Raw genomic sequence first — 72,089 nt, forward strand, 5'->3', positions numbered from 1 at the left:
TCAATCCAAGAAAACTACGTATTTCTTTGACAGAAGTTGGTGTTGGCCACTCCAGAATGTCTCTGACCTTGGCGGGATCTACTGAAATTCCTTCCGCTGATACAATGAATCCCAATATTCAATCTGTTGCTTAAAAAATGCACACTTTTTCTTCTTGGCATCAAGCTTGTGTGCCCTCATTGTTTTAAGAACAATGCGAAGCTGGGGTTCATGATCTTTTTCCTGCTTAGAGGAGACTAGGGTATTGTCAAAGAAAATGAGTATGAAGTCATCGAGATAGGGCCAAAAGATATCTTGCATTAACCTGTTGAAGGTAGCAGGAGCATTTGTTAGCCCGAATGACATGACTAGGAATTCAAAGTGTCCATACCTTGTGCTAAATGTCATCTTTGGGATATCTTCTTCCTTGATCCTTATCTGATAATATCCAGACCTGAGATCTATCTTAGAGAAGATCTTTGCACCTTGAAGACGGTCAAGAAGTTCATCTATTCTTGGAATGGGGTATTTGTTTTTAATGGTTGATTAATTTAACCCTCTGTAGCCGAAGCGTTCCATCTTTCTTCTTCTGGAACATCACTGGAGCTCCCCATGGTGAATTGCTAGGAAAGATGTAGCCTTGGTCTAACAGTTGCTTGAGTTTCTCCTTCAGCTCAATCGCTTCCGGGATGGACATCCTATATGGTCTCTTTGTGATTGGTGCAGCTCCTGGCGCTAGCTTGATTTCGTGATCGACTTCCCTTTGAGGAGAAAGTTCCGCCAAATCTTCAGGAAATACGTTCGCGTATTCCTTTAACCATGAAGGTTCTTCCCTAGATTCTTGATTCTGATCTAGCTTATTTAGTTTAATCAAATAAACCGGTAGCCCCTTTCCAACTCCTTTTATTATCCGTGTTGCTTTGGCCAGTTGAATTTTTGGCTTTCCAGCCTCTCCTTGAGTTGTGACTAGTTCCTCTTCAAAATTTTGGACGGAGACTTGGCCCTTTCCACAGTGAATGTGGGCATCATTGGGTTTTAGCCAATCCATACCGAGCAGACACTCGTGGACACCTAGGTTCATAACCATGAATCTGACCGAAGTCGAATTTCCACCCAGTAGGAATCTCACCTTAATAGTTTGCCTGGTACAAGAGACCTCATGACCATTTGCTTATTCCACAAGTAAGATAGGTGCATCTATTGTGGCTATTCCTAATCTTTTTGCACAAACTGGTGAAATGAAGGGATGTGTACTGCCATAATCAATCAAGGTTTTGAAGCTTTTACCTTGATAATCCGATGGTGTTTGAATCACCGAGAATTGGTGATTCGGACCTTTCTTGTGAAGAGCGGCATGAACCGTTGCCCTCTCAATGTTGGTTTCCATGGATGGGTCTTCTTCATCACCCAACTCCTTGTTGGCAACACTGGAGGTTCTCCCTCTGGCCCTGACAGTGGCTCCTTGTCCATGGGCGGCTCCTTGGAATGGCCCTTGACGTTGTCCTCTACTAAGCTTGGGACATTGCCTTTTAAAGTGACCAGGCTCGTTACAGAGATTGCGGCCATTACCTTGGGTAGGAACAAGATTGTTGACATTGTTGGCTCTAGCTTTCTTCCTTTGTCCCTGATTTTGGCCCTGCGCTCTCTTGGCTTGAGACTTATACATTTCCTTGTTCTGATCCTTTTAAGACCAAGTCTTGTTATTTCTTGGCTTGGTCTGCACCTCTTGTATTATCGGTACAGCTCGAATGAGCGCGTCTTGAAGGTCTGTTGGGTGCATTGATTCCAGGCGGGTGTTTATGGGTGGATTTAACCCAGCACAAAACTTTGACACCTATTGTGTCATATCCATTTGAGGCGCGTACTTTAAAAGAGAGACGAACTCTGAGTAATGTATATCCAGGGATAGTCCAAGCTGCTTTAATTCATAGAATTCGTTCATCTTCTACATGCGGTAGAGAGGTGGCAGATATCTCCCTTGCATAGCTCTTTTAAGCTTCTCCCAAGTAACTGACCCTTTCGAGATCCCTTGGTCTTTGCACCATATTTTCCACCAAAGTCTTGCTTCATCAATAAGCTTCAATTTGACGAGCATAGCTTGGTTAGCGGGTGCAGTACTTGCTGCCTCGAAATAATCTTCCATGGATTCGATCCAGATCTCGGCATCAGTTTGGATGGTCCTTCCCTTACCATTGAATTCTGGTGGCTTGATTTGTTTGAGAAGAAACTTCTTCTCCTGAATTACAGCTGTACTTGGTGTAGGGGTCAGACTAGGAATGTGCACTTGAGGTTGCGCCTGGGTATTAAGACTATTTACGTTAAAAACTTGCTAAGTGTTTCTCACATTACATTAACATGCCGAGTTTAGCTTTTAGCCAAGTGACCTAATCACTTAACTCCTTTACCAACCTTACAGCCAAGACAGTCATTGATAAAAAGTCTATTTCATTCATATGGGCATAGCCCTTCTAAGTACAATTATTTTGGGAAGGTAGAACAAGCTGATTGGCACATCAGTTTGGAGAAAATAGGATTATGTTACATTCGGCTACGGGAACTAAGTAATAATATGGAGTGGGGTCATGGATTTTCAGGAATCGATAGGCCATAGGAAGCTTGGGGTATCCCTTCCTTTGATACCCGTTCTTCTCATAATGTCCCAGCACCTTGATTCTATCGGCAAGGATTATTCGAGTCACTTCCTTGTACACATACTTGTTTTACTTGACCTTTCGACCGCCAACATGTAGGGTTGTGTTTGTGTGAGCCTCGACAAAGATGAACAACTTCACAATCTTTAAATCCTCCATCCACTTGATTCTCTTCAAGTTGGTCTGAAGGTACGCAAGTCGGTGGGCTGCTATGTAATATATTCCTGATTCACCCGTCCATCTCCATTCCACGTATAGGGGTGAAGGATTGTAAATGCGGTCTAGAATATTCATCATGCCTAGCCTCCGTTGGTAATCAAAAGTACGCATTGCAGTCATAAACATAACCTAGAACACCAATAATTTGTTCCATGCTTCGCGACTCTGCAAGCCAGCATCCAAGTAAGTAAGGAAATGTTCTTAACAGCAACATTGCTCTACTTCCTCTCATTAAGTTTTCTTGTAAATATTAGATCCCGTTGGTTTGCTCTGATACCAACTGTAACGTGTCCCCCTGTCCGCTTGTGGGACACGTCTTAGTAGCCCATCGGGAAGAGAGTCTAGAAAGCACCGCCCAGCACTCCCAATGAATGTCACGGGGTTTGCGATCTAGGTCTTCTTGAGTTTGCCATGAAGCAGAAGCATTCTGGCCATTCCCACTTAGGACCAACTTGAATCAGGGTTTCCCTAATGGTCAAGTTCCTAGAAGGTAACTAGCGTTGAGCCCCAGACAAACTACTTTGCGTAGAAACGTAAGGGTCGAAGCGGATTTATACTACACTTGGTTCAAGGAGGATAGAAAACGAGAGGGATGCAAAGCTCGGCCTCTCTGCCCGTAAGGCATAGTGCCATTCCGTTCCCCTAAAACAACATAAATTAGGACCCTAACTCTCTAGATTCTAGGTCATTGCTACTCGCTGTCAATTCCTTTGAGAAAATTTCTCGGCCAACCGAGACCACCCTTCCGTAGGACGGACCCAAGGTCACATCCACCGCACTTTTCTCAGGTTGCTTTAGTTATCTAATTACCTACCACATTTAGTTTGACAAGCAAAAACTACTTCTTTAATTAACTAATTAATCACTGGTTCCCTCACGTAACTTAGGCACTGACATAGAAAAACAATGTCAAGCAAGTTCCTTTTCAACATTGATATTTATTTATCAGTCTTTGGAATACATCATATAACCCGCCCAAAGGCTATTCCAGCAATCCTCAAGGATCGCTATTCCAAGTTCTGCCCATTGACTAGTATACGGGCCTTGAGATCCCATCTCGAGTCATGTCGGCCTCTTGTGCAGGATCTGGAGACAAGGGATTTACGACCAGAGCCCCCACAGGCACCCAAGTATTCTCCTGCTCCAAGTAGCACCCACAGAGAGACCTCTCACGATGGGTTCGATTCACATACCCGGCGTGGCTAACAACACCCTTGGATAGGCTGGGGTAGACAGTCGAAGGTAGCTGATGCTGCCTCTCCCTCCAGGCTTTCAACTTGAAGCATTAGTTATTTTTCCGGCATTAGTTCCTTGAGCAAAGAAGTATAAACAGTGATCCTAAGTGTACAATCACAAGCGTTCCAGTGGTCATTTGTACGGCCAACTGCTAAGGTGTGAATCCTTCTCTCCGAATACATCCAGCATCTGATCTGGGATCAATCGCAACTTGGCAAGATCCCAAGGGTTTCGTAAGCTGAGTTGCTTGTTTACTCTTTTTTCCTGGGTTAGGGTTTATACCCAGTTGACCCAAATTATCACTACCTTAGGTATCCTTATGTCTTAGACAATAAATCCTGGACAACCCTAGTGTCCTAACTTGGTTGGTCAATTGCTTTCTTGGCAATTCGTAGCTTCCCTAGCTTGGCAAATCAGTCCCAAGGAAGAGTGATGTAGCAGGATGACTATTCATCCTCTAGAAAATTAGACTTGCACTTAGAGTGGCAATACTATTTTGTGATTTAGACACAAGACCATAGAACATTGCAGCTTGTTGCATGAGATAGGTGTCAATACCAACTTGTGGGATTATATCTTTCTTCGTACGGTCTTTCTTGATCGAGAATACCATTGATCAAGGTAAGGGCTTGGGAGTCCTATTGACTCGATCCAAAACCCTAACCCTACTAGGCCGATAACGCTTGGTCCTAGGGTTCCTAAATTCATACGGAGGTCTAGTAATTAGTCAATTTATCCTTAGGGTAAGAACCCTAGATCGTTCTTGCACGGGGTTTGAATAATCCTAAAACGTCGTGGATGTGGGTAGGACCCTTAAGATTGGAAGTGTTAAGTCGGCAACCCAAGTGCGATACTAGGCAGAATTTTATCATAGCTTAACCCTACCTAGCACATTGAGGTGATCGTCATATACTAACTAATCATACCTTTATGATTCTCATGTAAGCCATTCAATCATACGCAAATTACTTAGTTGATCTAACCAACCCATGATTTAAGATGATCTTTTCTTTTAAAGATGCAAATACTTTCTTCCAAATTTGCAAGTACTTTCCCTTAAAAGAAGTAAGTAACTGCAAGATAGGTGAGATGCATCATTCCATGCAAATATGCGATTTCAAGACCATAGACTTTTTCCTTCTATGCAGCTATAAGATCTACAATGATCTTTCTTTGCCTTGCCCTAAACGGTATTAGTTGACATTTAGAACTACTTCTTGTAAATCCCACGTATATGCATCAAATTCAAGGCTTTAGTCTTTTAATGAAAATGCTTCCTTTCCCAATTTCAAACTTTGATAAAAGAGCTGCTATGCATGGATGCATCATTCTTTCGTGACGAGATGCTAATGAATACATGGTTGATTTAATCCTTCTTCTACCGCTTATCGCAACCTAAATTGTGACTAACGTTGCATGCGAATTGCATAATATCAAGTTCATAAATCTTTTCCTTTGGGAGATGCGCAATTTCGTCTTTTAACTTATGCATCATACGTTTAGAATTGCAGATACCCTTGACCATGGAAGTGCAAGCAATTGCAAATACACGTCATGCAACTAACTTATAGATCGAATGAGTAAATAAAATTCCCAATGTATTTAAACTTTCCTATGAATTAAACACATGCTTAATGCATCCTTTTCATGCGGGGCTATTATCGGAACCTGGGCATTAAGAATCGGGGCGTTGTCCACTCGCGTACTCGGGGTGGAAGCTCTCGTGTGTGCTCCTCTCGCCTTTTTCTTAGGAGCCATTGATGCGGTAGATTTCGACGTAGTGAATCTTCCTTGGCTCCCTTACGCACTTCGAGGGTACTACTGTCCAAGATTCTCCTCTTCCACCAGGAATTTAGGTCTTGCAGTCTCACAGTTTTAAGGAACGTGGGAAGGAATGGGTGAATAAGGCCTATGGAAGCCTTAATGGAAGCTTCCAATAGAAGCTTCCAAGCTTTTTTCATAGCCAGATGATGTGGAGAGAGAGTGATTGGGATGATGATGAAGATGACGATGGGGGAGATGAAGACGATGATGACAATACTGATGATGATATTGATGATGATGATGAAGGCGAAGGCGACAGCAGCGTGGCAATGGCGACAGCTCTTAGGCAGCTCCTCACGGCGGGTGCAACATGACCAATTCTTCCTCCTCCCTCTCCCCTCAAGCTTGGGAGGGGGGGTTTTCTTATAGGCATGAAGGGGGGGGGGGGGCGTAGCCATACAAGTGGCAGGCAGCATGTTCCCCTCCCCATGCTCCTCCCTACTTCACACATACTCATACTCCCTCTCCCCGCCATGCGGGTTTTTAGCCATGGTCTCTTATGCACAACATAGGCTAGAGTTTAGAAATGCGCGAGGGTGGAGCACTTAGCCCAAGGTTTTTCTATGCAGGAGACCACTTGAAATTGCTCTTGCACGGGATGTGCGGGGTCTAGGGTCATTAATATTTTGTGCGGAAATATTACACTTAAGCTTATCCTAAGTGACTATCCCCTCCGAGATCGCTTGGACTCTGCACCACTATTTCCACCAAAGTCTCGCTTTGCCTTTAAGCTTAAGTTTGGCGAGCATGGCTTGGTTAGCAGGTGCAGTTCCTGCTGCCTAAAAATAGTCCTCCATGGACTCAATCCAGATCTCGGCGTCAGCTTGAACTGTCCTTCCCTTGCCATAAAAATCAGGTGGCTTAATTTTCTTGAGAAGAAATTTCATCTCTTGCATGTCAGCATTCATGGGTGTATAAGGTGCCTGACAATCAAGCCATACCACTTAGGTTATTTCTGTTTAGGATATGTCTATGAACCGAACATTAATCAATCATGTATCATTATGAAGTTTTGCTCTGATACCAACTATAACGTGCCTGCTACTCAAATCGCGGGACACGTCTTAGCAGCCCATCGAGAGATCAATCTAGAATACGCCACCCGGCACTCCCAAGGAATGACACGGGGTTTGCCAACTATGGTCTCTCGAGTTTGCCTCGCAACAAAACTTATCCGGCTGTTCCCACTAGGATCAACCTGAAGTCCGGGTTCCTAGAAGTCGAATCTTCCTAACAGTCTTTTAGTGTCGGACGACAGCCGCTCCACTTTGCTTAGATACAATTGGACCCAAGCAGACTCATACCGCACTTGGTTCAAAGAGAATGGGAAATGGGAGGGAGGCATCGCTCGACTTGTCTACCCGTAGGGCATAGTCCCATTTCAGCCCCCTAAAACAGTGTGAATTAGGGTTCTAACGAACATTGTCTAAGGTCATCATCCGATTTTTCCTAACATTCCTCGTTAACACTTCCTTTTAGGAAGGCTCTCAGGTAACCGAGACCACCCTTCCATAGGATAGACCGATTGGTCACATCCACCACGCTTCCCTCGGGAGTTATTTTAGTTATCTAATTACCTACCACATTATATTTGACACATAAAAGTAGCTTCCTTAATTAACCCATTAATCACAGGTTCCTTTACGTAATTTAGGCCACTGACACAAAGACAAGATAAAACAAGATCAAACACTTCCTTAACTTATCTTCAAATTAATGTTTGTCTCCCGTCCATATAGGAGAATTAAGTGTTCCTTTCTACCTCCGTAGAAAAATCCTTTCGTCTCCCGGCAATAAATCTCGAAGGTTTATCCTACCAAGATTCCGCCTTGTAACTAGTATCAAGGTCTCGAGATCCCATCTCGAGTCACGTAGAACACTTATGTAGGGTCCAGAGGCATTGGGATTTACGGCTAGAGCCCCCACTGGCACCCAAGCGTCCTCCTATGCCAAGTAATTTCCACGGAGAGACCTCTCATGGCGGGTTTGGTCCACATTCTCGGTGCGGATTCATAACCCCCTTGGTTAGGGTTTGGCGGTTCGCGGGGGGTAGCTAGTGCCATCCTTCCTTAATTATCCCTTTAGGAAATCAACCACAACTGAAGCAACCAGCTTAATAACATTTACTAGGGGAACCATCCCTTTTGTTCCCATGGCAATCAATCATCACAGACTCGGACATGATATCATCAACCACACCCCACTTGGGTTAACATCCAAAACCACATTAACAAACAATGGAACGCACAACCACTTGCTTCAAGGCATCGCAATCCCATTGCATGCACATCCAAAACTTAGCTAGGATGTATCAGAACACTTGCTCAAGGAATTTACAACCTTCGTTAAAACCATTTCAATAGTTCCAAGCAACATGCTTATCATGAATCAACTTCCCTAAAGTTCTCTCTCCCCCTTGGGTTAGGGCTTCGCAAGGTCCATTTAACAAGTTCCTTCTAGATCCTTTAAATGAACTAAATGATTTCATCTTGACCTTTATTAATCCTGGCTACTTATTTGGGGTAGAAGATCAACCTAATTCCTAGAGTATCTATCTAATATCATAGGTCACCAAGTACTAACCCATATTGCTAGTACATCACCAAGAGTACATTAACGAGATTCCAACCTGATTAGCCATAGGTTATCCAATCTTCATCTATCGGCTAGAGTTCGGACAAGGATCTCTAAACGGAATTTCTTTTAGAACTATTGTTCTAACAATGTTTATCGTGCAATTCCATTGTGTGTGCAAGTTAACATATATCGACATGTGCATGATCTAACTGTTACTTTAATGTGCTCTATCATCCTTGCGCATGAAAAATTGGTTTGCAATCTTAGGATACTATTGCATTTTTTTTAATAAGGGAGTATTTTTATCTCTTTCGATGCGAGGCTCCGATCCCTTTTCATGAAAATAGGGCCAGATTCTAGCTTTTTCTAAATGCAAACTAAGGTAATCCATTCAACGTATAATACAAAATTATCTTCTATCATTAATTAGTAGAATGTTCTTCATGCAAGTGTTTGTGTCAGGAATTTTGGCATCTTATAATGTGTTTTCCTTAATCATCTTTACCTATCATTTCATTGACCATAAAAATGAAGTATCTTATATCGTAACTAGATTCATGCCTAGGTTCTTTACCTATCAAACCATGCAATATGAATTTTATTATGATCCTCTATCCTCATGAGATAAGTAAGACATCGAAGCAGTACCTGATTGTGGGGAGAAACTTTAGTGTTTACCCTTAGCAGTGTGTTTGCATGGGTGGTGGCATCTTGACCCAAATCTCCGTCCATGGTTGTGGGATTCCCATTCACTTGGGAAGATCTCCACTTCGGGGCCATCCTCAATTATGAGACTCTCTGAGTCGTGGAGAGAAAGTGCATAAGAACCTTGGCCAAGAGACAATGTACGAATAGGAAGCGCCTATTGGGAGCCATGTATCTCATACAGAACTTCGGTAGAGAGCTTTAATGGGATGCATCTTCTTGTGCAAGGATTGTAGAACTCTAGCACTCCATTGCCACCTAAGCATATCCTGATGATGAAGATATACTCCCAAAGGCACAAAAAGGGAGGCTGTGCATGAATTGGGCTTGGGGGGGGAGGTTGGAAAAGTTCTAGAACCTTCTCTCTCTCTCTCTCTCTCTCTCTCTCTCTCTCTCTCTCTCTCTCTCTCTCTCTCTCTCTCTCTCTCTCTCTCTCTCTCTCTCTCTCTCTCTCTCTTCTGTCGGCCTATCGAAATCAAAAAAGGGGGGGAAAGCTTCTATCATGAATCCCGAGGGGGGGGGCGGTGCTATCCGCCTGATGAACGAAAAGGGGGGCATACTAGCAGAGACCCAGGGCCGCTGCTAACTGGTGCCGTAGGGAGGAGGTGACGAGCACGAAGGGGGGACCATCTAACGTCTAGGGGGGCGCTCTCTATAGCCGAAGGAGGGAGGAGGAGACTCCCTTTATAGGAGGGGGAGGAGGTGGGTGGCATGGCTACCACCCCTCCCACCTGGGGGGCTGCATGCCCCCCATTACTAACACATCACTCCCTCTCTCTCTCTCTCGTCGATGTGCTGTTGGCGGGGAGAGAGAGGGGGAGTTTTAAAAAATTGAACTAATAATAATTTTTTTAAAGATAAAGGGGGGGAGTTCATATGAGGGGGGAAGAAAGGCACGGACATGTTACAATTGTCTACAAACTCTACAAATTGTAGGAAGTCCCATGCATGAACTCTACAAATTATAGCATGCCTCACATTCTACAATATTTGCCAGTCTTAAAGAGCCACCAATTTTGGTGTTTGATGCTCTCCTTGACTATGGAAGTAGATCTTTAGATGAGAGGGTTGTGTTGGGGTTGAGAGTAGATCCTCGAATGCATTGGCTTTCTCACTCTACTTGACTTGCATGGACCTAGATCGCTACCAAGTGCTTTAGCATCCTTTTGTGCCTTCTACGCAACACATGTTTTAATAGATGGAATCCCAAACTCCTTTTCCAAGCTTTATTCAAAGCCATCTGAATCAACATCAACGTGAGAGAAACCTGATGATACATTTGTCACAATAGGTGAGTCCCCAACTTTCTCTTTACCTTTTCTTCATATCTATGATGTACTTGGTGAAGTAACTTGTGATCTCAATTTGCCACTCCAATATGTCCATGCTAGGGATATTTCTTTCATCATACACTTAAGCGCTCTGAGGTATTGATGGCACAACATACTACCAATGAGATTATCATGGGTTTGGGTCAAACATGAAATGTTTAACATCAAATAAGAGCTTGTTGCAAAGAACAAAAAATATTTGTGACTATTTCGTGCTCTAAAAAACTTAATAAAAAAGATAATGCACCTATTCACATTGACCCAACAATACAAACATGTTGCACAAATCATTATATCTTTTCTCAAAATCTACTCTTAAGAATCTAAACAGTCCTTGCTAAACAGTTATCCCTACTTCTTCTAATACCACTTTAAACCACTGTACATCTAATATGATAATGGAAAAGCTATGGTAATCTACTAAGATAATACTTTGCAAGTTGCCAATATACTATATCTCATCCACTATAATGTTTGGATATGTGGTTTGTTATCGACTCTCTTGCTCAAATTTCTCCATAATACCATAATCCATCGTGGAGCATATTTGTCATTGCACTCAACTCGGAAATGTCACCTATGTGACCACTCTACGGTATAGATTTTATACCATACATTGAAATTCCTAGATTAGTTACTGCATACAATTGCTTTCTCCCATTGGCATGAAGTTGTGGTCAAGGCATCATGCAACCACCTCACAGGCATGAATCATGATGCCCTCCAAATATCAAAGTAGTAGTTAGTATGTACTATTTTGGAATTCTGACCATGGTGCTTCTTGTTTCCTTCTAGCCTGCTCATACCTACCTAACAACTTCTACATGGATGCATGGGGCAACATACAAAAACAATTCACTTTCTCCTCCATGATGCGATCCATCCTCTTCTCTATCCCATTTTTGACTACATGTCTTGTTGGTCTATTATTATCTTTCAACGTCTGCAATATCCTATTATCTTAATCCACCATCGGTAGCCACTCCAAAATATATACCAATGCTTCTGATACTAGCCAAACTTTAGCCATGCTACCCTTTGGATGAGCCCATTATCGCACAAAGTCTTTCAAGATTTTTGTGAAGTGATTTAAGAAGTACATCCATTGGGTATGGACCAGTCCTGCAAACCCAATTCGTCCATGAGATATACTAGGAGACGAGTCTATATCATGAGCATGCTCATGGTGGATAAGTACTTCTCAAAGAGACAAATAGTCTCCACTGCTCCTTGCTTTGTGGATTTAAGAGAGGATGCCTTGATCTCCTTCTGCAAGATCCATTGCACTAAGTTCAAAAAATTACAAATTAGTGAATGTATCTTAGGAGTGAGAGACCCCCTGATCACGATTGGTAGTATGAATTGCCAAAAATTTAATGCATTACAAAGTATAGATCAATGCAAAGTAAAAAATATTGATTGTACTTACTCAAGTCAAATACTAATAAGCTCAGGGAAGTTACTATATGCATATCCTCTATATCACATGCGTTCAAGGCCTATTTATAAATATAATTATATGTGAATTTTTCTTGAATAAAATATAACACTTTTTTATTCAATCTATAAATAAACCCTTTATATTGCACCCTTATATATGTAAAAAATATATAAAAATTATATTTGAAAAATACATTATTTTGAACCCACGTGATGCACACATTTATTCATGATGAGTAACTTACCCGAGCTAATAAGGCTGGGACAAGCCTAGCATATCTTGTGTTAATCATGTGATTTTAGTCATATTAGTTGATCATATTTTAAAAATGCAGACCTAAGAGAACAAATAATGATTGTCAACGTGTAGATAGATCTAATAATTTGCTTCACCATGTACTCCTCTTTAGTGAATAGGACCCATGTAGCACAAGGTAGTTGCACACAACCATCAAAGCTCATCTATGGCCAAAATGCCTCCATTTTTTTAAGCTCCTTCAAATCCATCAGTGCCTCTAGAGCATCTCTCTTTCTTGTGATATGGTCCCATAAAAAGTTGATAACATTCTTGAGAATGTGCATGGGATCTAGTAAATGGCTGATCTGAAAATGGGTCCTATATAGCAACTCATAGAAAACTGAGAACCATCACATTCCTCTTTGAGGCTACTCCTCATGGACCATCTTCCATCCTAATAAATTTGGGCATTCATTTGTGCAGGAAATCATCCAAGGAATTCTAATCTCAAATTATGGCCCTTCGATAAGAATGCAACGTGCTTTGATAAATCATCTTCTTCATGGTTTGCAACATTCGAGAGTCCAACTTACCACACACAATGGACATGAATAGTAACTTGAGGTGACCACACTTGCCAAAATATCCATATTTGGTCAAAATAAACATCAATGAGCCATGTTAGATATCAACAATGAAAATGGAAGTTCATTTATCTGAGCACTCCCTGAACCCTAGAAAGTCATGCATGGTCCATATGAGAATGGGACGTATATTAATGGATCACCTCTCTCAATCGGCTTGCTTATGTATTCCAAAATAATCTCCTCCTTCCATAAAGTAGTCACGGATCACGTGGTGGGGGGACTTGCTTGAGTTGCTATGCTAAATACACACCATACACATAAGAGGAGGCTCACTCAAGAACACAAGAAGAGAGATGGAGACCAAAATGTTTTCTTGCTAGTTTCTTCTTCTTCTTTTTCACATAATAAAATATACACAAAGTATAGATAAGACACAACATAAAAGAAAGTGGCCTACTAAGTCATACAAACCATAACTGGCTATAATAATTGACTGGTGCTATAATTGTGCTAGATATAGGTAGGTGCAACAAACTAAATATAATAAGTAATAAGTCAATGGGATATATGAGGATCATAATAAATATCGATATGCTAAGTGTAGACATGTGGACCCATCTAATAAGGTGGTCTATCATCACCAATGTTCACACATGTTAAGCATTTCACCTCAATACTCCTCCTCAAGCTTATTTTCATCCAATGCCTTTGTGAAAATATAAGCTATATAATCTTGTGTATTGACTAGTTGATCTCGCTTGCAAGTACATTCTCTCTCACAAAGTGATAATGCACCTCAATGTATTTTGTCCTAGCATGAAACATTGGGTTCCTAGCTAGCTACATGCTACTCATGTTGGTATAATGAATGATAATTGGACCATATCCTTGCACATCCAAATCAGCCAGTAAATTTTGCAGTCATACCACCTCACATGTTGCCATAGCAGTACTTCTCTACTTAGCCTATGTACTCGATAAAGCAATTGTAGGTTGCTTTTTGCTACTCCATGTAACTCTTTTATTACCAAGTAAAAACATGAATTTGATGGTAGATCTTCTGTCATACATGCTACTAGTCTACTGATTTGTATATGTGTATCCAAAAGGTGTATATCCTTACCTACCTCATAAAAAAGTCCATAATGCAAAGTGAACTTTACATATCTCAATATGCATCTAACTGCATTCGAACAAGGCTTTCTAGGCATCTGCATAAACTAACTGACAAGGACAATAACATAACTCAAGCTTGGCCTTGTGATAGTCATGTAAATCAGACTCCCTACTATCCTCATGAACATAGTACGATCTTCTATCTCATCCCTAATATTAACACTCAGCTTCAGATTTTGCTCTAATGGCACTGAAAAAGACTTATATACTATTATACCATACTTAGATAATATATCCAAGTCATACTGTCTTTGGGATAGCCATATACTATCTCGAGTAAGTTACTCATAAATATATGTGTGCATCACGTGGGTTCAAAATAAGATATTTTACATTTTTAAATTTTACACATTTTTTACATATAGAAGGATGTAATACAAAGGGGTTATTTATAAATTGAATAGAAAAAGGTTATGTTTTATTCAGGAAAAATTTACAGATAAGGACATTTATAAATAGGCCTTGAACGCACATGATGTAGAGGATATATATACATATATATATATATATATATATATATATATATATATATATATATATATATATATATATATATATGTATGTATGTATGTATGTATATATATATGTGTGTGTGTGTGTGTGTATAGTAACTTTTTCGAGTATACTATCATCACGTCTGATCATCTCAATACCAAAAAAGTATGTGAGCTCACCCAAATCCTTCATCTCAAACTTCTTCTTTAAATAGTCCTTAACTTAAGCAATCCCATTGTCACAGTGTCACCTCTAATAATCAAGTCATCCATATAGATGACTATGATGATGAAGCATGCATCTCTCTTTCTCACATAGAGTGAGTGATCAACATCAGAAACATAAAAGCCAATGTTGACAAGATACTCTCCAATCTTATCAGACCACACTCTAAGAGCTTGCTTCAGCCCATAAAGCACCTTCCTTAACTTGCACACAAATTTGGAATGCTCTATATCCTCATAACCTATTGGCTACTCCATACACATCTCTTCTTACAACTCACCATGCAAGAAGACATTCTTTACATCCATTTTTTACAAAATCCAACCTTTGACTATTACCAAAGTAGTCAAACATCTAACAATTGCCATCCTAGCAACTGGATTGAACATCTCTTTATAATCTATGCCATATGTTTGAGAATAGCCTTTTGAAACAACTAGCCTAGCCTTATATCTACTAATAGAACCATCTGAATTATGCTTACTTTTCTAGATCCACTTACAGCCAATAGCACTTGCCCTTAGACAATGATAATAGATCCTAAGCCTTATTGGCTTCTAATGTAGCCATCTTCTCATCCATTGCTACATCTCAATTAGCATGACCAATAACATCCTCAAAGAAAGTGTACTCAACATCCTTAACTACCTTTACCATATAAGCATAATGGTGAGCCACATAACCTTCAAAACCAAATCTTTTAATAGTATATTTGATCCTGCAAGACTTGCGTTGTCGTGATGTTATGAGGACATAGTGTGAAAAAGTATGGAATGCATCATCATCCGACTTCTTTATTGATCTAGAGAGTCAATGTGATCTGAGCCATTAGTACTAGTGTGAGTTGCATGGATTATCCTGAAATACTAGATTTTTGGATAATTTTAGACTATTTTTTATATTATCTATTGTAAAAAAATCCAAAAAAGTTAGAAAAAGCTTCTAGGTTAGGATGGCATGCAAAAGCTAGTTGCTTTTTCAACCAATTATGGGATTTTCACAAGGGGGACAGATTGACGAAATCGCGCGCGTCACGATTGCTATAAACAAGCTGAAAACTGCATATTGAACTGAAAGAAGAAGAATGAGTGATCTAGGAGATTCGTGACCAGGTGTCCTAGAGTTTTACCCCCCTTTCGGAGCCAACAGAGCCATCAGATTTGGGTGTCGAGCAGCAAAGAAGGAGCTGTAATTTTGATGTACGTTTTGTTCTACGAAGAAGCTCCAGGAGATCTAATGCCTAGAGATTGCTTCTAAGTAGTGCAAAGATTCCAGGTTCTTTCAATACATATTGATTCAATTCATTGTGCTTTGTCTTTGTAGTGTTTACCACTTGTGTATTCTCTATTTTCTCTTCCATCTCCTATCTCTACTTCCTTCTACTTTTGATCCCCGGTGGATTCGATCTTTTGACAAAAACTCCTTTGACATTGGTGAACTCGACGTGAAAGGTCATCAGAAGAAGGAAAGACAATATGGGAGAATCTTCGAATACAATCTCCAATGATGTTTTGCAACAGTTGGTGCAAAATATGAATATGCTTATGCAAGTACAACAACAACAACAGATGATGCAAGCTTTAGCTCAAACAGAAAGTGTTGTGATGAATGCTTTGCAAGTGGTTGAGCGTGAGGTGAAGTTATTCAATGGCAGGAATGTATTTGCATATGTACATACTTAGGCTTAGAAGATGAAATTCTTTGGGTGGCTCAATCTGCATGGAGCCGGTATTTTGTACGAGTTATTGTTCATGAACTGAAAGCACGGATTACTGAATTATAAGGATGCTCATTGGGTAGACTTCAAGAAGACACTTAGGGAAGAATTTTACATTGAGGACACCAGTTTGATTACGTGCAAGACTTTTCAAGAGTGGGTTTTACAACCCAATAAGGGTGTTGTGGCTATAGAATTGTTAAGAGAATTTGAAAGTCAATTTGAGAAGTTGGATCTTGCAGAATAGCAAGCTCTTGCAAGTTAGAAAATTGAATTGTTTCTACAGGCAGCTGATTTTGAGCTTCAAGAGAAGCTTGATGATTTGCTGGAGGATCAGACTACGGAGACAGGTTTGAAAACAGAGTGGAGACATATAAAGGAAGCTGTTACTACACTTGTGAAGAAGCATAGAAGAAGAGAAAGATTGCATGTCTCTAGCTTGCCCACTATTACAGGCAAGATAGTTGATGTATCCAGTAAGCCACCTACTTCTGTGGCTAACCCTATGGATGTACTTGCTATTGTTCCCTCTATTAGGGAAGATGTCTTAGACGAATTGGTCAAAGGTATGCTAATATGTCTTAGACGAATAGTTTAAGCCTATGGAAGCTATGTGCAGGGTTGAACTCATATCTATGAAACGGGCTACTAAGGAACTGAGAGTATTGGGACTATTAGCTAAAAATGAAGGCATTTCAGGCATGTTTTATGGGCTGAATATTAATGACATTATGGCTGAAATTTCGGCAACTATACATGTAGAAAATGAGGCTGAAAACATAGTGTCGTCAGTATGTTCTTTGGACATGTATTATGTTACAGCATTGTTTGCTCAAGAGGAAGGATTACAATGGGTTGAAGCACTTGTGGAGACAGACAACCAAGCCTATGGGATCCTAATGATATAGGTCATCAATTTACATCTGAAACATTACATGAATTGAAAGCTGGTGCAGAAGGGTACTACTGTTTTATGCAGATGTTGGCTAGACATGGAAAGGCATTTGCATTTTAGTCAAGTGAAATAATTTGTGTGGATCCAAATGTTGTCTCTCCTATGGTCATGTTTACGGTGCCACATGTACCATAGAACTTGAGGCCTATTCTAGTGCCTAAAGCTTACTTGCCAAAGCTGATGGATTTGCCAAATGAAAATATTCGCATGAAGATCTTGGAGCCTTCTTCAGCCCCATACTCAAATCATTGGTTTACTGTGCCCAAAAAGAATGGGGCTTTGAGATTTATTCAAGACCTGCAACTGGTCAATAAAGTAACCATAAGAAATGTGGGTGCAAGTCCTGTGGTTGATGAATTTGCACAGGCTTTTGTAGGTAGAGTGATCTATTCTTAGGGTGATCTTTACATGGGTTATGATCAGTTTCAGCTTGCAATTGAAAGCAGGGATATCACAACCATGAAGACTCCCTTGGGGTTAGTATGGATGTGTACTCTCCCACAGGGAGCAACAAACCTAGTGGTACACATGACAAATGCTATGAATAGGGTACTCAGGGATTTTATACCACAATTGACTATGCTCTTCTTGGATGATGTTCCAATCAAAGGGTGTGGAGTGGATGAAACGAATGAAGAGATGGATGCACATGGATGCAGACAGTTTGTTGCAGACCATATTGTGGATTGTGAGAAGATTTTGACACGTCTAGAAGAGGTGCGTTTCACTCTTTTTGGAAAAAAGTCTGTCTTTGGAGTTGAAGAGGTTTTGATTGTTGGGCATATGTGTGGGCCTTATGGGCGAAGGCCATCACCTGCAAAAATAGATGGGATTGATAGAATGCAAGGTGTATGCACAAATGTATCAGAGGTGCGTAGATTCTTGGGTGCATGTGTGTTCTATTTTATATGGATTCCTCACTTTGCATATGTAGCCGATGCTCTTTATCAGCTTCTAAGGAAAGGTCAAAAATTTCATTGAGAAAGGAAGCATCAGAAAGCAATGAAGAAATTGAAGCAACTCTTAAAATCTGCTTCTACATTGAGAAAGGCTGACTATTCATATGGAAAACCTATCATTATTACTATTGATACAAGCCCAATTTGGATTGGATGGGAAATTGGGCAAGATGATGAGGAAGGGCAAATATATGCAATTTGCTTTGGTGCTAAAGTATTGATTGAATGACAGAGAAGATATCCACAGGTTAAAACAAAATTATGGGGAATTGTGACAGCCCTTAAATGTGATAAGGAGTATTTTATGGGTGCTTGTGTAGTCATTGAGACCGATTGTTTTTCGGTATTGGGTATGATTACTAGTTGTGCTACTCTAGACATTGCTATGTTTTGGTGGATTGCATACATCAAATCTTTGAACCTTGAATTTCAACATATTGTAGGAAGAGATAACCCAGTGGCAGACATGTTATCTCGAGCACGTTATGAGAATGAAGATGGGATGATGGATGAGGAGGAAGAAGATGACTTTATTATGGTTGAAAATGATGTTGCAAGAGTGAATTTTGCAATGCAAGGTGTTGCTACAGCATTAATAGAAGCTTGGACAACAAAGAGGAGTCATTTTAGATGTTTTGTATCTTCTGTAGAAGTGTTTCTAGAAGACAAATATGCAGGAGAGTGGCTGAGAATTGGTCAATACCTCAGTACATTAACAAAGAGAGATGAATGGTCAGATGAGGAGTTTAAGAAAATCAAGAGGAAAGCATATGGGTTTTTTAAAAGGTTGGATACTTATGGAAACATGCTAAAAAGAAACAGGGTATGCCATTGCGAGCTTTGGGTGATAGAGCTTCACAAGTAAAAGTAATGCAATAATTTCATGAAATCTTGTGGGCTGGTCATAGAGGGGTTTGGGGTACTTTTACAAAGATCAAAGAAAGATATTGGTGGCAGGGTATGTATAAGGATGTTGCTCACTTTGTGGAAACATGTACGACATGTCAAATGTATTCATCTGTGAGACATCGGGTTGGATTGCAACCCACATATCCATTGTCTCTTCATTTTAAGTGGGTGGTGGATTTGGTCACAATGTCTACAGATCTTTGGCAATTGAGGTATCTTGTGCTTGCTCGTGAAGACTTGACTAATCAAGTGGAAGGGAAAGCTTTATGTACTAAGACAACAAATGCTGTGTGTACTTTTCTCTTAGAAGAGATATTTTGCTATAACCTTGAAGGAATGGAAAAAGTGAAAGAGGTCATCTACCTATTGTGAAGGCATTGGCAAAAACATGTGGAGAGAAGGTAAAAGAGTGGCCACAATTGCTCCCTTATGCTTTGTGGGCCGACAGAATAAGTCATAGTGCTATTATAGAATATATGCCTGTAGAATTGATGTATGGTCAAAAACCTATCATGCCAATAGAAGAGATGACAGTCACATGGAGCGTGTTACCTTGGGAGGAGGAGTTGAATCGAGAGGAGTTGTTGGCCTTACGCATTAGACAGTTGGAAAGAAAGTCAGAAGACATAGAGGCAACAATTGCAAAGTTAAGGGCAGCAAGGATACAGAACAAGAAATGGTTTGACCAAAGATATGGATTAAGACCAAGAACCATACAAGATGGGGATTGGGTATTGGTTTATGATAGTAGTTTAGACAACCAGCATAGTGCCATGCATAAAGTTTCCAAAACATGGTTTGGACCCTATGTGGTAAGAAAGGTGTTTGATAATGCTACTTATGCATTAAATGAGCTGGATGGGACAGCCATCAAACTTTCGGTAGCAAGGAAAAGAATCAAATTATTCAAAAGGCAGGAATCTACTGCCTACTATGAGTTGCCAAAATTGGAAGAAAATAGTGGTCATGATATAGGGGCTAGCCAGGAAGATATGGAAAATGAAGAAGCAAAGGATATGGTTGCAAATGATGAGGAGGACTCAGAATCTGGTGACAACTAGGATTTTGGCACATACCGAAGGATGTGTAGTTTCAGAGGGGGTGGATGTCGTGATTTAAGAGCCAATGTATACTTTCATATTATAGAATATGTGGCAAAACTTGTATTTTAGACTTTTGAAAGTGTGGCCATATGTTTTTCTAAACCAAAGATATCCTATAATCGGTTGGTGAATAATTTTTGTGAAAATAAGAAAGTAATAAAAGGTTTAAAGTGTCAAGGAAGTTGGTGAAAAACTATGGAGGATTTGCAAATTAAATTGGCTAAGTATGAAGATTTTGGGAAAACTGGTCATTCACAAGCTCTGTCTAGGAATAATATTGTGCGTAGATGCATATAGCATGATAGCCCTAAGCACGAGCACAAAGATTTCATTTAAGAATGTTATAAAAAAAAATTGAATTTTTGGTTGGATGGAAAGATCTATGCAACCAAGATGATAAGTATATTGCTATAAATTTTGGTAAGGGTGGAATGAAGAAACTTTTTGAGGATATGACTACTCAGACATATTATGTAGCCATAGGAGATGCTTCAGCTTATCGTTTTCAGATTGAAAAGAAACCAAAGTGTAAGTCAAATTTATGGACTTTTGCTTTACAAACTACAAATAAGGACAAAGTATAGCAAGCAAATTTATCTGGTGCAAGGAAAAGCATCACAACAAAGATTGGGTGGCGATCTCCAATTGATAAATACTCAGTTTATACCTATTTAACAAAGACCCTAGGTACATAAGTGATTGTTGAGGAAAAGAAAAAAAGGGATGATAATGGTCTTAGAACTTCCAATAAGACTAGAGGGGGTGAGCCTACAACACCACCTTCTAGACCACGACCTGAATAAAATAAAAAGGATGCACAAAAGAAGTAGAAGAAACAGGATGCTAGACCAAAGAAACAACTAGGTGACAAGCGTGCTTCAAATGTTGAGTCCGCAATAGATCTTAAAAGCGTGTTGAAGGAGAGAATCTTGAATAGCAAGATTGAATTCACCTTAGGAGAGATTTTGGGAATTGTAAAGAGAGAGTTTCGTGAAGAAATTATAGACATCATAAAGAGAAAGAAACATGTGATTCAAGCTATACAAGAGCCTGTCATGCAAGGTATCACCATTGAGGAGCTGACTAAGGAGAGTGATGATGAAATTCTTGTTCAGCGTATTGCAGCATATCCAAAGATTGTGAAGAGTATACAACCAATGCACTATCGAGAGGATCATGCACCTGTAATGATTACCTACATGCATTTTTCTAAAAGTTATTGGGCATGAGCAACCACTGAGACAATGCTTAAGATTGGAGAGAGAGATCACAACTCAAAGATAAATGTTATAGTTTGTCATTTGTATGAGAGTGGGAAGTGGCTTGTAGATGTAGAACATGGTTGACAGGTGTGAGCTACCAATAATACTGTAAGAGAAGAGCAAGTTTATTGCATGATGAGGAGTGCATTGATGTGATGTATGATGGACTATCTTATGCAAATACTATTATAGATATTGAAGATATGTTGAAAACAGAGGTGCAAAATGGTTTCAATTTTGTGCAAGTACATTTCCTAGATATGTACCATGAGATTGTTGATTTTATGCAACAAAGAGGGTTGGGTATTGAGTTTTCTCAACAAAAAGAGCTATTTTCTTATGTATTTCAGCAAACAAAGAAGAGGTCTAAATTATCAGTCAACATAATTACAGGGGGCTGAGTTATTTCATCCAAAGAGTTTTATGCCATTCATTTCAGCATACAAAGTTTGGGGCTATTTATAGGCACTCCAAAGAGAACATGACTAATTTATTTCAACTGACAGAGTTGGGTACTCCCCATTTGCAACAAAAGTTGGGTTTACAAGAGAAAAAGAGTGAAGCCAAGGTTCAAACCAAGTACAAAGGTGTTGACAAGAAAGTGAAACCACTTCTGACATGGTATCAGATTTCAGGATTTGTGCTCCTGTTGTGTTTTCTTGCTGATTTCAAGACTGTTTTCACCCTTGTTGATCAGGCGGCTACTACTCCATACATGCGACCTGTTTGACCTGCGTTTTCAATAGATTTTCCATCGCGTGCTGTCCAACACCTCCTGTTACCTGTGTTTTCATCATCAAGATGCTGGTGATAGTTCCCTACACCTATTTATGCAATGTGTAGCCTGTGTTTTGTTGTTTTTAGCACTATTTTGGGCTAGGAGAGTGGCAAAACATGCCATTTTTGCTATTTCTAGTAGATTTGAACTGATTTTTTGACTTTGTGTAGTAGATTTTGGCTTGTTTTGATTAGATTTTGGGTTATATTGTATGTGAAATCTTGCTTTTTGAAGTCTATGCTCGTGGTTTGGCTGTGCTCCCTCTCTAACTACCTTCTTTTCTCCACTTCTCTTCTATATCCTCTCCAAATGGCTCCTCTGTACACATCCACTGATGATACGCTACATGGAGATTCCAGTGATACTTTTGCAGCTTCAGAGAGGGGTTTGAAGGCAAAGAAGTCGAAGGCCCAATGCTACCACTGTGGCAAGAAGGGTCATTTAAGGAAGGACTGTAAAGAGTTAGCGGCTTCCAAGAAGAAAAAGGAGCAGAAGACAAAGCAGGATGTGGACTCCTCTAGCGAGTCATCCTTTGCCTCAGATTTCAATTTCGATCCTCTGGCCAAGGCAAAGTCCAGGGCATAGCAAGGATCCTCTTCTTTAGATTGGGGGAAGGGCTTAGTGGCCCCTTCCTCAGTTGCTTTCTAGTGGTGATGATGCGGTCATCCCTTACGACTCTCTAGTGTCAGAGAGGGAGTGTGAGAGGGTGGCAAGATGGGGAAGTCATGCCTCATCTATATTTCTATACAAATGCATAGGATCCAGAGAGGGACATCCCTAACGTATCGATCGAAGTATGGCAGGTACAAATCCTAGAGCTAGGATTGACATCTAGGTTCATGCTAGGCAGGTTACTTGACAGAGAGCAGTTGGCTTTTGTATGGAGCTCACATGAGGAGAAACTTTGGCAATCTCACCAAAGAAGGGGAATCCATGGTCATTTATGATGTGGCATTGGTGATAGGATGATCACATGTGCTACTTCAAAGGCATTATTGACAGACATTGAGAGCTGCTATGATCTTCTCTATCTTCAGAAGCTGGTACGATCGACATCGACATCAGGTTCTCTTCGAGGCACCTTGGTGGTGGCTTGCGCACCCACTACTTGGGTATCCATGGTTCTACTATGATGGACATTGTTGTGTGTACTATGATGCAACATTATCATTGCATATTGTATTGTATCAGATCACCCATGATTTGAGAGAGGGTGTTAGCAAATGGTTGAGTCTATAGTTATGGTACATCATGCTAGGCACAGAGACATTTTAGGCACTTTATTTGCCATTGTTTATTGGGGATTTGGCATTATTTGCAGCTAGTCGACCAGCATTTAATGCTAGCCGACCAGTCATATTTTGGGCATTTATTTGTCCTATATATTTTCTAGCTCCCTCCACTTATTCATTCATCACTAGACAGTACTTTGAGAGAGGGAGCAGGTGCCAGTGTCTCCACAACCGGTGACTCACATTGTATCTGTATTGTCTCATGTATTGGTATATGGATTCCATTTCCCGAGCATACATCTGAGTTCTCATCTATATTGTGTTATCTCTTTCTTTTCTTTTGTCTTGTGTTTAGCGCTTTATTTTAGTACATGTTTATGCTTCCATAGCTACACCACTTCTGACAAGGGGATGTCCTACATGTATGTGTGCCTTCTTGGTAAACTATCCAATGGATGTTTGATCAAGTAGGAGACTACAGTGGACAAGCAGGGCTGAACTGAAGATGTCTAAAACTATTTTAATTGGGAGAGGATTAATGGTGACTGACACATCCAAAATGGGCTTTTATACCTTGGCAAGGGTCCTACGAAGTTTGGTTAACATCCGAGTTCATATGCAAGAGATACAGAGTCACAAAGGTCAATGCCTAGCTAGGACTACATGCTGTAATGAACAATTGCAAGTTGCGCAGAAAATTTTAGGGGTTGAAATCTTCAGAATTTGGTCTAGTTGTCTTTAGATAACTTCTAGATCACAAGTGGGGCTACATTTTTTCTTTTTAAGGCTTGGCAATCTGAGTTATGGTTCAAAAGATACGAGCAATTTTCTGCAAGGTGGTCCTATAGGACAATTTTCTGGACAGGATCAGCCTGAGGATCAGACTAAATCTAATGGATGTAAAGTTGTAATATTTCTACAACAAAATATTAAAGAACCTAGATCTCGCACAAAAGCGATTCAAAGTAATCCCCCCGCAACAGAAAAACTTTGGGCGAAGTGCTCCATCCTCGTGTACTAACAAACACCCACCCCTGCGTTGTGCAAAGGATAATGGATTAATTGCAAATTTTTTTAATAACTCCCTCTCCTTCACCCGTTGCATGGCGGGGAGAGAGAGAGGGAGTATGTGTTGGAGTGTGGAGGGGCATGGGGAGGAGGGCATGCAACCTGCCACTTATGTGTACCCTCCCCCCTTCACCCCATATAAACCCCCCTCCCAAGCTTGGGAGGGGCATCGTGGAGCTGCCCGTCATCAGACTGCCCATGCCACGCCACCAGGACTACCGCCATCATTGCTAGGCTGCCACTGCCATTGCCATCATCATCATCATCATCATCATCATCATCATCATCATCATCATCATCATCAACTCCCTCATCGTCATCTTCACCATCATCATCCCCACCCACACACGTCATCTCCCTGTGTTTTCAGAAGTGTGAGAAGCTTCTATTGAAGCTTCTCTAGGCCAACTTCACCCCTGCCTCCTGGTTTTTTTAAAACCATGTCTTGCAAGGCCTGTTTCTTGCACAGAGAAGGAGGTCTCGGGCAATAGCAACTCCGAAACTCGTAGGGGTGCCAAGGGGGATTTCGTTGAGTCGAAGTCTACTGTGTCAATGGCTCCTAAGCAAAAGTCGACAGGAGCGCACGTAGGAGCTTCCACCCAAAGTATGAGAGTGGACAACGCCCCGATATTGAATGCCCAAGTTTCAAATGATATTCCACAGGATGCATAAAGCATGTTTTAATTCATGTAGGGAAACATAAATGCATTGGAAAATTTATATACTTGCTCGATTTACAAGTTCAGTTGCATGATGAGTACTTGCATTTGCTTGCATTTCCATGGTCGAGGATAGTCAGATTTTTGAACGTATGTTGCATAAGTTAAAAGATGAAATTGTGCGAAGACTTCCTCATTGCATCTAGTAAAGGATAGGGCTTATGACACATAATGCACTTATGGAATAAATTCCTAGTTGTGACTCATGTAGAAGATAATCTAGACGGACATTAAATGATAGTTGCATTGAAAAGAAAAAGATTTATGAACTTTGACAATAAAACATATATATTATGCAATTCACATGCAATGATAGCTTCATTTTAGGTTGAGATAAGTGATAAAAGAAGGATTAAATCAATGATGTATTCATTGGCATCTGATCATGAAAGAGTGATACATCCATGCTGTTGAGAGTGGAAAAATACCGAATTTTTGACTGATTTTTGTTGTTTTTGAGGTCTGAATGATTGATTTTTAATGGATTTAGAGTGATGTATGTTGTTAATGGAAGTGTTTGAGAGTGTTTTGGATTATATTGATTATGTTTTGGAAGTTCATGATGATTTTTAGTGGAGATATGAAGCTCTGTGATGTTCTGGTAGGTTCTGTTGAGCTTCTGATTGGTTCTATATACCTTCTTTATAGCTTTTGTTTTGTTATGATTGTCTTCTGTATGAAGCATGGATTGATGATTGATGAAGATTGAGATCTTTTGAAATCCTAATGAATATTTTTTGATAGTATGGAATGGTTTGAGTATGAGTTATGAGGTTCTGATGACCTTCTGTAGACCCTCTGTCTTTGCTCTGTCTCTATACTGTAACTGTACTGTAGCTGTTCTGGTACTGTACTGTAACTGTTCTATAAACCTTCTGTAAGTGTTTTGTATAATGTATGTGTGACTTTGGAAAAGTTTTCTAATATTTGGAAAGGATGAATCTAAGTTCAAAAGAGCTAAAACAAGTGGAAGAATCAGTTGCTCTGAAGACTGAAGAGAAGACTAAGTGACAGTAACAGTAGTGAGCTGTGAAAAGACACTGTAGTGGCTTTGGTGACTCTTCATATCAGACATACCTCTTGGGAGGTGCATCCACGACCTAATAAGAATTATTGAGGGTTATTATGAGAGCATTGTAGTGAGGATATGATGTATTATTGAGAGAGAGAGGGAGAGAGAGTCAGATATAGTCAATTCTATCAAAACGGTGTAATTGTATATGAGAGATTGAGAGAGAGAACTATGAAGACATTGAAGAATGATAATATGTGATTTATTTCCATTCAAAGATGGTGTATTCCTTTGTGTTCTTTGTTCTATTGAAGAATTTTATGAAGATGTTGAAGATTATGGTTGATTCTATCAAATCCGTGGGAGATATCTACTATGATGCTGCGTGAAGATTTGCTGTTTTCTTTGTTTTGATGATCAAAAGAATGAAATAAAAGCTTGTTGATGTTACAAGATAGATTTTCTTGCAAGAGAATTCCCTTTTCCTTGGTGTTCCTCTTGGGGCTCCATATTTTTGGTGCGCAACCGGGGAAGCTTGCCATCAACAAGCATTAGAAGATTCTGAAAATGAAGAAAATGGCATTGCCAAGAAGAGAAGAATTCAATGGATGTTTGCAAAGTTCCTTCCTCCACTGAAGAGTTGGAATTTCTCATAATCAAAGCCACTTTCCACAAGAAGTTCATCCCACAATGGCGGAAACATATCACCATCATGATGCATGCTCTATGTGGTGGACTGTTTCCTCTTCCTGTTGAAGCAACAGAAACTTGCATCTTGGTGGCAAACTGTTTGGGAACAAACTGAAGAGCAAAAATAGAGAGAATGACCATCCATGGGAGATTTGGCATTCATTGAGAAGTTTCTAGACATCATCAAGTGGGAGATTGTGAAGAAGCTTCAGGAGTCTTAAGTTGTGGAGGTTCACGAGGACAAGAAGGAAAAGAGTTGGAATTTGTTTGTGGATGCTCAATAGCAAGATACATGGGATGCTTGGTGCACTGACAATGTTCTATTTGTCCAATTAGCAACCCACTGGAAGTTGGTAGACAGAGTGTTTTTCACAACATACACTGTTGAAACCCTCAAAAGCTGGCATTATTATAATGACGCAACAATAATCCTAAGAAGAATGAGTTTTGATACTTTTAGAACAGAATATCTTCCCCTCTGTAGTGGTTTGAAAGCTGAATTCAGAGATGTTGAAAAGAAGGAAGTAGAGGAGATGTTGGCCAAAGAATCCATCAGAGAGACTGAAGCCCTCTCTGATACTATCCTATTGAGTCCAAACCAACTGGTTGAAGCCAACCCCCTAATGAATGACGCAATAAAGAGGCAAGCGTTGGAACGAGTCCAGAGATACGTGATAAGAGAGAAGGCAAAAATCAAAGTTGAGAACGAGCTTGCAGTAGAAGCCTCCTTTGACGCCTTAAAAGCACTATTTACAGAAGTTCCCATGGTGACTCAAGGTCCCCTTCCTAGTCAGACTCGTCCTGGAAATATTGATGATAGGCCAGCAAATGTAGTCCCATTGCCAGTTTTTAAGAGAGAGTACAATGAAGACCCTGATCTTCATGTAGCAAAGTTTATGGTAGCATATGTGGCTAACAATGCCAGAACCCCTGAGCATTGGTTAGCAATATTCCCTGCCACTTTCAAGGGTGCGGCATTTCAGTGGTATGAGAGACAAGTAGTAGGAACTTTTGGCACTTGGGACGACCTGAAGTTGGCCTTTCTCACTAAATTCAGGAGTGAAGGTTTTGAAGAGTGGATGCGAGAGGAGTTCATGAGAATCTAAGTCAGTCCTCTAGAGAAAGAGTAGAAGCTTATGTCTCGCAAATGGAATCCATCCTGAAGAGATGGACTAACCATCATTTGGATAAAGGCATTCAGAAAGGAGTGTTTCTCAGAGGCCTACAACCAGAGGTTCGCAAGTTCGTAGATTTGAGAAGACCAGTCAATCTGCAAGCTGCAGTGGAAGGTGCAAGACTGTATGATGAAGTTGAAGCAAGGCTGTCAATGACTCCAAGAAGAGGAGTCTTACCTCCTCCCATGCCAGGAATGGTATATCCACCAAATGCAGTCCCAGGGACAGTTCCCTACCCCTATCCCCAGATGCAAACAATGCCGCAGTATAATGCACCTAATCCAATGTGGTCACTGCAGATGAGAGTGCCTCAAATGATGGTTCAACCACAACAACAGTGGCCTCAAACAGTTCCTCCAATGGCGACTCAACAATAGTGGAATCCTACCAACTGGAATCAACAACCCCAAGTCTCAACAGGAGCTCTAAATAAGAGTCAGAACAGAGGACCTTCTGGATTGACCCAACCAGTGTATGCAGTAATTAGAGACACTTTCCAAAATCCCACAACAAGCACTTCAGGGGGTGAAAATCTAAAGGACTTCTTATCCAACTCAGTTGCAAGTATCAAGAAAGAGCTTCTGGATGTGATTACAGAATAGCTACAGACGCTGAAGGTGAATACCGCCAATATATCCACTCCTGTGGGAGCTGGAAGAGATGTGATGCGCTCTAATACATAGTGTGGAAAGTGTCATCAAGCGAGACATTTAGCCACTGAATGTACCCGAAAACCAACAATTCCTAGAGCCTTCTGTTCCTACTATTTGTGGAAGAACCATACAGAGGATATTTTCTCTCTGAAAGAGATGCATGGACGAAGACAGAAGGATGAAAATGCAAGATTCAACTTGGTGGAATCCAAAATGACAACACATGATATTGGACCAAAGCCAAGGGAGTTTGGTCCTAATTTCGGTCCAAGGAGGTTTCCCTCTCAAAGTTACAGAGGACAACAGTCTGGCGGTGGAGATCAGAGGTGGAATGTTATAGGTGTGGAGAAAAGGGACATATCTTCCCAAATTGTCCACACCCTAGACGATATGTGGATTACAAGCCCTTGTGCAGTAGATGCAAAGGAAAAGGCCACACTGCAAAGGACTGATTGTCCTAGTCCAGTCCCTGTAAAGGCCAATGCTATTGATAGCCAACAGAAGGTACAAGAGCCTGCTTCCAATTTGGTAGAGTTGGAAGTTGCCGTTGTTACGCGCACCAAGAAGAAGGAACCATTGGTTCAGAATGAAAATAACTCACCTGCCAAGACTGTGAAGTTCAACCTAGGGACAGAGTAGTACATAATAGAACAGTACAGTACAGAGCACTATAGCGCCATAGAGAGCTATAGAGACAGGATCAGAGGCCCAGGAGATAGAAGATACAGAAGCACTTCTAGAAATAGAAGATGTGTCGATGCAGCAATTATTAGAAGAAAAAGGAAAGATGAAAATGGGTGTAGCCCCATTCTCCAGCCGACTGGAGAAGCCTGTGGATCCTTTCAAAGATTATGACTTGGTCAAAGACCTAGACACTTTTAAACCAAACCTAACATTCCGACAGTTGCTGATGTTGTCTCCCAGCTGTCGAAAGAAATTCAAAAGCATCTTGACAAGAAGGCGTGGACTAAGGATCGCTCCTTCAACAGCGACCAAGACCAATAAGGCCGCGGAGCTTGTAAAGGAAGTAGATGTGACTAATGCCTTCCTAGATCCTGGAACCCTAGAGATTAGTGTATGGATAGAAGGATGCTTTATTTCAAATGCATTGATTGATGGAGGCTCATCAGTAAACATAATGACGGATGTCACAATGAAGGACTTAGGGTTGCAAGGAATTCAACCTACACAGTGGCTTATCGGATTGGTGGACCAAAGCAGAGTCAAACCGTTGGGCATCCTCCCATACATAAAAACAACCCTTGCAGGAAGAGATTATTGGTTGACAGACCTGGTGGTCAAGTCAAATTCTTATGGGACCTCATACCCTCTACTATTGGGAAGACCTTGGTTTTTTGAAGCAAGGGCCAAGAGACTGGTTCAAAGAAACTCTAACCCTAGGCAGAGGACCCAACAAAGCAGTGTTAAAGCTATATGGATCACAAAAAGGCAATGGATCCACATCCATTGAAGTCATAACTAACTCCTCTAATGAGGTAACAGATGGTACATCAGGAGATGAAGAGGTTGTTAATCAGGTCTTTCCTAAGAAAACAGAGGCACAGTCCCTAATAGTGGGCACTATAAGCCAACTGCCAAGGGAAGCAAAATCCTTGTCATGGGAGAATACATCCTGCCTCAACTAGAATCAACTTCTGAAATCACCTCTGATAGTGAAATAGAAGCATGGATGTATTGTTCTCCCTGTTACATGACAATTGCAGAGACAGAGCAGAGACAGTACAATTACAAAGTAGAGACAATACAGAGGCAGAGCAGATACAGAGATAGTAACATATACAGAGCCAGAGCTAGAGGTAGAAGCAGAGTCAGAAGCGGTGACAAAAGTAGAAGTAGAAGTAGAGGTAGAGGTAGAAGATCTATTATTCTCCTACAGAGCCTCTACAGAAGCAGAGACAGAGCCTCCAGAGGAAGAGGATGAAAATGATAAGGGAAAAAATGAAGCAAGTTATGAAAGTGCAGATGAAGAATTTCCTCTTATAGAGGATGATTTTGTTGATGTCCCTACAGAGACCTCAGAGGCTGAATATCTCTGGGTGCTAGATGGAATGGCTATGTTTCCATTTGGGTTGATCAATGGGCCACAAAGTATGCAGAATCTGTATAAGCAATGGATTAAAAGCATAAAAATTAAGTTCACCAGTGGGTCTTGTCGCCTTGACTGTTCAGTCCAAAGAAAAGATGATGATAATGCCCCCTACCAACAGAAGCCAAAGCCTTTAGAGCCACGGCCTCTAGAAGGTCCGTGCTATGTGACATTCCTGGACGCATCCTCTGAAGATGAATCCCTAAGTCCAAAAGAAATTACTACTCACACATAAGCAAACAAATCTCTGATCCCCTTCTAGCAACCTCAACCGACAAATGAGTCATCTGTTCAGAAGGAGGACACTGGTTCTAGTGGGACATCAGACGAGGATACTACTCTCTTGAAACAGTCATACCTCTATCCAGAAGCAATCCGTGGGACATTTATCCGCAAAGTGGAAGGTGAAAGACAAGTAACTTTCCTAGATGCTGAGGGTACTGAACGTCACCTCAAAGTGGGTCTCAATCTTCCAGAAGAAGAACTAGTGGTCCTACGAGACCTACTCAAAGAGAACTTAGATGTGTTTGCTTGGTCCTAGAAAGACCTAAAGGGGATTGATCCCACAGTATGCCAACATCACATTGATCTAGAGCCTGATGCTAAACCTGTAAGGCAAAGACAAAGGCGTATGAATCCTAATTACTCTACTCTGGTGAAGGCCGAATTATTGAAACTTCTTGAAGCAGAGTTCATTTATCCCGTGGCTAACAGTGAATGGGTTTCGCCCATTGTGGTAGTATCCAAGAAGAATGGGAAACTTCGAATATGTGTCGACTTTCAAAAGCTCAATTCGAAGACGAAGAAGGATCATTTCCCTATCCCTTTTACAGACCAATTGTTGGACATAGTGGCAGGCCATGAGCTGTATTCCCTCTTGGATGGATTCAACGGATATAACCAAGTCCAAATAGTAGAAGAGGACCAATCTAAAACAACCTTTACCGCAGAATGGGGGACCTATGCCTACAGAGTGATGCCATTTGGGCTCTGTAATGCTCTTGCCACCTTCCAACGGGTAATGATGGCTGCCTTCCAGAATCATTTGCATGATTTCATTGAGGTGTATCTTGATGACTTTTGTGTCTATAGTTTGATCCGTGAGCACTGAGGACACCTAGAGCAATGTTTTGACAAATGCCGAGAGTATGAGATTTCTCTCAACCTCGACAAATGTGTCTTTGGCGTCTCCTCAGGAGTTCTATTGGGCCATATTGTCTCTACACAAGGGATTGCAACAGACCTGGCAAAGATTGAAAAGATTGCCGCTTTAACAGCACCAACAACCTCAAGTAATTGAGAGGATTTCTTGGCCATGTGGGCTACTACAGGAGATTTATTGCACATTTTGCAACTAAGGCAGCTCCTTTGCACAAGCTCCTAAGGAAAGAGACTGATTTCCTTTGGACTGATGACTATGAAGAAGCCTTTAATACCCTAAAGTTTTCCATGTGAATGCATCTTTATTGCTTCGGAACCCTGATCTAATGAGTCAAACCTGTCCTACCCTTTCTCCCTGACATTTTTCCTTTTTATTCCGTCTCCTTTCGATGCACGGTTCATCCGTTATTAATTTTTGCGGGTTTTCAGACATTTTTCGTGCCTATTTTTCACATTTTTCCATGTGAACCTACCCTATTTTCATCGAAATTCTAGTTTGATTTGATAGTCGTGTCCTGCCAGTCTTTTTTCCACTTTTTCCTTTTCCCTCCCCCCCTCTTCCGACTGTTGGATTTTTAAGTTATTAGTGTTTCTGAGCGTTTTCGAATGCATTTTTTGGGTTTTTTCCACGTGAACCCCTCCTAATTTCCCCCAAACTGAGTTTTAATATGCCAGTCCTATGAATTCCTTTCTTCCCGACATTTTTCATTTTTATCGCCTGCTATTCCAACGCACGATTTTTTCCATATTAATTTCTGAGTCCATTTTCGAGCTCATTTTTGGGGTTTTTCCCATGTGAACGCATCCTATCTTGCTCGAAACCATGTTTTGTCATGATAGGGTTGTCGGACACATTGTTTTGCACACTTTTCCTTCTTTCCGCACTTTGTTCTGATGCGCGAATTTTCTGATATTAATGCCCATATGTGTTTTCGAGTTTTTTTTTTGTGTTTTTTCCATGTGAACACCCTGATTTTGCCCGAGAACCCGTGTTGCATGTTTCGACATTTTCCCCTCATCTCCCGGCCCATTTTTCCTTTTTACAGATTTTTGATCCGACAAACTGTTTGGATGTTATTAATATTTCTTTATTTTTCCCGTTAACCATGTTTCTCGCCTCGTGCGTGAACGTACCTGTTTTTGGTTTTATGCGCCTCGGGACACCCCATGGTGTCCGTGGCTCGCGCGTCCTCGTCCCTATCCGTTTGACCCCGTCATTACAAATTTGTTTAACCCCTGCCTGCGCATGCGCACGGGCCGGGGATGTGTTCTTTTATTTTTCTTTGTTTTTCATTATTTAATATAAAAAAAGAAAAAATAATAAATAAACTATACACAATTTTAAAAACCAAAAAAAAAACAATATGCCTGCCAAAACGCCATCCCATTACTTGTCTAAAGAGCTCTTTACAGCTTCAAGGATGGTGTTAAAAGGAGTCGCTATTGATTGAAGCACTTACCAACTCACAAAGATGGATGAACATTTCGTTAAAGTAACCAAGGGCAATGTCACAAATGTCACCTATGGATCCTACATGTCTGCTTTCTAGACCTACTTAGGTTTAAAGAAGGGTGTGCCTCCACCTCCTCCATCTGGTCCAGTACCCCCTCCACCTTCAGAAGAGTTAGAACCAATTGATATAGAGGATTTGGATTCTCCTCCTCCACTGGTCATACAGTGAAAACGCTTGAAGCAGGTGGCAGATAAATCTCCTTCAGTTCTTCCTTCAGTTACAATTCCTGCTACATCTGGCAGTGACCTCCCTGCTTATCTCACATGTAACAACCTGTTCAGAGTACATAGAGAAGGTTCTTTGGACATGTCAGTCCCTTCCCTAAATAGTCTAGTGTTGGGAGATGCCATTCCATTCCTATGTAAAGACATCCAGAGTTCCATTGAACTGCCAGTGAGACAGCATGTATTCAATAGCTGTATGCTTCCTTTTATGAAGAACTGATGCAGTCCAAAGACCAGTTGCATAAGGCAATATCAGAGTTAGCCTCTACCAAAGATACACTAGCAGATCTGTTTAAGCAGATGGAGCAACAAACTCACATGATTGAGACCCAAAAAGAAGAGCTATCTTCTTTGAAGATTCAGTTAACAGAAGCTCAATCAGAGGTCACTAAAATCTTAGAGGAGAAGGAGCGGATGTCCATCGAAGCGCAAGAGTTTCAGACTCTCTTAGACGCAAAGCCTTACAGACTGCTAATGACACGGTGGAATCACAAGCTTCCCAAATCAAGCAGTTGCAAGACCAACTGGCACAGTCATGGTCTGTTCCTCCAAGCCCTAATGTTCCCCTGATCCCTTCTCTCTCATAGTAGGACTTCGCAGTTCTCCGGATATAGGCTACCTTGTGTCCTTTATTCCAAGATAAAGTGGAAATATTACAGTCCAAGATGGATCTGCTATGGTCTACATTTGATCATTTCCAGGAATATGTTCCTCTAGACCATTCTTTCTTTGTCCACTATTAATTGCAAAAGTTGGCTGTTTACATGAAGCTTTCAACGATGGATCTTCCTCTTCGAGAGGATGGTTGGAGTGGGGCTTGGTCTCTTGAGTTACTGACAGAAGTGGTCCGTATGGTGTTTGAAGATTCTGTGACAACGGATACCATGTTGCTATCATATATGTATCTACGGGGAGATCTGTTGATTCCAGATAAAGTAGATATGGTCTGGTATGTGGGAGATGTGGTTTTACAAGCTGTTTTGTATGTCCACTATTTGGAGTTGTGAATAGATGACATGTTCCAGAGTTACTCCTCAAAAGTGGCAACTTGCCCTGATAATTCATGGCACTCCATGATTGATTCTGTGGTCTTGAATCAATGGCAAAACACAACTTCTACCTATGTACAGAGCACTAACCAACTGAGGGTGGATCTCTTAGCTCACCTTTCCAAAAATAATCCATTTGATTCAACCTTTTTTATGCCTATCAAAGAAGATCTATCTTAGGTCCCTCTATTCCTAGCCTATTGTATTATCAACAAATGGCTCACTGTTATGATACATATCTTTCCCTCTATCAAACCAATTCAACAGCAATCTTACCCCTTCTTTTCCAACCTCAATCTTTTCCTCAAATTCCCATATTTACCTATTGCTCTTTTATCGAAGATAGAGTATTTTCCCCTTCTCCATCATGCCCTTCTCCATCCATCCATGTATGTTCTACCTTTCCTATTTATCAATTAACACCCTTCCTAACTGATTCCCTAAAATTTTTATCCACTCCTTTAACCTATTCCTCCTTTTGTGATTTTTCCTACCCATCTCTTCATCCTCTTTTACTTATTCCACTTCCCTCTCCTACCACTTCTGTCTCACAACCCCCTCAGTTGGTTAGTGAATATGAAGGGTTTGATCAGCAGATTACCAGAAGAAGAGGATGGAGCTCCACTGATTCTCTTACAGGACCTCAGATAAACTGGCCAATAATTCCAGGATATTGAGCATACTAGAACTACCTTCATTTTGCTCACCGATATTCACAATCTCTAGATCCTTCAGTGAGATTGACAGCTCATTTTGCTTGGTATCTAGCATACATGCATAGGCATTCCCATAATGATCAAAAGGCCATTCCAAAACTTTGTATGAATGTCAATGTGAACATTGACTCCCACCAGTTGGATGTCCTGTACTTTCATGCCCTATGTCTCCCTAGTAGATACCTTGTCTTGCTAAAAAGAATGTGCTGCCTACAGTTCTTTCAAAATCCTCCAAAGACATTTGTAGATGAATCCTTCTCCATGGATCGCTTTCAAAACCACCAAGCCTTCAAAAGGGAACATATTCATTGATGCCTTTGCAATGTATCTTGGATGATTCTTAATTATATATATCTCTTTTTGGAGGTGTCATTCAGATGGTTGTGTTAGTGTTTGTGTGTGTGTTGTAATAATTGCATGTAATGAGATCGTGCTGATTGAGAATAACTTGTTCGAGAGCTCTTTTTAAAAGATTGATGGTGGATGGAAAGCCTATGGTGGAAAGCTGAAGAGAATCTCTCATATCCTTTACAAATTTGTTATGGATTTTTAATTATTAATCAGATGAGTTAATGAATAATGGAAGTTTTTCTTTATTTGTATTTTCTATCAGATACAGGTGATAAGTTGGGGCCGTGTTTTGGAGAGATTATTGAAGATCCTATGGGAAATCTAAATTGAGCTCTTTAGTGAACTTACATTATTCTTTTCCTTAGGTCGCGAGGACGCTTCCTTTCTAAGTGTGGGGATATATGTTGAGAGTGGAAAAAGACTGAATTTTTGACTGATTTTTGTTGTTTTTGAGGTCTGAATGATTGATTTTTGATGGATTTAGAGTGATGTATATTGTTAATGGAAGTGAGAGTTTTTTGGATGATATTGATTATGTTTTGGAAGCTCATGATGATTTTGAGTGGAGATATGAAGCTTTGTGATGTTCTGGTAGGTTCTGTTGAGCTTCTAATTGGTTCTGTATACCTTCTGTATAGCTTATGTTTGTTATGATTGTCTTCTGTATGAAGCATGGATTGATGATTGATGAAGATTGAGATCTTTTGGAAGCTTATTGAATAGTTTTTGATAGTTTGGAATGGTTTGAGTATGAGTTATGAGGTTCTGATGACCTTCTGTAGACCCTCTGTCTCTGCTCTGTCTCTATACTGTAACTGTACTGTAGCTGTTCTGGTACTGTACTGTAACTGTTCTGTAAACCTTCTGTAAGTGTTTTGTATAATGTATGTGTGACTTTGAAAAAGTTTTCTAATATTTAGAAAGGATGAATCTAAGTTCAAAAGAGCTAAAACAAGTGGAAGAATCAGTTGCTCTGAAGACTGAAGAGAAGACTAAGTGACAGTGACAGTAGTGAGCTGTGAAAAGACACTGTAGTGGCTCTGGTGACTCTTCATATCAGACATACCTCTTGGGAGGTGCATCCACGACTTAATAAGAATTATTGAGGGTTATTATGAGAGCATTGTAGTGAGGATATGATGTATTATTGAGAGAGAGTCAGTGATAGTCAATTCTATCAAAACGGTGTAACTATATATGAGAGATTGAGAGAGAGAACTATGAAGACATTGAAGAAGGATAATATGTGATTGATTTCCATTGAAAGATGGTGTATTCCTTTGTGTTCTTTGTTATACTGAAGAATTTTATGAAGATGTTGAAGATTATGGTTGATTCTATGGTTTATAAGAATTAGCTCTGAATGTCAATAAATATCGCATAGGGCAAGGAAAAGAAAGAACTCTATAGATCCTATAGCTGCATAAAGGTAAAAGTTCAATGGTCTTGAAATTGCATATCCGCATGGAATGATACATCTCATACATCTTGCAGTTACCTACATCTTTTAGGGAAAGTGCTTGCAAGTTTAGAAGAAAGTATTGGCATCTCTAAGGAAAATATCACCTTTAATCGTAAGAAAATTAGATAAATTAGGTAGATCGCAAGTAATTGTATAACTCACATGAGATTCATAAAGGCGTGAATAGCTAGCGTACGATAAACATCTCAATATACTGGGTTAGGTTAAGTTATGTTAAAATTCTACCTAGTATCGCACTTAGGATGCCGATTTTATATTTAGGTCCTACCCACATTCTCAAAATGTTAGGATTATCTAATCGCCCATGCAAGAATGATCTAGGGTTCTCACCCTAAGAATCAGTTGACCAAATGCTAGACCCCCGCGAGGAATTTAGGGACCCTAGGGCCAAAACATTTATCAAGTCTAGTAGGGTTAGGGTTTTGGATTGGGTCAATAGGACTCCCAAACCCTATATCTTGGTCAAAGGTATTCTTGATCAAAAAATACCGTACAAAGAAATATATAATCCCGACAAGTCAGATACTGACGCCTATCTCATGCTACAAGCAGCAATGTCATATGATTGTGTGTCTAGATCACAAAATAGTATTACTACTCCTTAGACCAAGTTTGGCGAGTTCTAATTACAAGTCTAATTTTCTAGAAGTTGAATAGTCATCCTGCTATATCACTCTTCCTTGGGACTGATTTGCCAAGCTAGGGTAGTTACGAATTGCCAAGAAAGCAGCTGACCAACTAGGTTAGAGCGACGAGGTTGTCCAGGATTTATTGACCACAATATAAGGAAACCTAAAGTAGTGACAATTTGGGTCAATAGGGTATAAACCCTAACCCAAGGAGAAAAGGGTAAACAAGCAACTCAACTTACGAAACCCTTAGGATCTTGCCAAGTCGCCATTGATCTAGGATTGAATGATGAAAGCATTCGGGGAGAAGGAATCACACCTTAGCAGTTGGCCATACAAATGACCACTGGAATGTTTGTGATTGTATACTTAGGTGCACTGTTTGTACTTCTTTGCTCAAGGAACTAATTCAGGAAAAACAACTAATGCTTCAGGTTAAAAGCCTGGAGGGACAGGCAGTACCAGTTACCTCCGACTGTCTGCCTGACCCTATCCAAGGGGGTTGTTAGCCGCGCCGTGTACATGGACCGAACCCACCATGAGAGGTCTCTCCGTGGGTGCTACTTGGAGCATGAGGACGCTTGGGTGCTAGGGGAGGCTCTGGCCGTAAATTCCTTGCCTTCGGATCCTGCACAAGAGGCTGACGTGACTCGAGATGGGATCTCAAGGCCCGCATACTAGTCAATGAGTGGAACTTGGAATAGCAATCCCTGAGGATTGCTGGGATAGCCTTCGGGCAGGTTATTTGATGTACTCCAAAGACTATGATAAATAAAGAGCAAATGTTGAAAAAGGAACTTTCTTGACATTTTTTTCCTGTGTCAGTGCTTAAGTTACCTGAAGGAACCAGTGTTTAATTGGTAAATTAAGGAAGCTGTTTTTGCTTGCCAAACTAAATGTGGTAGGTAATTAGATAACTAAGCAACCCCAGGAAAGTGCAGTGGACGTGACTCTGGGTCCGTCCTACAGAAGGGTGGTCTTGGTTGGGCGGGAACTTTTCTCAAAGGAATTGATAGTAGGTAACAATGACCTAGAATCTATAGAGCTAGAGTCCCAATTTATGCTATTTTAGGGAAATGGAATGGGACTATGCCTTACGGGTAGAGAGGTCGAGCTTCGCATCCCTCTCATTTCCCATTCTCCTTGAACCAAGTGCAGTATAAATCCGCTTCGACCCTGATGTTTTTGTGCAAAGTAGACGCTAGCTACCTCCTAGGAACTTGACTATTAGGAAAACCCTGATTCAAGTCGGTCCTAAGTGGGAACGGCCAGGTGCTTCTACTTTGTGGTAGACTTTGGAAGACCTAGATCACAAACCCCGTGACATTTCTTGTGAGTGCTGGTTGGCGCTTTCTAGACTCTCTTCCCAATGGGCTGCTAAGACGTGTCATACAAGTGGATAGGGGGACACGTTACAAAAGTATTGCATGTGGCATATGCTTTGATAGAGACATTTGAGACTAACATGAGGTCCTGTGGCCCCCTCTCCTCCCAACCTCTCCTATGAAGTTTGGTTAACATCCGAGTTCATATGCAAGTGATACAGAGTCACAAAGGTCGATGTCTAGCTAGGAATACATGCTATAATTAACAATTGCAGGTTACGTAGAAAATTTTAGGGGCTGAAATCTTCAGAATTTGGTCTAGGTCTCTTTAGATAAGTTGTAGATCACGAGTGGGGCTACATTTTTTCTTTTCAAAGCTTGGCAATGAGTTATGGTTCAAAAGATACGAGCAGTTTTCTGCAAGGTGGTCCTGTAGGACAATGTTCTGGACAAGATCAGACGGAATCTAATGGATGTAAAGTATTGCATGTGGCATATGCTTTGATAGAGACATTTGAGACTAACATGAGGTCTTGTGGCCCCCTCTCCTGCCAACCTATCACAAAAGTGGCTCCTATAGAAGAATTCGCAACAAAGATGGCTAGCTCGATGTAGACAATACGAGTCGCAAGACTAGGAAGACCATGAATTGAGAGAAGAGAGAAGCCCAAGTCAAGAACATGTAGGACCTCAAAAACAGAGCTCGATGAACGGTCAGACAATAGACTCAAGGTACCAAGATCACTAATAGGTACCAAAGAAACATCATCAGTAGTGACAATACCCTTGAATGGACAGAGAACTTGTAGTAAATGACCTCGCGGAGTCATAGGACTCTTTTTCTAAAAGCCTCAATCATTGAGCCCATAAATACCACTAATCTAAGTGCCCAACAATAACAAATAAATAGATCCACATTAACTACAATGGTTGGATCTATAAACTAGGAAAACAACTAGCCAGGATTTGCCCCCCCAACTACCATATTGACAACTCCCCTCCATATCAACCTTGACAGATGACTCAAATATGGCACCTACAGCTACTCCTAGGCCCAAATCATGTAGGCCCTCTTTAGACTTCAAAAAGGGTAGTTGCTCTCCTACTGTACCTTTATCCAGTCAATATGGCCACACTCCTGTTGAGATCCCTTGGCCACCAAAACTTGAAGAAGGTCTCCACAAACTGATGACCATCAAAAACTTGCCTAATTAAACATGGCTCTCAGCCCTTTTTTAGCATCATGTCTCTTCATATATCTCATTTAAAACTTCCTCACAATAGCTTTCATATAGACCACCAACTGGAGGATTGTTAATAATAACAACAACCTCCATAGTGATAGGAGCTATACCATTTTGGACTGCATTATGCTTCAAGTAACCACCCTCTTAAACATGGCTTTCAACCTATCACTTTCACCGGATGCATTCTAGCTTTGGTAAAAAATGCCTTCTAGAGTGACCACGGCACCATGAAAAAATGGATTAGTCTTCTACTCAGATGGTGGAGCCCTACAACTGCACCCTCTCTCTCAATGCTTCACTATGCATAAATCTGCTTCGCCATAGCCCAAATCACATCAGCCTATCCAAATAATGCAACCATCATAGGCTACGCACACTTCTTGCAGAGCATGCGCTCAATCATATCAACATGAGTAGTTCTATCTCTTATTATCAAAATATTTAGCTTCATCATGGTGGTAATCATTAATCATTAAAATGACAATTCTCTACACATTGATTGAGGTACACCTATAAAGAAAGCAACACACATTTAGTGTTTTACGATAGAAGTACTAAGAGAGACTAGAAGGGAAGTACTAACTTGTTGAGATCTTGTAGAAGACTCAAAGATTCATGCCAAGGAATGAATGAAGAAGGATAGATTTGAATTTTTGATCTCTAGTTCCAATATGGTGGCAACATCTTTTAAGCTCTTCTTAACAAGAACATCATATTGTAGGTGCATCAAGGATACCAACAATTACAATAGACAATTGAAACTCTGTCACTTCCAAACTTCAAAGCCACCCTAATATATTGGAGATACATCAATGATATAAACAATGATAGAAAATATATCCAAGCCATCCTGAAAATATTATGTTGTTTTAGAACTATTTATGTACTTACTAGTCCATAAGGATATGATACTTGTGATTTTTAGTGGGGAGGATTTGTTGTCTACACAACATTCATGAGGCCCATCTATCCTCTATTTTGGTCTAGACACTGCTTGTTGCAAGACTGCACCATCATGTCATACTTTGCTGCTCAAGTGTAGGCAACTGATTGCCAATGTCTGCACTAATTTGACTTGGCACAAACCACTTTGATCAAGTCTATGCATCCATAACAAACTTTTCCTTACTCTGTCTATGTTACCAAAGTAAACAAAAGTGTTCCAATGGACACTAAAAACCCAATCAAATGCTGCATAGGGAAACTAAAAACTAAAATACCTCTGCTATATGGGGTGTCTCCTCCTTCCCAAGGAGACACCATGTGAGACTCAGCTTCTAGCAATGGTGGGATGTAAACTTGAGATGGTGACCTAAGTCTATCAAATCTATCATCGAACCCCCGGTAAAGTATCTCACCCCTGCCATGTGTAGTTCCTTCATCGATCCTAGCATCTCCAAAATTCTTCCTCGAGAGTGAGTTGCATCCTTGTCATGTCTGGTGGCCCTTCCTCATGAATATCTATCCTCATTGTCATGTATGGGAGACCTTCCATGTGAAGATCTATTGGCCTTATAATGCATGGGAGTTCTTTGAGGGGAGTGTATACCATCGGTATCACGTGAAGGAGTTCTTCTGGAATCTGGTGTCTCATCTTGCCCATGCATAGGAGTAGTTTCACTGTATGGTGAATCATCCCACTCCCACCTCCCATTGTCCCACTTGCCTGGAAAAAATAACATATGACTTGTGCTACTTCAAGAAAGTTATTTGCTAATAGCCATCATTTCAAAATTTCCTTAACAATGATAGGCATCAGAACTTTGCATGCAATGATAACAACAACCACCTGATGTCGTACATGTATGCTCAGTCCTACGACTCTTTCTTGAATCCTCTTTGCTTTGCCTGTGGACCTCTCTGTAATTATTTTATGGCCTAGGATGTAGGCCTCTCCTACTTGAGCTTCTTAAACCTGTCTACCTAGCCATCAACATCAGAATCTTATATTATTTCCTGCAGACTACTTCTACAAAAAATGCCAAAACTTTCAAAGGGCATCAAAGAGATAGTTCACTTGTCATAGAATAATACCATATCTTTAGAGTTATCTCTAGTAGCAAGAAACAAAATGGGCCAATAAGATTATTAAGTCTTTTGTTAGACTGCCACTTGTAATAGCATACATATTTGTTGTTACCTCTCTAGAGGCATATCGAGGACCAATACAAAGTATATTGGTATCTGCTCCTGGACTATGGACCTGAAAAGCAAGTTTAATAGTCAACATCTACTTAACTTTCAGTCAGAGGATACAGAACATCTCTCTAAACATACACACATAATAAATTAATTGTACATTAAGAAATACATTACATGTATTAAAAGGATTGTCTCAAACTTCTTATACTAAGTCTTTGATATACTCAAAAGTAAATTGAGCCTAGACAAAAGTCACAAGTCTATTCCATGTTTGCACTGTACATTTGAAATTTAGCTAATAACTCCAAAATCTTCCTTTCAAATTCAAAAAAGAATACTCCAAGAATGACACAACAGATAGTACTGCAATGGGTGAATGGCCACTACCTAGGGACATAATACTAATGGTGCCAACAAGTGCAATTGTAGTCATGTCTTTGTTGATCGATGCACAGAGCCTTGATATTGTGAGAGAGGAGTCCCCATGCATCAATGCCATAATCTGCTCCTTGCCAATATCCATTGATCTTTGCAATGTCTTGAGGTTGACATTCAAGAGGCTTCCATTTGTCATGCATTGTTATATATACATATTCCCTATTTCTTGCTAATATACATGTGAGAGAACCATGGATCCTACCCATGCAATTTGAATTTCCAAAGTGAGAATAGAGACATCATTCACTGGTGAAGTCATTTTAGGTGCAACCTATTAAATTATTGTGATTTAGCCCCTCACTTAAGAAAGGTCAGAAATAGGATGCCTACAACTTCTCTCATTTATGAACAAGCCACACAAAATTCCTGCCATACTTAGCTAGCCACCTGCCTTGAAGAGATGCTCGGTCTTACTTTCCTTCAAATGCCAAGCCATCGCCATCTTCATTCTACAAAAGACTTGTCAAATAAGTGATATGGCAATCAGTTTGGTCATTCACTAATTGCCAATTATGCATTAAGTAGCCAGCTGCTTGGTCAAAGTAAAAGCATGTAATTAGAAGACCAGACATTGCCAAAGTTGTGGAACAAGAGGAAGATGATGTTGATGAAGATGAACCGCTTGAGCTAGCTACAAAGAATGATGCAGTTGTGTTGGTCCCCAGCAAGTCTGCTACTGAAGGTCCTAATATTCAATATGATAGGAGTGTTTCTGATGATTATCACTAAGCAATGACATTTTTGCTCACTTTAACAATCTTCAAAGAATATACACATGATCAATCTTATTCCACAAGAAGGGAAACTATCAGAAAGCATTGGGCCATTTAAGGTGTACCAGTGTACTAGAGGTTCCCTGTAAAAAGATAAGTAAATTTTCATGAGTTGGCAGAGGTAAAATGCACTAGTTGGTCCTATAAATAGCATTGGCAGTACATTGGCAGTACATATCAACCATGGTGCTTGCAATAAAAAGATCTCTTTCCAGATGCCTCTTGATGACTTCAGTATGTATGTCTATGCCTCCCTGAACATCTTTGAACCTGGTACAAGCTTGGAGAATGGCAACAAATGTATGGCTACTAAGTTGGATATGAGCACCTTGCATATCCTAGTAAGGGTGAAAGGCATGCTCAACATGTCCACACTTGATGTAACCCCCATATAAAGGAGGTCAAAGCGCGTTTGTTTCAATATGCCAATTTGTCAAAGATATGTTGTGCATCACACCAGCTGCCACAATCTCCCAGTACACGGAGATTAGGAAGTTGCCAAGAGCTATGTGAGTGTCCAATTAATGTTGCTACATGTAAGAGACAAGGGATCTTGTGTGAGCTAAGGTATTCCTCTCTTTGCATTTCTGCAACACACAAGTATGAGGTTCTCTGCTACATCCAAATCCACGGCTGTCCCTTGCATCAGAAAAGCTCAAGGGCTCATCCCCAAACATGTTTGCTAGAGAAGAGGCTATTCAATCTACTAGCAAAGGAGATCAAGAAGCTACCAAGGACTATGTGGATGTCCAACAGATGTTGCCGCCTATAATAGAAAAGGGACATTGAATGAGATGGGGCTATATCTACCACAGATGGATTTCCTGATTCTATTTATGCCAATGGCGATTAACTATAGTTGGTATACATATGCTCAAATGGGCATATATATACTTCAACTACTGATATTAGGTAGAATCACATGGTGTACTGCCCTAAACACTTAAACTATGCACTTCAACCAACTCTACACTGTCATTAGCTTGCCATTTACTTTTACAAAAATTGGCACAGGGTCTCTTACCTTGAACCAGGGATGTAGATGGTGTGTACTATTTTATCGACAAGAATATGTTGTTCATGCTGCAGCTCAAACACTTGCTTGCTTTCTGCAAGGCTGCTTCCAAATGCAGTGTGGGCAATGATATCTGCAATTAGGTTTCGAAATTCATCAAATGCATCAATCTCATCCCCTTTTTCCACTTGACTCTCCCACTGCTCCATCATAGTAGTAGTGCAAGCAGCCATAATTGGAGTCATAGCCTGCATACAACAAGATGGGTAACAAAAGTGTCATACGAAGCATATAATCTTGACCCTCGAAAAGTCCATTCAGCCACAATATAAGTGGGTCTAATATGGTGCCTGCTTGGAATGAAAAACCCCGACACAGCCCTGTACTTACAAGTGAAGAGAGCTTGATAATTCATGCTTGGACATTTTGTAGAACCTACATAATAAGCTGGCATTATTGTGCATTCGAATGCAAGCACATGGTATTAAAAGGCCACACGCAAGAAGTCTACCTTGAGCTTCTCGAGGAAAAATGTTGGAGTCAGTATGCGGCGATGTTGTGCCCACTTCTCACCTTCTAAGTTCATGAGCCCATTGCTTATCAAGTCGTCAGTATTATCAAGCCTTCTCCCTAGCTTTGTGTAATACCCAAACTCAAAACTTCTTTGGCATGATTAGGTGTTCAGTAAGGAAGACTCGGGGCTGTGGCACAAACCAGAATACAAAGGATTCACCTGCTCAGCAAAAGCACAACACAAGATCTAGTTCTAGTGCATGCTAATACCTTCTAGTTCTAGTGCAAGACATCCTTTCCAAGTAGTTTATCTCATGTTTGAATTTGACATGTACAGACCTCTTTTCTTGATATGATTCAAGAATGACCAAGAAAAGAACTTTCCAAATGTGTGATGTTGATACCAAGCTAAGAAACAATTTATTTTGTTGAAAAACTAACTTATAATGCAAGTCCATCCAAAAAAGTAGCTCATTACATATGCATTTGCATTATGCGTACCTCTCACCTACGCAATAATTGTTTGTTGCTTGATCTTTCTTTCTCTATGATGGATATAGTCAGACTTTGGTGGTCCAGGAAGCCTTGAGCACTCTTTCACCGACTTAGGTATACATTGAACAGAGAACTATTGCTTTGCTCTCCATTTGGCTTGGATTCATCCTTTGGAACCATACCCTTGCATAACCTTGTCTCTCAGCTGATCCCCTTAGTCCCTACACCATTTGAACACAATAGAGAGAAAAAATTGTGCTCGATTAACAAGCACTAGACATCCTTATTTCCTTTGCAATGGATTGTGCTACACTTGCAGAGAATGTAATTACCTTCAAGTGATCACGTGTTTATGGAAGCACGCAAAGAAGAAGAAAGGAGTGCCTGTCCAAGTTTTAGGTAACAAAAGATTGCAACAACAGGTAATGAAGGAATTTCATGAAAGCCTATGGGCTGGCCATAGAGGCATATGGGGAACCATTAGTAAAGTCAAAGAAAAATATTGGTGGCAAAACATGTATCGGGACATAGCACATTTTGTTGAAACCTATTATCTGTGTCAGATGTATTCTATAGGCAAGCATTGAGATGGGTTACAATCAACTTATCCTCTGTCTATACATTATAGATGGGTTATTGATCTTCTAACCATACCTACATGAATATGGAATATGCGATATTTAGTGCTTGCAAGAGAGAGGATCTAACCAGTAAAGTTGAAGGAAAAGCCTTAACAACCGAGACCACTCAAGCTATTTGTCCTTTTTTTCTTGAAGAAGTGTTTTGTAGATGGGCAAAGTAACTACAGATAGAGGAGAGTTGGATGTTGATGAGGCACACAACTTCTTTGCTCAATTAGCTATTAAGTTGGCTTTAACATCATCCTACAACCCTGAAGGCAATGGGAAAAGTGACAGAGGACACCGGCCTATTCTCAAAGCTCTAGCAAAGTCTTGTAGAGGAAAGATCAAAGAATGGCCTAAAATGCTACCTTTTGCATTATGGGCTGACCGGACTACTCACAGTACAGTGACTAGCTATATGCCAGTTGAACTTATGCATGGTCAACAACCAATTATGCCAATTGAAGAATCTATTCTCACATGGAGTCTTCTACCTTGGGAGAAAGGCATCAGTAGAGAAGAGTTGTTGACTTTGCGCATATGTCAGCTAAAAAGAAGGCTTGAAGATGTTCAAGTAGCTATTGAGAAGCTAAAGACAACAAGACTAAACAACAAAAGAAGATTTGATAAGCGATATCAACTTCGTCCAAGAGCAATTCAAGAAAATGATTGGGTGCTTATCTATGATAGCAGCCTAGACAATCAATACACTACTTCTAGGAAGATGGTAAAGTGTTGGTTTGGCCCATATGTGGTAAAGGTCATTCATGACAATGCCACATATTCATTGGCTGAATTGGATGGAACAAGCACGAAGATACCCATAGCTGGAAAAAAAATCAAGCTCTTCAAATAAAGAGAAAGTTCAACATATGAGTTAAAAGACTTGGATATAATTCAAGAGCATGAAGACATAGAGAAAGAAGAAGAGGCAGAAGATGAAGACATTGACATGGACGAAGATACTTCTTCTAACACTACAAATCTGTAAGACTTTGGCACATGCCAGAGGATGTGCAGGTTAGGAGGGGGTGGATGTCGTGCCACTACGCTCACACCGTGTAAAAAAATCTAGAGTGTGTCTTTCTAATTGATTTAGAGAGCCAATGCCATTTTAGACATTAGTGTTAGTGTCCATGGTTCAAATTTTAGCCAATTTTTTATATTTTAGATATTATCTCTTGTAAAAATCCATAAAATTGTAGACAACTTCTAGATTAGGATGACATGTAAAAGAAAGCATGTAGCTTTCAGCCAATTTGAGAGGATTTTATGTAAAAAGAGAGCTTAGAAAAATTACACGAAGTGCAATTACTCTTTTCAGGTAGTGAATAGCACTTTGAAGGGGGAGATGAAGGAGTGATCTGGCAAAATTCTGTTCAGGTGTGCTGGTATTTTACCCCCCTTTCGGAGCCAATGGAGGCATCATATTGGTGATCTAAGCAGCATAGAAGAAGGTATTATTTTTGTTGGGGGTAAAGGTGCCTTCGCCTAGCCGCCCATGTATTACTACACTGACAATCACCGCCACTGCACACTGCAGGTAGCGGGCGCCCGTCACCGTCACTTTATTCTTTATTCTTTTAGTGATAATTTGAATAAAGGAAGACCCAGTCACACATTGTGACCGTTGGAGTTCCCATTTCTTGTCTCTCTCTTTCTTGCTCTTGCTCTCCTGCCATAGCTCTTGAGTGCAAGCTTCGATCCTTCTCACCTTTCAACTGGTATCAGAGCACGGCTTCCTGACTCTTGAGCTTGGCTCGTGGCATTCTCAGCTTCCTATTGACTCCCCACTCGCATTGGGTCTCCTTCCCGGCAGCCATAGCTCATTCTCTTGAGCTCCCGTCACTCCCTGGCTTCCTGAGCTTCTTCCTGGCCGATTGAGGCATCATCAAGGCATTGACAATGAGGTATTGCTTCATTATTTCAGAGATTTATCTCAGTCCACAGGTCTAGGTAAACAGGGTTTTCACAGGTTGTGGGCAACCATAGCTCACACATCTTGGAGCTTCCTTCACCTGGATCTTGCTTCTAGCCTATCAAGGCTTGCTGAGGCTTGGTGTAGGCCTTCTTTGGCCCCCATTTGTGCCCCCTTTGGGCCCCATTGTTGACATGTGGGACAGTAGACCCCCCCAGCCAGCTCACGTTTTTTTTGCACCTATTTTAAAATCTGGCCCAAAAATCACTCTTTTTGTCATATCTCGGGCATTCGAAACTTGATTCAAGCAAGGTAAGAGTCTAAGTTGGGGTTTTGGCACACTATGGATGCGATGGTGATGTCGGATTTGCCACATTTTGATGACATAATATTTTGCAACAGATTTTAGGTTTGAGACAGCATGTATTTGTATGCCTATGGCTTATGTGATGCTTCTACTACTGATGTCTATTGATACCGGATCACTTGTGGATGTTATGCCTCTTATGTGAGACACATTTGGAGCTGATTAGCTCAGCCATTGATTGTTTTGAACAATCCCAGATCCATCCAAAACAGGGCAGCCACCTATTACTTCAATTTTATGCTTACAGGTCTTGGCATTTGATGCCCGATTAGCCTATGCATACGAGAATGTATGCCTATGGTTTGCCTATGGATTTGAGCTTGGATTGAGCACTGATTTTCTCAATTTACAGAGGTTATATGCTGCTAGAAACTTCAGGGCTGAAGCTATTTATGCTACAGTTGGGTTATGCCTATTGGTCACGAGGTGCTCCCAGCTACTCGGTATGATGTCATGATGTATTTGGACTATGCCACATGTCTTGTTTATGCTTCGGAATGCTTTTGAGCTGAGATTAGAGCTCGATTTGGGTTTGACTGTCACTTCTTTGCAGCTGGCATTTCATCTATGACATGGTTTATGCCTAGGCTACCTAGTACGGGTTATGATGTCTTGGTGAATGCTCTATGCTTTGGCTGTGGATGGCAATTGTTTGAGCTCGTCTTGACATTCATTTGAGTATTCCCTTGAGCAGTAGGACATTGACTTGGATTTTTCCGTTACGACTTGGCTTTTTCCATTATGACCTTGGATGCTATTGAGGCATTGTCTTGGTTTCCTATCTTTGGTACTTTGACTTGGTTCACTTGAGCTGTTGAGCTTGTTTATCCACCTTTTGAGCTAGTGGGAGCATCTTGTATGCTTGACCGATATTGAGAAGGAGGTTTATGCTATTTGAGCATTTTGTAGATACTTGAGACTTTGGGATCCCTTACACTTACATGTTGCATGGTTCATGCACTGATATCTTGGAGTTGCTTTTCACCTGAGCTTGGGCTTTGCACTCTTGTGAGCATACACCTACTGGTGTCAGGTCTTGCCAGTGTTATGTATACTTTTCCATGTTGTCTAGGGGGTTCTCCTACTCATCACTGACGGATGCTTTGGTGACATGTTTGGGTGTTTGCTCAGGGTCTTGATGACTATTTGGTGTTGATTTATGCCCGTTTATGGCTAGTCATGTCTTGGCTGTCATTTCTTGACTTGGTGCAGTGATTTGGTTAGCAATTGCCTCTCACAGTACCGTGCTGTCATTTATTACTTCAAGCATATAACTCCAGACTGACATGGATTTTTCATGCTAAAATATTCTGAAATGATGTACTTTCACTAGTACTTGGTGGGGAGCAGCTTTGGTTACACTTTTCTCGCCATTTTCTCTCGATTTTGGTGATTTTTTTGTCATTTTCTACAATAAACAACAAGCAGTTTTGAACTATCTACAGTCTTCCAGTCTGCATTATGACGAGTTCGTCCATTGATCATGCTATTTTCAACATCACTAAGCTTGATGGTACGAATTACTCTTATTGGAAGAGCCAGATTTGGCAGGTGTTGGTGCAAAAATCACAGATCAAACCATGGAGGTTGAGCGGGCATCCACCTACAACTATGCCAGATGAGGAATGGCTTGATCTTGATGAGTTATGTAGGTCCACTATTGTATTATCTCTCACAAAACAGGTTCATTACAATATATTTGAGGAAGAACAGAGTGCATGGCAGTTGTGGGATAAAATCAAGAATCTCTATGACAAGAAAAGTCCAGTGAGTCAGATGTATTGGCTAAAGCAACTTATGGATCTGCGCATGAAGGAGAACGTGACTATGTCTGCTCACTTGAGCCAGTTCCATGCTATACTCAAGAACTTGACTTCACAGGACATCACTTTTGCAGAGGATATCACTCCTCTTTTCTTGCTTGGTACTCTTAATGAGTCATGGGATGTATTCCGCACTGCATTATGTGCCTCTACTGCTACCTTGAAATTATCTGATGTTGAGAGTGCTCTTCTGCAGGAAGAGGTTAATCGTAAGAATTTGGATGCCTCTCGTTTGTCGCATGTTATGACAGTTAGAGGCAGGAATGATGGGTATGGAAAGCATGGCAGTGGCAGTGGCCATTGACGGGATTCTCAGAAATCTTGGTCCAAGTCTCATGGGAAGTCACGTAGCAAATCCCGTGGCAGGAATGCAGATGTTACTTGTCACGATTGTGTGAAAAAGGGCCATATTAGGCCACAATACCATGAATTGCACAATGAAAGGCACAAAGATAAGGGGAAAGACAAAGTGCAAGATATGTCTTCTGATTGCAGCATAGTGCCTGCAAAGTCTAGTGTTAAAATTGAAGAGATTAATGTTATGGAGCCTGAGGATGTTGATGATGATTATATCCTTGCAGCTTCTTCTAGTGCTTCGCAGATGATGGAGATACACTCTATGTATGCACAGTGTTGGCTCTTAGACTCAGGTGCATCCTTTCATGTGACACCTTACCGAGAGTGGTTTCATTCATTCCGTACTATTTCGGGTTCTGTGCGCTTGGGTGATGATAGCTCTCTTGATATTGTGGGCATTGGTGATGTTAAGTTGTAGTTTCCTTCTAGCAGCAGTTTTGTTATGCAGGATGTACATCATGTACCTGCTTTGACCCGTAGTCTCATGTCAGCTGGACAGCTTGATGACACAGGTTATCATGTATCTTTTGGAGACTCTGCATGGAAGATCACTCAAAGCAGACTTGTGATTGCAAGAGGTGCCAAGGCTGGTAGCCTCTATCCCTTGATTGTATCCGCTTCTTCCCTTGACCATGTTTTGTTTGTGGGTTCTATCCCACATGTATCTCTTTGGCATGCCCATTTAGGCCATATGTCTTTGAAGGGAATGAAAATGCTTTTTGGTTGGCAGTACTTACCGCCCTTTGATTATGCATGTTTTGATTCATGTGAACATTGTCTTTATGACAGGCAGACTAGGTCTACGCATAAGAAGTCTAGTAGGCCACGCATGAGTGAGCCCTTGGCATTAGTACATTCACATGTCTGTGGGCCCATGCCTTGTCAGTCTATGGGTGGTTCCAAGTATTTTGTTACTTTCATAGATGATTTTTCACGAAAATTTTGGGCTTATCCCATTAAGCTGAAATCCAATGTCTTGGCAATGTTTCAGATATGGCTTACATTGGTTGAGAACCAGTCTGGGTATATGCTAAAATACCTAAGGACAGATAATGGGGGTGAGTATGTCTCACGTGCTTTTGAGCAATTATGTGATGAGAGGGATATTAAGCGTCAGTTGACCGCCCCTTACACCCCCTCCCCCAAAATGGTTTGGTTGAGCGGATGAATAGAACCATCTAGGAGCGTGTACGTAGTATGCTTAGCCACACAGGTCTACCACAGAGCTTTTGGGCTGAGGCAGTTAGTACAACTGTGCATATCATAAACAGATCACCTTCTAGTGGTTTGGATTTCCAGGTTGTCAAGGAGGTATGGACTGGAAGACCTCCCTCTTATGCGCATCTCTGTGTCTTTGGATGTGAGGCACTTTGCCATGTGCCTAGGGATAAGAGAAGTAAGCTGGATCCTAAGAGTGTCAAATACATTTTCCTAGGTTATGGGGATGCAGGCGAGATGGGTTACCATCTCTAGGATCTGCAGGCGCAGAAAGTCATCTGCAGCCATGATGTAGTCTTCCATCAAGACAAGATTCATAGGCAGCCTGAGAGAGTTGTTGAGATCTGCAGGGTCATATTTCAAGAGCCGAGAGCTCCCACACAGCTAGTTGGACAGCCTACAATTGCAGCAAATGCTCATAGTTAGGGTGTTGGACAAGCAGCTGGGCAGGCAGTAGAGCTTGCTGTGAGACGGTCTACTAGAGACAGACGTCCACCTGATAGATTTCAGCCCTCGATGCATTATGTCTTGGTTACTGATGTAGGAGATCCTTTCACTTGTGATGAGGCTATGCGCAGGGGTTATAGTCACTCCTAGGAGAGGGCTATGCAGTCTGAGATAGACTCCTTGCATAAGAATGAGACTTGGGATTTGGTTTCCTTTCCTAAGGGCAAGAAGGCTTTGCCATACAAGTGGGTGTACAAGCTGAAAAGTACCCTTGGACACCCCAAGTCGGCATACAAGGCTAGATTGGTAGCAAAGGATTTTAAGTAGCAGTATGGTGTGGATTTTGATGAGGTCTTTTCTCATGTGGTTAAGATGATCACCCTACGCTTAGTCTTGGCTTTGGTTGCTCAACTTGACTTGGATTTATACCAGATGGATGTCAAGATGGCTTTCTTACATGGGGACTTGCATGATGAGATTTATATGGAGCAACCTAAGGGCTTTGCAGAACTTGGTAGGGAGCACCTAGTGTGAAAATTGAAGAAAAGTCTTTATGGCTTGAAACAGGCACCTAGGGATGGTATCATAAGTTTGATGCCTTTATGCAGTCACAAGGCTACAGCAGGAGTGCTATGGATCCGTGTCTTTACACGAAGAAAGCCCATGATGGTTCTTTATTGATTTTGGTACTCTATGTGGATGATATGCTGATTAGCAGGGAAAGCTCATGATGAGCTAGATGCTCTTAAGGCTCAGCTCAAAAAGAGCTTTGAGATGAAAGAACTGGGACATGCCTCTCACATACTTGGTATGCGCATTAGACGCGACAGGCATCAGGAACTCCTCTACTTGTCACAGAGGGAGTACATTCATAAAGTCCTTGAGTGCTTCCGTATGTAGGATATAAAGCCTATTGGCTGTCCATTGCCTTCTTATGTGAAGGTATCACAGGCTAATTGCCCGCAGATAGATTAGCAGAGGGCCGAGATGGCCAAGATTCCCTATGCATCCGCAGTGGGCAGTCTTATGTATGCCATGATTGCCACTTGTCTAGATATTGCCTTTATGGTTGGTGTTGTGGCATGCTATATGGCTACACCTGGCAAGAAGCATTGGGATACCATGAAGGGTATCATGAGGTACTTGAAGGGCACTGCAGATATGTGCATATGCTATGGCAGCCAGGATACAAGAGTCATGGGGTACACTTATTCTAATTATGTAGGACATGCAGATAGTAGGAAGTCTACTTCCGGCTATGTATTCACCTATACTGAAGGTGTTGTTTCTTGGATGTCCAGGGTGTAGAAATGCATGGCCCTTTCTACTACAGAGGTTGAGTATGTTGCAGCCATTGAGGCTTGCAAGTAGGCCATTTGGTTGGGTTGTTTGGTTGCTGACCTTGGTATTGATGCTATCGCTACACTGCATTCGAATTCTATGAGTGCTATTCAGTTAGCCAAGAATCTGGTCTTCCATGCGAAGACGAAACACATTGAGGTGAGGTATCACTTCATACGTGGGGTCGTTGAGGACAAGTCTATTGACCTTGTCAAGATCTTGACTGACCAGAATCTTGCAGATCTGCTCACAAAAAGCCTCTCTACAAAGCGATTTGCCTTCCTCAGGAGGTTATGGGCGTGGGATGAGATGACGCTTTCCTCATCCTATTGTACATGTGTACATGTTGTACTGTCTTTTTTTCTTTTTCTTTTCACTCCTCACTAGGGCTGATTCGCCTTTAGGTGGGAGGTTGTTGGGGGTAAAGGCACCTCCACCTAGCCGCCCATGTATTACTACATTGATAGTCACCGCCACTGCACACTGCAGGTGGTGGGCGCCCGTCACCATCACTTTATTCTTTATTCTTTTAGTGACAGTTTGAATAAAGGAAGGCCCGGTCACACATTGTGATTGTTGGAGTTCCCATTTCTTGTCTCTCTCTTTCTTGCTCTTGCTCTCCCGCCATAGCTCTCGAGTGCAAGCTTTGATCCTTCTCACCTTTCAGTTTTATATATGTTTTTGTCTATTTAGAGTTATATCTTCTCATAATGCTGAAAGAAACTGATAGGCTTCATCTCTGTTAGTATTCTTCTACATTTTCTAATTCTTTTTGGGAGTATTCTTCTACGTCTTCAATTTCTTCAAACCTCTTCTCTTCCGTCTACTCCTCTCCCTGAATCTACCCTCACCTTGCTGTCTCTTACCCCCATGGTGGACTCTCAACACCAAACGCACCGACACCGTGTTAGAAGTTTATGCTATCATCAAATGTGAATTCCAGAAGATATTTGGGCTGATTTGGAGCTGATATCTTCAGCCATATTCAGAAATTAGCTATAGCATTGTTTTTTAAATTCGTGTCTTACTCTACATAAGACATATTGTCAAAATATGCAAGTATTATGTGCCCCTATGGCAAGGCAATGTTTGTAGATCATTCATAGATGCTTTGATTTGAATTAATATGAGCTTTTTCTCTTATTTATTGGATGTGGTAACTTATCCTTATCAGGAACTCAATTTGAAGCTCTCTTGAAGCAAGTCTCTTTGCCCTACAAGCCTTGTAATTAACTCATAAGCTTTTGTCTGTAACAGTCTACATTGAATGTAATCATGCAAAGTTGATCCATGCTATGGCATCATGTATGAATGATGGGATGCATAGTTGTTTATGATAAATGATAGCATACTGTACTTGATTTTATAATTTATGATTGCTCTAACAGTCAAGAAAACAAGCTTGATTTGAGATAATTCTCTTGTGATCTTTGCTAAGAACATGCAATTGGAAGCTCTATCAAGATCTTCAAGAACTTGGCTTGAAACCTTCAACCCTTCTCTTATCTCTACCATCTTCGGAGCTAAGCTCTTGAATCCCCATACATTCTTCTCTCTCAAACCCCTGTGATTGACTATGAAGTACCTCTTGAATCTTCAAACATTCACTGTAATCTACTTATCTCTTGAAGACACATCTCCATATATCTTGTCCAATTTTCTTGCCAAACCCCTGTGGTGACCTTCAACCCTATGCACTATGACAACGTGTGAGATGAGAGAAGGGAAGAGAAGAAGAGAGGAGAGGAGAAGGAGGAGGGCTCCTCCTCCAAGATCCCTCACCCTCACACACTCACTCCCTCACTCACTCACACTCCCTCCCTCAAGCACTCGTAAGCAAGCAAGAGAGGAGAGTCATTCCCTTATCCTCTTTTTTACATGGCTGGCCGTGTAGGCCCTTTTTCTCATTGTCCTCCTATCTTCCTAGCTTCCTTCCTACTGCTTGTCTACCTTTACAATTTGCACGGGTGAGAGCCGGTGCTCTTAAAATAAATCATGGTGCGCCTTGCACTCTTTTACAAAAGTATCGACTTGTGCTTTTTCTTGTGCACCTCTCTCCTTGATTTAGGACTTTTTCACAGTTCTTGTGTTTTTCAATTTTTGTTGGTACGCCTTCATCTTTCATTCCACTTTTGCCTTGGTCGTGTCTTTTGCTTTAGATTTTCTAGATTTTCCACCTTGTTCGTATTAGGGTTAATAGTGAAAATTGGGGAGGGTTGAGACATATACTCGTGTGTGTGTGTGTGTGTGTGTGTGTGTGTGTGTGTGTGTGTGTGTGTGTGTGTGTGTGTGTGTGTGTGTGTGTGTGTGTGTGTGTGTGTGTGTGTGTGTGTGTGTGTGTGTGTGTGTGTGTGCACGTGCAACCTATATAGGCCCTCACATGCACAATTGCTAGCGCATGTGATGGTACCTCCATAATTGAGGAGGAATGGAGGTACTTATAACCTTACTGTGTAGGGGGAAAGGGGGATAATTGATTTAGTTTATTGCCAAGTGGATTACCATATTGTTGAGCATGCCATGAATGCCATGAAGGCTACATGAAGGATCACATGCCTTCGAAGAACACCATGCTGAAGACTATGTCAATTGACTAACACTATAAAGGCTAATCATATTTTCTAGGTACTTGTACATTAGTGTTACCAAGTATTATGATTAATTACTTTCGAACCTAATATTGACTTTAAAACACCCTAATCCACATCCTTATTTCAATTCAAAATGGTATTGTAATTTCAATGTATGTAACTTGTCGAGCATGGGTATATCACATTTTTGACCCTTTAACCATGTTGGAGTTGTCTTGACCTACTTGGCTAACTCTTGAGGCGAGCTTGAGGCCATTCATTACCATGAGCATCCTCATCAAAGGGTAGCTATGGATGCATATAGTCATTGGCACATACCAAGTAGCATTGAGATTTATCATCTCAATCACCTATATGGGGGAAATTATTTTATTGGTTCTCATAGTAGAAATTCATCATTGTCTTCTAAGAGACAATGATACCAATGCATGTGAACTTATCACCTTAACTACAAGACCCCAACAAATGAATTTGTTAAAGCTACCATTTCTTTCCATTTAGCCACATCTTCCTCAAGTTCAAAGTAAACAGTAGTCTCAACCATGTAGTTGTAGCACCATGTTTGTGACTATGTAGCCATGGGATCTCTAGTGTGATGCAACTATGGATTGAACGTCATTGCTATCACTACAATAGATCTCTTATGGATTATGTAGTCTATAGCCTTTTTAATGTCTCTAAATGACTTCTAGATACACTCCTAAAATAGATCATAATAGAAGCCTATGCATTTGCCATTAGATTGCAACTTTACAACAAGTATCTTATTCTCAAGGAAAAAATCATTATTGCACTCATTGAGCATGCTCATAGAGCATTGTTGGTCACCATAGAAGACATCATGATCAATTAGTGATGATGAGCATGCTAGCATGCATCATTCCCTGTCAACCTCAAAGGGAGTGTAGCCATAAGGCAATCAAAAGGAAAAACTATTTATGTAGCTATTACAAGAGGTTGGCTTCTAAAATGAGGGGGGCATTTTAGTCCTATAGAGCTACATGCTATTGTGCCAAATTAGGACCCAAGTTAGTATAGCAATGATTTGCTAGGAGTTGGGGATTCAAAGTGAGCACATTCTTAAGTAGAACAAACACATTGGTGTCAAAGAATCATCGATTTAACAACATTGAGAATCACATGTTTCTACTTACTCAATGGCTTTGGATTGCATATTGCTTGCACAAATATGATGTATTGACATGTGGAAAAACTTTGTCTATGTTATAATGCTTACAAATAGTCAATGTATAAAGTGAAGTGTAGATTTTATCTATGTCATTTTTCTTATAGAGAATTGATGTTATTAGCTATCAATTTTTATGCACTCTACATATTATTGATTTCCCAATTAAGTAAATTCATCAAATTTTGATAATGATATTTGTTGTCAGCTCATTTTAACAATGTTTGATTATCTATCATATATCAAAATATTGTTGAAAATATATTAGTTGTATCCAATTGAGTTACCCAATCAAGTCAAAAGAAGAAAGCTCTTCTCTCATCTGCCCAGAACCCAAATTTTTTCAAAAAGACATGCATACTAAAATAGTCTAAAAGTGGACCATTTAACTCAAGTTAACTAGTGGGTAATTTTCTTTGGACAGGCAACATTTCATCACCATACCATTGTAATAGTATATGCCCTAATGAATAATGCTAATGATACTTTTTTTAAAATACTATATATAGCATAAAGTCAATATATCAAAAATTTTATTAAAATAGCACATGATAACAATTTTACAAATACACATGCTACATGCATTGATATCTACCATGGATCGTGTTGATGATCTTGGTTGGCACACCATTGTTGACAATCCATGGCCATGCATGATAAGATTCTTATAGTCTAAAAATATATATGTGCTACCCTGACCTCAAAAGCATATTTGCAATGTAGATTTTATAAAGCTCTTAACTCTTAAGAAAATCCTTAAGCATTTGTAACATTGTGCACAACATCATCATTAAGAAAACACTTCACAAAAACAAGTATCTAAGTTGGCATGCAACATTTTTAGCCCAACATGCTTTCCTAATATATGCCTTATATATAGTATTTGGTTGGCCTAATGTCATGTTTACAAGCTTGACTATATTCTATATTAAAGGATGTTCTCAATTCATTGATATTCAAAATTTACATAAGGTTATTTCATCTTCTAAAACCTCAAAAAAACAAATTGTTCTTGAAAACATTTTGCATAACATAATAATACAGAGTAACACTTTCCTCTATAATTATGGAAAAGCAAAGAGACTTGTGCTAGCTCTTCACCGTACTATTTAAATAGCATGGCCATGTGTTTTAGTGCAGTGGTATGCTCTCACAAATTTACAATACAACAACATTTGTGAAAATACTAAAATGCCTAAAGCCCTTAACCAAGTCTTCCATTTGTTGTTCTTATGTCTGGCAAGGTAATATTCATCAAAGGTAACACAAAGTACATTAGCAAAACCAAATATCACAAGGTATGCCATTTTTCATGATTACTTGTTCATGCATTAGCTAAGGCACATTTAGGTTTTCTCATAAACTAGTTTACAGAAAATTTAGATATTTTTTGAAATTTTTGAATATTATTCCTAAGAATCAATCTTAAACCCATAAGCAAATTTTTTAAAGTATATTTCTCCCCTTTTTCTAAATGTTGGGACATGTAATGAAAAACAAGGCAATAATTGGGCTCAGTTGTACAAAAATTATGGCATGTAATAAATAAAATAGTTGTGAACATTACAACTTTTTAGTATTCATAAAATGACTAGTATCACTTATGTCAACATAGTCAAAGAGAAAAATGAGCTCTACATATGTGTCAATTACAATGGCATCACACTCATTATAAGAGAAATATGAACTCTCTTTTTTGCCCCTTTTAAGGAGTGAATAAACAAATATAGACCTAACCAATGAGAGAGTTGGGATTCCAGATTTATGTAACATGAATCTTCTAGCCAGATCTTGGCCCAAATCTTCCCTCAACAATAAAATAAGGGAAAATGTGGGGAATACAATCTTGTCACTTCCTAGAAGTTTGTGACTCAAATTTTCATTTTCTTTTTTTTAATGTTTGGCTTCTCATTTTTCCCCTTTTCAATTTTCCCCTCTTTCTTAGGCGAAACTCAAATTTATCATATCTCTTTCCCTGCTTCTTCTTTCCTAATGAAATTTTACAACCTCATTGTTGCTTGCCCTATCTATAACCCTATGAAATTTCATTTCCTCTACACAAACACAAAGTGAATTTCACTTGTTTTTTGAGAGGAGATCTTGTTCTACCAAAGCCCTAATATTTTCTTCACAAAACTTTACAAATATATTGCTCTCTTCCATGGATGTGCTATGGTTAAGTTTTATCTCGTTTGGACAAAACCTGTGCAAGTTATGTGCATTCTCTGACATGTAATTTTTTTTTGTTTTGGTACTCTAGGAGTCTCTTATAATCAAGAACAATGATCTTTTGAACACTCAACTTAAAAATCTTAGGGTTTCTCTATAAACAAAGTTACAGGTATGTTTGCCATGTTTTTTGTTGCTCCATAGCTAAATTTTATCTCATTTGGACAAAATGTATGCAAGTTATATGCATACTGAGCTTTCCTTTATTTTTGTACTCCAAGAATCTCCTAGGGTGAAGAATAATGATTTTTTAAAAACTCAACTTCTTGAACATCTTTGGGCTTCTTTGCAAAGAGAGTCACGGGTATGTTTTCATTTTTTCATGTTGCTCCATGGTTAAATTTCACCTCATTTGGAAAAGGACTATGTAAGTTATATGTATGCTTTGACCCAATATTTTTTTTGTTTTGGTACTCCAGGAATTTGCCAGTGAAGGAACAACGGTCTTGTTATAAGTCAACTTCTTGTTCAACATCTTTGGGCTTCTTTGTGAAAAGAATTACAGGTACAATGTTTTTGTTTTAGTTGCTCCATTTAAATTTCATTTCATTTGGAGAGAACATTTGCAAATTATACACATTCTGAGAGGTAACTTTTCTATTTGGTTATTATAGATGTCTTCACGAAGGAAAAACATCAGTAACATACTTGTAGTGGAGGTCTTCAATAGGAAAGATAGTGGCAATAATTGGATTTGTGATAAGTATTATAAGTTGGATTGGGATTTTGATGCACCCAAGTACTCGAGGAAGTTTCAAGGTCTAGCATAAGGATGTTGCAAACCCCAGCAAACATTGGAAATGTAGAATTTTAGAGTTCATAAAAGTATTCAATGGAACAAGTACAATAACAGAAGTGTTGATCCAACATGTTTATACAGACAAACAAATCTTAGTACACAATGAGAACTACATTGCAAATTATAAACAAAATAGTAAGTTTTAAAATTTTATCATTGTTTATTATTTTACATTAGAGTTATTTTTAAAAATCTTTGCAATGTTCTGATTCAATCTTGTTTTTACTGAAAACTCTATATTCATCAACTTTGCATGAATGGCAGAATGTGGAATGTTTGAGCAGCAAGATACATGTTTGGCATGAAGACATAGGTTCTTTGATCTATGATAATAACTTTGTAAGTCAACTTGCAACTCAAAATATCTTTTTTTATAATTCATTGTATGTAGTAGAAAGCTAGAGATTGCAGCATGTCCCATTGCCACCACTATCTAGTGGTGAATGGTTGATTGGTAGCTTAGAGTTGTCAAGAGCATGTAAGTCTAAGATAAAATATGACATCAATAGTGCTATGAAACCCACCACAGGCTCCAAAGATGTGCATCTTAGTTGGTGTATTCCATTCTCATTGTTTGCACATTTGTTTGGTTCATGTGATGTTCTGAAGAAAATAAAGATTGCTTATCAATGCAAGTGTCCATCCGATGAATGGATGAGTCTTGGCAAGTCAAAAGAACACATTTTGATGAGACAATTGAGTGCAAGGTCAACCAATCAGATCTTACATTCAGGTAAATCTTTTTTACTACTTTGCATGCCTTGATTTAATTGACATAGGTCTTGCTTAGATGAATTATTGTGTCTTGTTTTTATTATAGGTACTTCATCGCTATAAAAACTCTGTGCATTCACTTTTGATATAGAAGATGGCAACTTTTGTGAGGGGAGTGGATTAGCTTGGATCAAGATACCCAAGATGAGACACATACAACTCTCATAGATGTGGTTATATTGTGGAATGGTCATAATCCTTTTGTAGTCAGCGCAGAGAATCATTGGTCCTTTTTTTTTTTGAGACAAGAAACCCAAATAATGTCCAATGAGCCCCTCTACAACTTCTATTTCAAGTTAGATAATAAAAAAGTTAGGATGACTCATAGTGAGCAATCCATTATATATAAACAATGTGCTTCTCCACATATCCTTGAGATATTGGAATCCTTGTAAAAAAATTTAATCAAGAGTGAATACAAACCTTTTTTAAACTTTTGAGTACTTTCAAATTTGATCATCTTAATTTACAATGATCCAAGCTTGTGATAATACATACAATAGTTAGTCAATCGTGTTAGTTAAAATCAAAATTAAATTGCAAACTAGGGTTCTATAATCAATGAAATATTGTCTTTGCATAATGATATATTGTAGCTCATCTCTTCTGCTCATTTCTTAAATTTAAATATTAAATTGGATCTAAAGGGATTTTGAAGGTCTTTTAGATTTTTTAATTTTTTGGTATATTTTTTCTAGTTGTATTTTTTTTGTAAATTTTTAAATCCAAGCATATTCGAGGATATAATAATGTAGAATGAAGCGCTTGTCTGTGTACGAGTAATTTTAATGATGACTTTAAAGTATTGAAATATAGAAACTAAGGTAAGACTTTTAATTTGAAAATTTAGGGTTAAAAATTTTATAATAACCTTTATTTAAAACTCTAGATACATAAAAGCTATAACTCCAAACTCATTTTCAATTTCATTCTCTACTTCCCTACACTTGTGCTCTCCTTCCTTCTCTCTTTGTGTGCCATGAATACCACTCCCACCTTCACCGCATGGACTAGCTCCACATGTTATGCGCACATAGGAAACCAAATATACCCTAGGTTTTGTGTGACCTTGAGTCTAGAGAGCTTTCTTTTCGTCGTACGTCATTTTTTGATGCAAGGAACCCTCTCAGTTGCTCTATTCCAGACACTTCTTTCAGGTGGGTTTCCATAGATTTCTTGCATAGTCTACATGTTGGATGGAGCCATGCAAAGGTGATAAATAGAGCCCTTGTGCATGTGCAGCAACATCTCCACACTAGAGCAATGACCACCTCATCCTAGGACCATGCCACGATGGATCTCATTGAGTGCAATGCAGCCTTTGAAATATATGTTTTGTAGAGTGAGGTGTAAGAGGACAATAACGAAGACATTGATGCACCCTCTCAGCCATAGCTAGAGTATTTTGAGAGGGAGCTTGAGGAGATCGCTCTTAATCTAAGTGTAGAGGCAGCACAGATCTTAGCCATTGTGCACCCACCTTCTTGCCCTGATGAGACGCCGACCCGTGACGAGCCACCCCTCGCTTCTCTCCATGCTGTCACCATCGAGGGGGTGGAATATCTACTCATTTAGGATGTATTCAAGATTTTGGAGCTAAGAGAAGAATAACTATATAGTATCATGGTGCTTGATGCACCTGATGATTTTATAGATTTTGATATACAAGATGTCCCAACACATGTTGATGAGGTGTCTCGATATGATGGCATGAGCATCGATGACATCTCTGCCATTGTGAGCATCCAAGATTAGACTGAGGATGCAATGCCACAGTACGAGATCTCTGATGAGGAATATGAGTGGTTTCAAGAAAGCATTTTTGGTCCTCGACCACCCAACTACACAGGTGCTTCCCAGGAGACAGACAAGGGTGGCCCAGTTGCAAGAGTAGGCCTGGATGCTCCATTACAGCAGCAGATAGAGGATGCAGAGAAGGTAATGTTTTCGGTTTCCCATGCAGCTTCACCAATAGGGCCTCTAGGGCATCGGGACCCTCCATATCAAATTTTGTTACGACTGGGCCCCCAAAGCATCCTTGGCTAGAGGCTCGCATTTAGGGGCCTGAATCTATAGATTGAGCTCCATAGACGCAAGCCTCTAGCCATGAAAATTTAGGCCCCTAGATGCAAGCCTTTGGCCTAAGGCTATTCTAGGGGCCCAATCCCGACAAAATTTGATATGGAAGGTCCCAATGCCCTAAAGGCCCTACTGGTGAAGTTGCATGTAAATCTGATGTATATATCGTTAGCACACTCCATACATAGTGATTCTGACATTGAACTTATGTGATGCAAGACACTATCTATATAGATGAGTTTTCATCTAGATAAGGTGGCCGATCTGGTAGCCAAGGAAGGGTGCAAGACTCGGCATTGAAGGAGTACATTGGGCAGCTTGTGAGCGACATTATTGTATTTCATAACACATTCTCTCCTACTTTTGCTAAGAACTTCTTGAATTTGAGGGTACTAACAAAGGCTGGGCCCTTCAAGTCCATCCTAGCCAACTCCAGCTTGGAGAAATTGGCATTGCTTTGATGTTAGAAGTTGCTCTACTTATTCACTAGTACTAGGTGCGGCCCACTTTTCTCCATGGTGGCCCGTGGAATGGTTGCTGGTGTTGAAGACTCCACTGTCATGAGATAGGAACTACTGGGGCAAAATGTATCGTTGCCTATGATCAAGAATAGCTTTAACCATGGGGAGCCTAGCTCGAAGAGAAGACTAGGAGAGAGTATTGCCTAATGATATCTCATCATTGTAATGCACTTTGTAATCTTCTCTTTAAGTAATGAAAACTGATGTTTGTTGGATTTGTGTGCAATGTAGTTTGTGATACGTGTCATTTATTATTGTTTTTTACTTAAATGTTATGTTTATTTGTCGGATTTATATGCAATACGATTCGTACCCTAAATTTAATACACAGTGCTTTATCAAATTTGTGTGCAACATGTATTTGTTCGAACGCATGTAACAATAACTCAAAGACATAAATAAAACAAATACCAAGTCACTAAACAAAAATAAGACATGGCAAAAAATTTATATTCATATTCATAACAATTTGCATGGGATCCATTACAACCAGGGTTTTATAAAATCTCTTAAGAAGCTACATTCCATATATGTTTAAGTAGTACACCCCTATCGTTTTGTTGATCTCTATGAGGACTATCCTTCCATCACGCTGAAAGAACCTCACTATCCATAAATCCCTATCGATGGATGGTGACCCTCCTTGCATGCACTGTTGCATAGACCAATTCTCCGAACAAGTCAATGAGGTAGGCTTTAGTAGCTTCTTGTAGAGCAAGGAGGGTCTGGGCAGTCCAGCAATCGAGTTGTTGCATGCATGATCCATCTTTGAAGTGCCTCCTATTGTTTCTAATTAGTATGCCGTCCATAATCTCCCACACCAACTTTTGGAATGGAGCCTTTGGTATTAAGAGAGGTGTGTGGTTTTCTGGTAATGGTGGATCTCATGAAGAGCCAATGTGCTTGGCCTCCATCAACACTTGTGATGCCAGAGTGGTAGTGGTGGTGGTGGAGCTGGGGGAGGTGGCCTCTGTATGGATTTCTAGGGGGGTGTCTCCAAGCCGCTTACTTGGTACATGCCATGTCTTCTAGAATAGAAAACTCAAAACTCAAAAGTGAAATGTGTAAAATGAGGTGGAACTTTAAAAGTTATAGCCAAACTTTTTAAAAACCCTTAAACTTGAATTAATGTATCCATGCTTTGGAAAAATATGACTAGTGATTCAATTGATGTGAAATTTTACTTGTGGACTCCTCTAGGACACATCAACCACCCAAAAAAAAAGGCACCATCAGAAGCCTCTGGGACACCTATCCAAAGGCTCGTGTCTGGGGCCTTGAATCCCCCAAATGACACGAGCCTCCAAACAAGTGTCCCAAAAAGGCTTTTGATGGGACCAATTTTTTAATATCCATGAGTTTTCATGATGCCCGGCATGTGGGTAAAGTTTCACCAAATTTCGATTTATAAAATTGACGATTCAATCTTTTCTTGAAAATGCATTAACTGGATTATACTTAATGGATAATAGAAAAACTCACCAACAAGTGTGTGCAACTGCATATTAAATGTATTGTCAACCAAACTACGTGAAACATTGGAAACTTAAAAATTCACAAAAAATAAATCATGGGCAAAATGGAATATTACATATCAGATATAGTGTTGCCAAACCACTAAATACAATAAAGATATAGTGCATCAGCCCATGTACAACTAATCATCGACGTATGCATGATCGCGCATTGAATTTATCCTCAAAGACAAAACTACTTAAAAAATTGGAAACTTGAAAGTTTACACAATGCAAATGATGGTCAAAATAGAATATCACATATCGGATTTAGCATTACGAAACCATGAAATACACAATAGATAATGCATCGCACCAAGTACAACTAGAGCTTGGCAAAATTTAGCTCCATTTTGCAAGTCACTACTATCAAATACTTGAAGGTCTACTGGAAAGATAACCCAAAACTAAGCTCCTTACAATCTACAACCAAACCTGAGCTAAAAATGTAGATCCAATTACAAGGTAGCTTCTCAAAGCATATTGTTGACATTAAGATTGAATGCATCCTTGTTTTGGTGATCCTATGAACAAGAACTAGATCTATAGGCTTAATAGTGGTACGTTAGGCATGAATGGCTAAAATTTGACAATCACTCATTAGATCAATCAACTAGCTATCAGCTACTTCTTGGAGAGCAAGCAAGACTTGGCTTGACCATTGCCCCACATTCCTTGCCTGGTTCCTTGAAAAGAACTTGTGATGATGCCCTAATTGCAGATCTTGACTGCAAATTTTGTAGTATTTCTCACACCAACCTAGAGAATGGTGCCTTAGGAATAATCAAGTTGACACTCTTTTGGAATTTCATTATCTCACATAGCGCAACTATGCTTGGTTTCTGTCTTTGCTTCTTATGTGTTGGAGAACATGTATTACCAGCTAGAGTAGTAGTGGGAGGTGAGGCAACTAGAGCATGTGGACCACCATTTCTGGATAATTGCAAACCATCATTATTGACCACACTAAGGCCACCATTGTGTTGGCTACAATAGCGTCATTATTATTAGCTGCAATAGGGCCACCGTTGTTAGCCATTGAGGGACCTTTGTCACTCACAGTACGCTCACTAGATTCAAAAAAGTGTTGAGCTCTTGCTCTTGCAAATGCCTTCTTGATAGGAAGCTTGGAATATGTCATGGTTGTGACAATAAGGATAGAAAGGTGGAGGGTAGAATGAAGAGTAATTGAAAAAAAAAGGAAAGGAGAGATTTGACTTAATACGAAACTTTTAAACTTATTGTGGTGTAAATGAACTTTAAAATTATCATTTCATTTCATTTCTCCACCCCATCCCTACCTCTCTCTATCTCCTACCACCCTCTCATGCCCTTCTCTCTCTAGGCCAACGAATGTTCCAAGGTTTGGAATTTTCATATCTTTGTCTTAGGACTTTGAAATCGACTTTTCATCATTAAGAAACATAGTTTGAAATCAAATTTGAAAAACATAGTGACAAACCTTCAAAATTTTAAACAAAATCTGTAAGCCATCTCATGTTAAAGATAGAAGTATTGATGTGTAATATTCTTAGTACCTGTGCTCTCTCGTGGACTTTAAATGCATCAAAATTGTTATCCTTATCTAGGTCTCCATTTCTTACCATCTCTCTCTTGGGTTGCCAACATTTCTGTGTGGCGTTATCTAGCTATGTTGTTTTCATATCTTGCTTTTATCACTTCATATATTGCCCTACTTATAAATTTTGCTTGAGAGGTTTTGGCCTTCTTTTCTTTTTCTTTGTATTGTATCTCTAATCTCCTATACCACCATTGGAATAATTGCCTCATAGAATTGAAATCGTTAATGCCACCTCCATGATCAGTTGCCTTTTAAAAAGCATAGCAAGCTTACCAATGGATTGTTCCATGCCTTGAGTTGACCATACAGCCAAACTTCCTTGATCTACAAAGTATGGACCATGTGCTTCAAGTATATGTTGCACAAGAAGAGAGATTAGAAATACAACCTAATTTGAAATGATGATATTTCTTTACATTGGTGCATATTCATCCTCCAATTGAAAGTGAATGTCTCTCTGTCTCTTTGTACGTCCTTCACCTACATTCTACAAAGAAAAATGTATGCCGATTTTAACTTGGATTAACATTCAAATCACACAATTACACCCCTTTGATTCACTATATCTGTGTTCTTTTTTACCCAGTTGGATCTTGTCTATTTCTCTTGATTTCAGTCATGATAGACCCTAATCAACCCCTAATTAGTTTATAATATTACCTTTTAATCTACCTCTAATTAGCATCAAATCCTATCTTCTATTCTATCCAAAATATTCTCTCTCTCTCTCTCTCAACAAGAATTGATCAAAGATATTTAAACACATTTATATAGAAGCTTGGCTAGTGGAGAACAATAACATCATCCTATCTTCTGCCCTAATTTACTCTCTATCACTCTATCACTTATTTTCTTAGTTCATCTCACATAGGCCTCTCTCCCCCCCCCCCCCTCTCTCTCTCTATGAATTGATGCTTAAGGATTAAACAACAATTGTGAAGAATGATAACATCATAGACATTTAAAAAATAAAGATACCTCCATTGTCACTTGATTGCTTGTAGTATAGATTGTTGAAGAGGAAGATATCTTATAGCATAGTACTAAAGAGGGAGATTGCTTATCGCAAGATAAAGAGTGTTGTAGATAGAGATTATTTGATTTCAAAAAATGGTATCAAAACCACTCCTCAATGCTGCTTCAGAAGAATTTGTAAGGAAGAAACCATATTCTAGAGGGAAGGAGAAGAGTACACAAAATTTGGGATAAAACTTGAGCTTTCAGAGAGAATGAAAAAATGCCCAGAAATGGACATATACTTGTCCAAAAAAGATAAAAATTTACAAGGAAACTCTCAAGTCAAAAAGGTGTCTCTGGGTAGAAAATATTCCTAAAATATGATGTGTACATCATTTTATATCATTTTTTAACTTCCACCCTTTTAAGAAGTGAGAATGAGAATGATTCTAACATATTTTAATGTTGAAAAGTCATGCGGGAATTAAAGAGTCATATATCAATGATTGGCTCTATTTTTTGAGAAAATAGAATTGTATTTTTTTAGTTATGAGGATTTTGAGAAAAAGTGACCTTATCCTACAGTTTGGGAATAAAATAATAGGTAAAATCTATTGAAAATACAAATACAAGATTTTCTTGATTGTAGAATATCTTTTATTATAATATTATTTTAGAATCTCTTTTTAGAGAGAGACGGAGAGAGGTGAGAGAAACCCCTTAACGGGTAAAAAAGAGACTCCATATTTCTCCTAATTAAATGTCTTCAAGGAAAAGAAAAGCAATGGCTCTAAGAAAAACATTACTAAAACCATGTACAATAAGCTGGAATCCTCCTGGGCTAAGTAATGTGCAAAGATAATCAACACACTAATGATATGTCTTCTTTGTGGGATAGTCTTATTGCATCATCAATTCAAACTTTCCTACAACAAAGATGAGCTTGTAAAACCAATGGAAGTTTCAACAATACTTGCAAGCATTATCATTATCCTTGCATGCAAAAAACACAATGTGAACATTATTATTTAAAAATGTGTTACTTACTACTCCAACAAAGAGTCCGATGCATATGTCACTTCTTTACTACCAGACTACATGAGAAGGATTCTATATGCTGAGCCTTTGCAATTACAACTTTTGAGTATCATTCACATTTCAACATCCATTACCAAAATAGTAAGTGCCATTGCAAACAAAACACTAGATCATAGACCAATTCTTGATAATCATTTCGTTCATTGGAAATGATACCAAGGCATGTACCATAGCAACTAGTTATGAGTTAATAAAATCCAACATCGCTGATGTATTTGCATTCAATAGGTTGCAAAACCCAATCATCCTACATGAAAATAGTTGAACATCACCATCTAATGAAAGGCCTCTATTTCCTTAGCAAAGAGGGCAGTACAAAGAATTATACACTACATCACGAGAATGCCCCATTTGACACAATGTTGCAAGTAGAAAATGCTTTAGGCTATAGTGCATTGGAAAACATAACTAAGCATTGTCAAAGACGAGCATTTCAAAGGCCTAATCAACATGAGTTTGCATCTATCATACTACACAATAATAATCAAATTATATAAAGGACATCATTATTCAAGGTAGATGTCTTACATGCACCAAAGTTTCTTTGCATGGATATCACCTAGGAAAATGCAATATTCTCATTATTATTTCCATTTGGGCATGGCTCATTTGATGGCATGATGTATCTTAGTGAATACATCAAGATACACACATCAACCTTATTCTCAATACACACTATGCACAAGCCTTACATTCTAATTCTATAGCAATTGAATTAAGTTATCATAGTTGCAAACATCATCATAACAATGTGCTTGCAAAAAGACAATGATAACTACATGCATGAAAATAAAAATAGCACAATGAAGAAATAGTGTAGAACATACTTCATTATAGTAGTTCTACATCAATATAGACTCCCTATCATGGCACACATGAAACATGAAGGGTCTAATTACAATGGTTGATGTTTGGGGTATGACACACTTCTTCCTCACATTTACTGCAAATGAAATCACTACGACACAATGGTCAGAGATCCACACGTTGGAATCAATAGCACGTGAGTTCAATCCAAAAATATCGTGGAAAGTTTGCTCGTAGAATCTACACTCATGTTCCATGCTAGATATCACATTTTTTCAATCAATACATGTAGGGACCTAAAACAGGCCCGACATTGGCTCTATGGCACTAGCCAAGCCTCTACTACACACCTCAAACCACCCCTCATGACCTCATGGCTAGGAGCATCTAAGAACTTTGCATATGTATAGTTCATAGTCAACAGATAATTATTTTTCCACACTCCTTAGAGGGAGTTCCTAAACATGTTGGTGTTATACACCACGTAACACACACAGAGGGGGCACCCCTTGGTTGATTACCCCGGCTTCACTACAACTCTCCTACACCTCGAGGGGTGGCCCCAAGATGTGCCATGAATATAGAACACATTCCAAACATAGTCCACTCTTTTGATTGATCGATTCAAGAGATAATGAATAATCCTCACTAAGCAAAACCCCAAGGAACCGAATATCTAGCCCTACGGCTTAAGGTACGTCACACTCTCCACATAGGTCATCATACATGAAAATAATTGCCATGCATCTAGGATATGATACCATATTGTGTATGAAAATATAATTGTGTATGACTACCATGCTCAAACAAGTTTATTCATTAAAAATCAACATTGTGAAAGTGCGAAGACACTTCTTTTCATTATTTTTTTTCTAATTCGAGAGTGCTTCATTGCTTAGGGCTAGTATCGAACTTTCTCGTGCTACTAGACCCTTTTTATTTAAATACACATATTATATATGCTATGCATCATAAAAACATTAGAATTCAACATACTTTAAACACTCAACAATCCCCTTCTCCCTACCGTTTAAAATTTTGCATGCGTTGGTAAGTTTAAGGCATATTTTTCATGCATTTTTCTTTCACGAAAGCAATAAAAACTCACTCTAACAAAGAGATAGGGATAAATTAAGGCTAAAACTCATGCTTCAGCTCTACCATACATTCACAAACACAAATCTTATTTTTTCTTACTTTTTGAATGTAACAAACCTATTTTTACTTATTTTTTGCTATTTATTTATAGATAAATATGGATATTTTTTATTTACTAAGCTAGAATGGTTAATCTTACTGAGAATGATTTTTCCATCATATTTCAACCCATACAAACACTATAGGCATGAGAAAACAAAAAAAATAGCATATTTTCATTAAAACTGCATAGTTGCGAGTTTTGCATGTTTAGCATAAAATCATTAGATGACTGATTTTTCTTGATTACTTCAACATGACTGATAATTTAGAGCATTGGCAATCAAATACAATCATTTCCAACCATTTCAAACCAAAATTGATCATAAAACAATAAAGTCTACATTTTTCTCATAAAACTGTGCATTATTATGACGTATGTATTTTGCGATTGGGGACCCACTAATGCTTCCCAACAACCGTCCAACTTTGATCTATGCTTCTTTACACTCCCGTATCATCTCACGATCAAACTCTTTCATCTTAGCCCACCCTCTTCTATCTTACACTAATCCATGATAACAAACTAGAAGAGGAGAGAGAAAGACTAAAATAAGATCTTTT

At 39.7% G+C, this 72,089-nt stretch overlaps 1 pseudogene; it reads right to left on the minus strand.

Annotated features, from left to right (window-relative positions):
* Positions 1-45,094: 45,094 nt before the first annotated feature.
* On the minus strand, positions 45,095-46,277 carry LOC148037600 (cytochrome P450 CYP72A616 pseudogene; annotated as a pseudogene).
* Positions 46,278-72,089: the final 25,812 nt, after the last annotated feature.

Source organism: Lygodium microphyllum, chromosome 4 (genome assembly GCF_053477565.2).
Source record: "Lygodium microphyllum isolate KBCC chromosome 4, Lygodium_microphyllum_v1.1.10, whole genome shotgun sequence".
NCBI classification, from domain to species: domain Eukaryota; kingdom Viridiplantae; phylum Streptophyta; class Polypodiopsida; order Schizaeales; family Lygodiaceae; genus Lygodium; species Lygodium microphyllum.